This window comes from Bubalus bubalis, chromosome 4 (genome assembly GCF_019923935.1).
Source record: "Bubalus bubalis isolate 160015118507 breed Murrah chromosome 4, NDDB_SH_1, whole genome shotgun sequence".
Classification (NCBI taxonomy): Eukaryota; Metazoa; Chordata; class Mammalia; order Artiodactyla; family Bovidae; genus Bubalus; species Bubalus bubalis.
In genome coordinates, this window is record NC_059160.1 from 90,341,649 (window position 1) to 90,411,034 (window position 69,386).

General features: G+C 50.0%; 4 protein-coding genes across 7 annotated transcripts in view; 3 read left to right on the forward strand and 1 right to left on the reverse strand.

Moving 5' to 3' along the window:
• Window positions 1-17,508: 17,508 nt before the first annotated feature.
• On the forward strand, window positions 17,509-26,784 carry LOC102399431 (aquaporin-2). The gene is made up of 4 exons (XM_006075794.4): window positions 17,509-17,970; window positions 21,017-21,181; window positions 21,570-21,650; window positions 22,290-26,784. Exons 1-4 carry the CDS (start codon window positions 17,611-17,613, stop codon window positions 22,497-22,499), a joined length of 816 nt encoding a protein of 271 aa, XP_006075856.1. The 5' UTR covers window positions 17,509-17,610; the 3' UTR covers window positions 22,500-26,784.
• A 9,697-nt stretch (window positions 26,785-36,481) lies between these two features.
• LOC102399102 (aquaporin-5) lies at window positions 36,482-41,032 on the forward strand. 2 transcript variants are annotated; one of them, XM_006075792.3, is made up of 4 exons: window positions 36,492-37,538; window positions 38,635-38,799; window positions 39,092-39,175; window positions 40,187-41,032. In XM_006075792.3, the coding sequence occupies exons 1-4, from the start codon at window positions 36,804-36,806 to the stop codon at window positions 40,370-40,372; spliced, it is 1,170 nt and encodes a 389-aa protein (XP_006075854.2). In that variant the 5' UTR covers window positions 36,492-36,803; the 3' UTR covers window positions 40,373-41,032. The 2 variants fall into 2 exon arrangements, with proteins under 2 accessions (XP_044797665.1, XP_006075854.2); XM_044941730.1 differs by lacking the exon at window positions 38,635-38,799 and having other exon boundaries at window positions 36,482-37,538.
• Window positions 41,033-47,606: 6,574 nt separating this feature from the next.
• AQP6 (aquaporin 6) lies at window positions 47,607-51,290 on the forward strand. Its single transcript, XM_006075791.3, has 4 exons — window positions 47,607-48,964; window positions 49,754-49,912; window positions 50,176-50,256; window positions 50,910-51,290. Exons 1-4 carry the CDS (start codon window positions 48,572-48,574, stop codon window positions 51,120-51,122), a joined length of 846 nt encoding a protein of 281 aa, XP_006075853.3. The 5' UTR covers window positions 47,607-48,571; the 3' UTR covers window positions 51,123-51,290.
• Window positions 51,291-60,992: 9,702 nt separating this feature from the next.
• The window catches only part of RACGAP1 (Rac GTPase activating protein 1), a 25,629-nt gene continuing 17,235 nt past the window's right edge, over window positions 60,993-69,386 (reverse strand). For all 3 annotated transcript variants that reach the window (XM_006075786.4, XM_006075787.4, XM_006075788.4), the window contains exons 9-17: window positions 68,675-68,805; window positions 67,900-68,064; window positions 66,113-66,208; window positions 65,827-66,025; window positions 64,429-64,534; window positions 64,122-64,254; window positions 63,878-64,013; window positions 62,830-62,938; window positions 60,993-62,225 (exon numbers count right to left, since the gene is read on the reverse strand). In XM_006075786.4, the coding sequence (XP_006075848.1) occupies window positions 62,150-62,225; window positions 62,830-62,938; window positions 63,878-64,013; window positions 64,122-64,254; window positions 64,429-64,534; window positions 65,827-66,025; window positions 66,113-66,208; window positions 67,900-68,064; window positions 68,675-68,805 (1,151 nt within the window). In that variant the 3' untranslated portion in view covers window positions 60,993-62,149. The remainder of the gene's footprint in view (window positions 62,226-62,829; window positions 62,939-63,877; window positions 64,014-64,121; window positions 64,255-64,428; window positions 64,535-65,826; window positions 66,026-66,112; window positions 66,209-67,899; window positions 68,065-68,674; window positions 68,806-69,386) is intronic.

Here is a 69,386-nt window from a genome sequence, read left to right on the forward strand (position 1 = left end):
ATTTTACTGTCTTTAAGACAAGGTGCTAAGCCTTTGTGCCTTGAGGTATAGAGGGAATTGAGTAGTAAGGCCTAAGATGTCACCTTGGGATAAAGAAGTGCTTATCTGCCAGTCCATCTGGGTAGACTTCTTGAAAGAGGAGTAATTTCTGAAACAGCCTGATAGATCGTCTGATTACAGGAAACCATTTGAGCATGTGCTTCGGACTGGTGCAGCTCTGGGAAATAAGGGTGAACAATTGTGACCCTGGCCATCAGGGAGCTGACACTGTTGTGGAGAAGGCAGACCATGGAAAACTCAGCCCAGGAAAGATATGGAGCTTGGGAAATGCTCTGATGGGAGTGGGAGAGTATCCAGAGTCAGTTATGTCTGAATTGCATTTTGACAGATGAACAGTTCCCCAAGGGGTGAGCAGGCACATACTCAAAAACTGGAAACATCTCATGAGAATCTGATGAAAGTAATGGACCGTCTGTCAGAAACATACATACATGCTCCATGGATCTTGGAGTTGGGAATCCCCAGAAAAGGCCCTGAGGCCAGCCAGGGTGTGGCAATGATCAAAATGATCAAGGACACTGATCTCTAGGGCAAAGATGAATCCCAAGGAGATGCACCCCAGGCACAGCCTGCCCTGGGGTAGTGGATGAAAAGGTATGGTCCTGGTAGCACAGCCAGACGGCTGCTGAGAGAGGGGGCTGGGCTTCAGCAGGAGTTGGTTCCTTGGGAACAAGCCGTGCGGAGGGTCTGGCTGAGGTATGGCTGTGGGGTGAGGGACTGTGGGGGAGGGTGATGGCGCTGAATGCCTGAGAGGGTGGTTGGTGATGTCTCAGATCATGAAAATGGGGTCATGGTTAGCACAGCATGGTGTGGAGATCAAGGGCAGTGGTTTCAGAGTCTAGAGCACCTTGGTTTGAACCCCATGGATGGTTATCACCCAAAATATGGCCTGGAACTCAGCCTTCAACAGTGGTCTCTGCATTTATAACACACGTGAAAATGGTTTATGCACTTATAATTTGTGCCCAGCTGTTCTGGTTCAAAATAAAAAGCAAATGTTTATTAAATATCTAAAAAAAAAAAAAAAAAAAAAGCAGTGGTCTCTGCGGGGCTGGGAGATGTGGCGGGTCAACAACGCCCAGGAGCTTTCTCAGAGTGAATGTGCTGCCCCCTCTTTATTCTCACCCCTACATAATCCGGACAATATGACGACTTCCAGGAAGGTTGGCAATGGTATTGTGAAAAGGTTTTCAGATCATTCTGATCCATTCCTGAATTTGTCCTTCTCCTCCAGGAAAACTACCTAGAAAGGTTGCTGAAAAAATAACATGACGCACTGTTCCTCTGAAATGATAAGACTAGCAGCATTCTAGCCCAGCTCAATCCAACCAAATAGCCCATTCATTCAACATGTGTTTATTGAGCTTCCACACTTTTTTTTCCCTCATTTTTTAAAAAGTTTTTTTGGAGTACTACCAAACGATCCAGCAATTCCACTCCTGGGAATTTACCTGGAGGAAAACCTAATTCAAAAAGATACATACACTCCTGTGTTCATAGCAGCACTATTTACAATAGGCAAAACAAGGAAACAATTTAAATGTCCATCAACAGACAAACAGATAAAGAAGGCGTGGTGCATACACACAATGGAATACTACTCAGCCATTGAAAAGAATGAAATAATGCCATTTGCAGCAACATGGATGGACCTAGAGATTGTCATACTGAGTGAAGTAAGTCAAAGACAAATATATGATAAAGTTTATGCCTGCATGTGTGCTAAGTCGCTTCAGTCATGTCTGACTCTGTGCGACCCCACGGACTGTAGCCCACCAGGCTCCTCTGTCCATGGGGATTCTCCAGGCAACAATACCGGAGTGTATTTCCATGCCCTCCTCCAGAGGATATTCCCAACACACGGATCAAACACATGACTCTTTTTTTTTTTAATTTTCTTATTAGTTATTTATCGTCTTTTAAACTGTACAAGTATTTTAAGAATTAGGACTTTTTTTTTTAACTTTACAATTTTGTATTGGTTTTGCCATATATCAACATGAATCCGCCACAGGTATACACGTGTTCCCCATCCTGAACCCTCTTCCCTCCTCCCTCCCTGTACCATTCCTCTGGGTCGTCCCTGTACACCAGCCCCAAGCATCCAGTATCGTGCATCGAACCTGGACTGGCGACTCGTTTCATATATGATATTATACATGTTTCAGTGCCATTCTTCCAAATCATCCCACCCTCTCCCTCTCCCACAGAGTCCAAAATGTTCTATACATCAGTGTCCACTGATGTTCTATACATCAGTGTCTCTTTTGCTGTCTCGTATACAGGGTTATTGTTACCATCTTTCTAAATTCCGTATATATGCGTTAGTATACTGTATTGGTGTTTTTCTTTCTGGCTTAATTCACTCTGTATAATAGGTTCCAGTTTCATCCACCTCATTAGAACTGATTCAAATGTATTCTTTTTAATGGCTGAGTAATACTCCATTGTGTATATGTACCACAGCTTTCTTATCCATTCATCTGCTGATGGACATCTAGGTTGCTTCCATGTCCTGGCTAACACATGACTCTTTTATCTCCTGCATTGGCAGGCAGATTCTTTATCAGTAGTGCCACCTGGGAAGCCCAATATCGCTTACTTGGAATTAAAAAAAAAAAAAGATGCAAATGAACCTATTTATAAAACAGAAACTGACTCACAGAAAACAAACTTACGAATACCAGAGGTGGGAAGAGGTAGGAAGGATTTGGGGATTGACATATACACGCTGGGCTCACTTGGTGGCTCAGATGGTGAAGAATCTGCCTGCAACACAAGAGACCCTGCTTTGATCCCTGGGTCGGGAAGTTCCCCTGGAGAAGAGGATGGCTACCCACTCCAGTGTTCTTGCCTGGAGAACCCCATGGACAGAGAAGCCTGGCACACACAGTCCAGTTCAGTTCAGTTCAGTTCACTTCAGTTGTTCAGTCGTGTCTGACTCTTTGCAACCCCAGGGACCACAGCACGCCAGGCCTCTCTGTCCATAACCAACTCCCGGAGTTTACTCAAACTCATGTCCATTGAGTTGGTGATGCCATCCAACCATCTCATCCTCTGTTGTCCCTTTCTCCTCCTGCCTTCAATCTTTCCCAGCATCAGGGTCTTTTCCAATGAGTCAGTTCTTCGCATCAGGTGGCCAAAGTATTGGAGTTTCAGCTTCAGCATCAGTCCTTCCAATGTATATTCAGGACTGATTTCCTTTAGGATGGACTGGGTGGATCTCCTTGCAGTCCAAGGGACTCTCAAGAGTCTTCTCCAACACCACAATTCAAAAGCATCAATTCTTTGGCACTCAGCTTTCTTTATAATCCAACTCTCACATCCATACATGACCGCTGGAAAAACCATAGCCTTGACTAGACAGACCTTTGTTGGTAAAGTGATGTCTCTGCTTTTTAATATACTCTCTAGGTTGGTCATAGCTTTTCTTCCAAGGAGCAAGTATCTTTTAATTTCATGGCTGCAGTCACCATCTGCAGTGATTTTGGAACTCCCAAAAATAAAGTCTGTCACTGTTTCCACTGTTTCCCCATCTATTTGCCATGAAGTGATGGGACCAGATGCCATGATAAGCCAACTTTTTCACTCTCCTCTTTCACCTTCATCAAGAGGCTCTTTAGTTCTTCTTCACTTTCTGCCATAAGGGTGGTGTCATCTGTATGTCTGAGGTTATTGATATTTCTCCCAGCAATCTTGATTCCAGCTTGTGCTTCATCCAGTCCAGCATTTCTCATGATGTACTCTGCATATAAGTTAAATAACCAGGGTGACAATATACAGCCTTGACGAACTCCTTTCCCGATTTGGAATCAGTCTGTTGTTTCATGTCCAGTTCTAACTGTTGCTTCTTGACCTGCATACAGATTTCTCAAGAGGCAAGTCAGGTGGTCTGGTATTCCCATCTCTTTCAGAATTTTCCACAGTTTATTGTGATCCACACAGTCAAAGGCTTTGGCATAGCCAATAAAGCAGAAATAGATGTTTTTCTGGAACTCTCTTGCTTTTTCCATGATCCAGCAGATGTTGGCAATTTGATCTCTGGTTCCTCTGCCTTTTCTAAATCCAACTTGAACATCTGGAAGTTCATGGTTCACATACTGTTGAAGCCTGGCCTCGAGAATTTTGAGCATTACTTTGCTAGCCTATGAGATGAGTGCAATTGTGCTGTAGTTTGAGCATTCTTTGGCATTGCCTTTCTTTGGGATTGGAATGAAAACTGACCTTTTCCAGTCCTGTGGCCACTGCTGAGTTTTCCAAATGTGCTGGCATACTGAGTGCAGCACTTTCACAGCATCATCTTTCAGGATTTGAAATAGCTCAACTGGAATTCCATCACCTCCACTGGCTTTGTTCGCAGTGATGCTTTCTAAGGCCCACTTGACTTCACATTCCAGGATGTCTGGCTCTAGGTGAGTGATCACACCATCATGATTATCTGGGTCATGAAGATCTTTTTTGTACAGTTCTTCTGTGTATTCTTGCCACCTCTTCTTAATATCTTCTGCCTCTGTTAGGTCCCTACCATTTCTGTCCTTTATCGAGCCCATCTTTGGATGAAATGTTCCCTTGGTATCTCTAATTTTCTTGAAGAGATCTCTAGTCTTTCCCATTCTATTGTTTTCCTCTATTTCTTTGCAGTGATCACTGAGGAAGGCTTTCTTATCTCTTCTTGCTATTCTTTGGAACTCTGCATTCACATGGGTATATCTTTCCTTTTCTCCTTTGCCTTTCGCTTCTCTTCTTTTCTCAGATAATTTGCAAGGCCTCCTCAGACAACCATTTTGCCTTTTTGCATTTCTTTTTCTTGGGGATGGTCTTGATCACTGCCTCCTGTACAATGTCATGAACCTCCATCCATAGTTCTTTAGGCACTCAGATCTAATCCCTTGAATCTATTTGTCACTTCCACTGTATAATTGTAAGGGATTTGATTTAGGTCATACCTGAATGGTCTAGTGGTTTTCTCCACTTCCTTCAATTTAAGTCTGAATTTGGCAATAAGGAGTTCATGATCTGAGCCACAGTCAGCTCCCGGTCTTGTTTTTGCTGACTGTATAGAGCTTCTTCATCTTTGGTTGCAAAGAATGTAATCAATTTGATTTCGGTACTGACTATCTAGTGATTTTCCATGTGTAGGGTCTTCTCTTGTGTTTCTGGAAGAGAGTGTTTGCTATGACCAGACACAATCCATAGGATCACAGAGTTGGACATGACTGAGCGACTTACACTATGTACATGTTATTGTATTTAAAATGGATAACCAACAAGGACCTACTGTATAGCACAAGGAACTCTACCCAATATTATGAAACCATTTAAATGGGAAAAGAATCTGAAAAAGGATATATACAAGTAAATGTATAACTGAACCATTTTGCTGTAGACCTGAAACTAAGATGACATTGTGATTCAACTATACCCCAATATAAAAGAAAAAAGAAAGGAACCAACTAGCCTATTCATTCCACATGTGTTTAGTGAGCTTCCATACTGGGCCAGGCGCTGGGCCAGGTGCTGGGGACCCAAGACCCAGCTCTTGTACCATCCATGGTAAGCAAGGCCAGAGCAGAGACAACACCATGTTGCGACAGCTCTGTGATAAGGAAAGTCTGGAGTACTCTAGGAACGCCCAGGAGGGGCAGTCTTGGGTCATCGGGAAAGGCATCTTGGAGGAAGAGTAGGCCGGGGCCAGAAGCCAGCCAGGAGGGTGGAGAAGGTCTCCCAGGAGGAAGAAGCCACCTGCGCACAGCCTAGAGGCAAGAGGTGTTCAAGGAAGTGCAAGTGTTCCCAAGTGTGGCTGTGGAGTGAGAGAGCAGGCCAGAGCCACCAGGGGCTTGGGGTTGATCCTGCAGTTCTCCTGGGGAATTGATGGGTCTGGAGAGAGAGAGGACCCTGGGGCAGAAGGGAGATCTCTTATCTGCTCTGGGGATTTCTGCAAGAGACACTGAAGGCCTGAGTGAAGAGTGTCTATGGGGCCAGAGATGAGGGGCTAGAGTCCACAGAAATGCCGCCCCCCCACCCCCACCCCAAGCAGCTGACCCCTCCTGAGAGGCATGTGTAGCCCCACCCCAGCCCCCTGTGCAGCATGGGGCTTAGAGGGCATTGTTCTGGAAACCTTGTGTCCAGCCTTGCCATTCAAGCTATGGGTCCATGTGGTCTCCAGCCTTCCCAGAATCCTCTGACAAGCCTTCTCATTTTCTCAGCGTTGTCATTAACCCTTCCACCTCTGGAAGCCCAGCTTCTCTCTCCTGTGAGGACGTCCATATCTGTTCTGGTCGTGAAGCTGTTCAGTTCCAAAGGCCTTCCCCATTTCCATTAGTCCCTACCACAGCCACACCCTGGAGCCTGTCTTTCCTAAAACACTCGCACTTCTCAAAGCTTGAACTGAATGGACCACTCACTGCCTATGGCCCTCTGTGCTTCTGATGGCTCCTTCTTGATTGCCTGGCCCAGGGCCTCACCCCTGCTGCCCATTGCACCCACTGGGCACCCGCTGGGCTGGTGGAGCTGGCTGCCGCCCTGGGCTGCCACACCTACTGGAAACAGTGGGCCGCCATGGAGACCAGGGCCTCTTGCCTCAGAGAGGCCGTGTCCACTGCCCCCACCAGCCCTCTGTCTTCTTTCCACTGCAGCTCTTTCAAACCCGCTCCACCTCCCCCAGGCTCCTGATTCAGACCTTCCCCCTCTTTCACAAAGAAAGCAAAGGCCCCAAGATGGGAGTCCCCTCGATTTCTTGCCATCCCAGCTTCACGCAGCAACATCACACAGACTGCCCCTTACTCCCCTCTCCTGACTCGGACCAGCCTGGGGTTCCGGGCCCAGCTCCTCCCTCCTCTTTGGGCGTGGAGGTCCCTGTCATCCCCTTCCTTTTCCCCCTCTCCAGTTGTGCATCTTCCCCCAACTCTTCCCATAATCATGGAGACCCCCTCTGTCCTCCCCTCCTGCCTCACCTCCCCTTCAGTCCTCCCACTGCCTCTGCCTCTGTCCTTCTTCCAGAACCTTCCCTTAACCATCCCAGAAGCACCTCAACATCAAAACATCACATCCCATCTTTCTCCCCAACCTGCTTCTCCTTGGTTCTCCCCATCTTGGGAAAGGGCAGCAGGGCGCAAGTACACACCCCAAGTCACTCTGCACACCTCCCTCCCTCACGCCGTCATTCCAGCACCCACCAAGTCCCCTTGGGGCTTCTTTTTAATACTTCAGAATTCATCATTCTGTGATGATGTGCCAGGCTCCTACCTTGCAAGGGTTTGGCACATTATTCATTCAGGAATTTGTTCAATATGCATTTTTTGGAAAGCCCATCCTGTGCAGTATTGACTTGACTCACATTTATGCTTCCAACTCAGGCATTTGTCCCACTTGGCGCCTGACCTCTCTCATCCCAGTGCTAGTAATTGATCTGAACTTCACCCTTGTTGACCGACTCTGTCTCAGCTCCTGGGCTGCCTGGGAGTTCGACTCCTCCTCCTCATCCTGCCACCCTGTCAAGTGGCAATTAGGATGAGGTGTCATGGTGGCTATGAAGGCTCGGCAGCGGCAGTGTTGGGGAAACCATCTGAGATGGGGTTGGTGGGGATAGTGACTCTACTAGAATTCACTTAGGGATATTTATTCATTTGTGCACTCAGTCAATATTTATTGAGCATCTACAGTGTACCAGGCACTGAACTAGGCCCTAGGGATACAGCCAGGCCCCAAAATACACAGGTTCTCCCCTCTCTCCAGGAGCCAGCAGTTTAGTGAGGGAGACATTCATCAGATAAACGGCATGATTATGACCAAGACAAGTGCTTCATCAGAGTGGCACACAGCTCTCAAGTATGTAATAGCAGGACTTGGTCCTCCCTAAGGAGGTGATGGTGAAGATGAGATCTGAAGGATACAGATGTGTTAACTAGAAGAAGAGGAAAGGCAGCAGCCCAGGTAGAAGGACCAGCATGTGCAAAGGCCCTGGGGGAATGCAGAGGCAATGCATGGGATAGGAAGCCCTGCACAGAATACATTTCGGTTTGTTTAATCACAAAACAACGTAACACAAAATGCACCATTCAACTGTCTCAAATGTACAACTGAACAGCGTTTAGTAAATTCATGATGTTGTGTAACCCCCACCACTCTTGTTCCAGAACATTTCATCACCCCAAAAGGAAACCCTGTACCCATTAAGCAGCCACTCCCTATTCTTCTTTCCCCCAACCCTACAACCTGGGACCACTCATCTACTTTCTGTCTCTCTGGATTTGCCTACTCTCGACATTTCTTACAGATGGACTGATGTAATCTTTGGCCTTTTGGGCCTGTCTTCCTTCACTCAGTGTACAATGTGTGGGGTTCATCCATGTTGCAGCATGTGTGAGCACTTCACTCCTTGCTATGGCTGAATCATATTCTATTGTATGGATATACTGCATTTTGTCTATCCATTCATTACTTGATGACCATTTGGGTTGTTCCCACCTTTTGGCTATTGTGGATCATATTGCTATGAACATGTGTGTACAAGTTTGTGTTTGAACATCTGACTTCAGCTCCTTTGGGTCCATAACCAAGAGTGGAACTTTGGGTCATATGGTAAATCTGTGTTTAACTTTGTAAGGAACAACACACACTTTTAATTACATTCATCTGACATGACTTAAATTCAAGCCATGGTGGTAAGACAGGGGTGATAGTGATATGGGAGAGTAAACACTGTTATTTTCCAATTCTGACAACTTCTTTTCATCTCTTTTCAGGTTGTTTGAAATGGAGGTGAATAGGCAGAGAGGCACGGTCTCACTAACTGCCTACCTGGGCAGTCCTGCCAGGTCAAGGATCTCCATCTGTTTTTTTCCCTGACGTACCTCAAAGCCTAAAACAGTGCTTGGCACATGACTGGTGCTCAATAACTATTTGTTGCATGAATAAATAAATACAATGAACTCCTTCAAGGGCTCTAAAATCCCAAGAAAACAGATATTTGTCAGCTAGAACCAGGGAGGACAGGCCCATGTTGCCGCCCAAGATGGGTGGTTGGATGAGAACAGGACTCTCCAAAGCCACCAACCCTCAGCCCCTAGGGAGACCTTGGCTAGTATTTTTGAACACTCACCATGTGCAGGGACTTTTATACAACTGTTCACCCGGAAGCTTGGAGAGCCTGAGTGGCTTTGGATTCCTACGAGGTAGACCCGGAATCTACCCTGGGGGCTGGACATCAGGTGTCTCCCTTGGTGGGGACAGTGGTCCCTCCATCCCAAGACTGACGCTCAGACCAGAGTAGACTCGGGGCTGTGGTCAGCTGGAAGGACTCCAAAGGGTCCCTCAGAAGCACCCTAGAGAGCCCTGAGTTCTCCCTTCCCCCAGCTGAGGCCAGAGGGAGGAGGGAAGGACGGCAGCAGAGCGTGCAAATTGGAGGCTGATATTGAATTGCAGCAAAGTGAGCAGAGGATTACCTGCCCCACCTGGACCCACCCTGGGCGAATACCAAGGCCCGGGTCAACTTCACGAGGAGTCGGCAGGCCCAGTACCAGGAGGAATTGTGGCTGGATGAGCAGGGGTCATGAGGCAGGTGGCTGGGCCCATAGGCTTGAAGATGTCTTCCTCTCCTGAGCCCTCCCCATCCCCAGGCTGGACATCCTGCATTCACAGAGCTCTTCTTGAGTTCTGGGGGCAGAGCTAGGGGATCAGAACCAGGCTGAGAAGCTATCCCAGGACCCTGCCTTCAGGGAGAACAGGGAGAAAGAAGATGAGGCAAACACCCAGTATTCTGGGGAGTGGGGTGGAAAGCTGCCATGACTGAGTAAGTCTGGGAAGGCTTCCTGGAGGAGGATGAAGGGTGTGGGAGACTGGGTTGGGATGGAGGAAGATTTGAGTTTGAATTATCGCTTAGCTACTTCCTAGCTGTTTGACCTTGAGCAAACAATTCATTCCCCAAACATTTTTAAGAGTGTCTACACCATGCCAGTCACGTATTAAGCATTAGGACTACATGGATAAATTGGATACAGTTCCTGTCCTCAGAGTTTTAGCCAGGACGGCATGATCCGTGATGTCACCAAGGTGAGGCAGTACTCTGGGGAGGGGGGCAGCGGAAGTGGCAGTCAGTTTAAGGTCCTTGAGCTTCCCTTAGCCTCATCCATACATGGGGTTGGTGCCCACTTGCCCACATGGCCAAGATGACTGGTCGGGAGAAGCCATGTGAGCCTAGCTTGGTGCCTCACACATCAGCATGAGGTTGACAGAGGCTTGGGAGGGGCATGAGGGGGTGTAGCTCCAGGGTAGGAGGAAGCCGGGCATGATGGTATGTTGGGGGGAGTGGAGAGGGGCCCTGCCCAGAGCCTGATCAGGGTCCTGCTGGTCAACCAATCTCTGGAGCCATAGATCCTGGAGGCAGGCACTGTGTAGCCAGGCTGGCTCAGCTGCGGCTGTTCTGAGTGGGGAGTCAAACAGGTTTGGGTGACCTTTGCAAGCAAGGTCATGGGGCACTGCCCATAGCCCTTTCAACTCATTACCACTCCCTGATCTGGTAATGACCCCTGCATAGTCTGACCCTGGCACTCACAGCTCCTGTCTCTCCCTGTAGGGCAGAGACACCAGCTTTCCCAGGTCAGCTGGCACATACTTCCCCCTCTGCCTTCCTGCCCTGCAGGGAGGACTCCCCCTCCCCCAGGGAGGGTGCTGCCACGGCAGCACCTTTGGGGCTCCCTTTGGGGCTCCCTTTGGGGCTTCCACACTGGCTAGCCTTCCCCAGATGTGATGGGACAGGAAGCCAGGGACTGGAAGGAGTTCAGTCACGAGGGGAGCAGTACGTCCTCCTGCTGGCCGGTCTCCCCTTCTGCTAGCACCCAGTGGCTCCCCATTGCCCACCTGTGCAGAAGCATTATTAAGCTGCATGCCGGGCTTCTCCACGCTGCAGAGCTGTAGCGGCCCCATTTGTCCACTCGTCTGGCCCTCATCCTGGTGCACAAACTCCTCCCATAGCTTCCCCAGTGTTTGCTCAGCCTTCATTGGATCCTCCAAGAGTCCGGGAACTCACTACTTCACAAGGCAGAGTTGTTATTAGAAAGGTCTCCCTGCCCCAAATCCCTTACTCATGCCTGATCCTTTTCAAATGAGCACAAGCTTGCTTCCAACTCCTATTCCACGCACGAGTGCACCAATGCATGCCTCCCTCTCTCTGCCCAAGCTCTGAGAATCAGCTTCTCTTCTGATCGGGTCCCTGAAGATGGTCATGTGGCTGAAACACAGAGGGTGCTGGGCAGGGTGTAAGTGGGCTGGGGTGAGGGTGAGGGGACAAGAATTGGTGGATTTGCTCACTATCCACTTGACAAACATTGAGCACCTGTAATGTGCCAGGCCCAGTGATAGGTGCTGAGTTTATGATTAAGGTGCTTGTGTGCTAAGTTGCTTCAGTTGTGTCCGACTGTTAGCGACCCCATGAACTGTAGCCCACCAGGCTTTTCTGTCCATGGAATTCTCCAGGCAAGAGTACTGGAGTGGGTAGCCATCCCTTCTCCAGGAGATCTTCCTGACCCAGGAAACAAAGCCAGGTCTCCTGCACTGCAGGCAGATTCTTTACCATCTGAGCCACCAGGGAATCTCTTACTCACACCTAATTCTCTTCAAAGAGAACAAGCTTGTTCCCACCCCCTCTTAAACCCACCAACACTCTCTTCCCCACTGAGAAAGGGATTTTAAGCCAGAATCAAAAACAGTGTTTTTCAAACTGAGTGGCAACCTGTTGGTGGGTCATGAAGTCTATTTAGTAGCTGTGACCTTAATGACTTTTTTAATGAAACAGAGTAGAGGAATTTAAAACATCACATTTAGGAAATATTGCTTTGTGAAATGTTATAGTTATATCTCTTTTTATTGAGATAATGTTAATGGGTTAAGATATTAAATGCATTTCTTCCTGCAAGTCTTAATTAAAAGGGTTTGAAAGTCACTGGTCTGGAGTTTGAGGAAAAGTCAGCCATGAGAAAACGGTGGGGACACACGTCCAGGCAGAGGGGACAACATGGATCAGGGCCCCAAAGCGGAGGGGTTGGTCTGGCCTTGTCCTCTGGGCGGTGGGAGCTATAGGAGGCTTCTTCATCCCTGTGCTCTACTGCATGGGCAGGAGGGAGATAGCCGGAAGCCATCTTTGTCTCCCCAGGAGCATGAGCCTGTCTCTACCTGGGCCTCAACTTTCAGGACTGCCTGGCCTTTGGGAACAAAGTCAGCCAACCCGGGGGGCAAAAGTCTGAATTTCTAAATCAGACACACCTGTACTTATAGCTTATCTCGGCTACTTACCTTTCATCCTAGGCAACTTTCTTTTTTTTTGGCTGCTCTGGGTCTTGGTTACAGTGTGGGCTTTCACCCTTGCTGAGAACAGGGGCTACTCTTCATTGCGGTGAGTGGGCCTCTTATTGCAGCGGCCTCTCTTGCTGCAGAGCACAGGCTCTAGAGCTCAGGCGCGGTAGTTGTGGCTCACAGACTTAGTTGCTCCAAGGCATGTGAGATCTTCCTGGATCAGGGATCGAACCCTTGTCCCTTGCATTGGCAGGCAGATTCTTAACCACTGGGCCACCAGGGAAGTCCACAGGCAACTTTAAAAACCTCTCTGTGCCTCAGTTTCCTCCTGGATTAAATGAGGCCGTTAAGACTCATTCCTAAAAGTCCATGTGAGAATTTAGTTTGAAATCCAGATGCCCCCAGGCTTTCGGTCCTCTAGGTTCTCTCTTCACTTCTGCATAGAGTAGGGTTGTCAGATTTAGCAAAGAAAAATACAGGATACCCCAGTTCAATTTAAATTTCATATAATGAGTAAATTTTCAATGTAAGTATGTCCCAAATATTGCGTTGAATCTACTTATGCTAAACAATTTGTTATTTCTCTGAAATTCACATGTACCTGGGTATCCAGTGTTTTATCTGGCAACCCTCCATAGAAACGCTCACATTCCATCCCAGAACTCCGTGGACCCGATCCCCTGCAAGGTTTCTGGGGCTTCCGGAGGGGACCGGAGCCCCAGGCTCCCACCCTTTCCACCTGCTGCTGCTGGGGCTCTCTTTTTATTCTGTCCCACTTCGGCCACTGTGGATCTGCCCTGTTCTTTGTCTCTCCTTCCCCAGAGTTCCAGCCGCGCAGGCTGTGGTGTGTGACCTGCTTTTACTGACCTTGATGGGAGGATGGAGGGCACTTGCAGCTCCGCTCAGAGCAGGAAACACACCTGTTATCTGTCAGATAGCCGCAGTTCTGAATTCTGTCACTGTGCTCCCACGTGGGGCACCCTTACTGGCCCAGCTCCCCACAGATACCCTCCTCCTACTTCTGTTTTTCCAGACTCTCAGCCACCTCCTTCAAGCCTCCAGCAAACCACATATAAATCCCTGCTTCTTTAGTCTTCAGCATCCTTTAACCTTCTTTCTCACTTCTTCCCTATCTTGATTATTTCACAGGGTGTGTATGAGGCAGAAATTCACTTCCACAATTAAAAATATCCTCTCTAAGTCAGACTTCCTGAGACTTTCCTGGTGGTGCAGTGGTTAGGACCCCACGCTTCTGCAGGGGACCCAGTTCAACCCCTGGTTGGGGAACTAAGATTCCTGCAAGCCACGTGGCACAGCCAAAAAAATAAACCAAAACATCAAACACCTGGGATTCTAATTCTGCCTCCCCACTTCTTGTGTGATCTCAGAAAAGTTACTTAACCTCTCTCATTTTCCTCATCTCATAAAAAATGAGACGATAATTTTAGCTCATAGGATTGCTGTGAAGATTAACAGTGTTAATGCATGTAGGAATGTCTAAAGGAGTTCATGAAACAGTGAGCATTTAATGCAAGTTTAGTCTTATAACTGCTGTATTTCATCAGTCCTAAGGTGTACCTTTTTCCTCTCATTCTAATGTCTTAATGATCGTGGTATCTTACAACAGCTGGGAATGGTTGTCATTACCTGTGCATATTTAAATTCGGTCCTTTGAGTTTCACGCCTTCTCATTCCTACATCTGTTCAGTTTAATTGCTATTGAAAATGTCTTCAAAAAGTTACACTACGGTTTAGCAGTTAAACAAACTTATTTTGTATACAGAAGGACACAGAAACAGAGCCACCTGCCAAGAATATGACATTAGTGAAGCAAATAGTTGTTATTGAAGAATAACCACAAGGCTGTATTTTCTTGTAAAACAACTGCCAAGTGTTTTATGGGACCCAAGAAAGGAAGAGTCCCACAAGCAGATGAAATTGTTGTTTTACTACTGAGAAAAGGGCAAAATGATTGGCAGTCACACATGAAGCAAGAAAACACCCGAGGTACGCTTACAGAAACACGGCAGACAATCTTGTAAGAAATGATGGATCGCTACACTTTAGATGGCACCGAAGGCGAAACTGTGCAAAGAAATATCCGGGACTCAACTTGGAATCGAAAAAGGATTTTAGGAAAGCCAAACTCTGAATGTGAAGAAATTTTAGAACTCTTTTAGCCATTTGTTTTGCTTATAATATCCTTTTTTCATGTGTTCAAAAGAGTGACTTTTGACTAAATGCTATTGTGTTCAGTTGGTCTGTCATGCCCGACTCTTTGTGACCCCACGGACTGCAGCACGCCAGGCTTCCCTGTCTTTCATTATCTCCCGGAGTTTGCTCAAACTCATGTCCATTGAGTCGGTGATGCCATCCAACCATCTCATCCTCCGTCATCCCCTTCTTCTCATGCCTTCAATCTTTCCCAGCATCAAAGTCTTTTCCAGTGAGTCAGCTCTTCACATCAGGTGGCCAAAGTACAGGAGCTTCAGCTTCAGCATCAGACTTTCCAATAAATATTCAGGGTTGATATAAATATTCAGGGTTGATACCCTTTAGGATTGACTAGTTTGAGCTCCGTGCTGTCCAAGGGACTCTCAAGAATCTTCTCCAGCACCACAGTTTGAAGGCAACAATTCATGGTGCTCAGCATTTTTTATTGTCCAGCTCTCACATCCATACATGACTACTGGAAAAACCATAGCTTTGATTAGACAGACCGTGGTCAGCAAAGTAATGTCTCTGCTTTTTAAAATGCTGTCTAGATTTGTCATAGCTTTTCTTCTGATATCTACGTAAATCTGAAAGACTTTTTTCAATAAGTACAAAACAAAAATTAGGAATAAAGCATTTTGGGGGTTGTTTTCCTTCACTTATGTTTAAAAATTATTTCTAAGATAACATAAAACCTACCACCCTAACTGTCTGTATGTGCACGATTCAGTGGTATCAGGTGAATTCACAGTGTTTTGTAAGCATCTCACCATCTGTCTCCAAGCGTTTTTGTCACACTCTGGTTAGCATCACACAACTGATGGTTCCTTGCTCCTCATAAGACACGGCGTCTTCAATCCCTAGGTTGGGAAGATCCCCTGGAGTAGAAATAGCAGCCTGCTCCAGTATTCTTGCTGGAAAATTCCATGGATGGAGGAGCCTGGTGGGCTACAAGCAATGGGGTCTCAAAGAGTCGGACACAGCTGAACATACACACAGCATACAGCATGCATATTAACCAAAAAATACACAGCTGAAACAATGTTTCCTCTGTTCATTAAACATAATTAAGCAAAATTAAGTTTTTAAAATTACAGTGTTGTGATCACTGTAAACAAAATACAACCCTCCCCGGGTTGGGGCTTCTCACCAACCAGGGACCACGGCTGGAACCCTCCAGCTTCTCAGGAACACCTTCCACTCTGGCTCAAAAGGAAGGAACAACCTGACCAGGGGCCCAGTCATGGCTGGCGTCCTCCCCTCCTTTCAGACTTGTGTCCAGACCAGAACATGAGTGAGTCTCAGTCTCTCTGGATTTCATGTTGTAGTCTGTAAAACAGATTCATAGGCTAGACGACCTCTGTCTTAGAGTGGTATCTTACCACTGGGTTCTAAATTTATGGCCGTGTGACTGAAGGCCAACATACACATACACAGTTTGGGATGTGGATTAAGGGCTACAAAGAGAAGTCACAACACCTCTTGGGGGGTTTATTGGGAGGTAAGAGACTTTTCACTTGACTAGGTAAGGGGAGATCCTGCCCAGAATAATGGGTCAGCCACTTTTTCTCTCTCTCAAGGTCATGAACATTTTGATCAAAGAGGAGAGACAAGAAAGTGTGTGTGGCCTATCCGAGGGCACGCGGCATCATGGGGGGCTCCACTCTGCGGTTTCCAGTCGCTCTCAGATTTCTGTTCCTGGGACTGTGACTTGCCCCAGGGACAGGAGGTAGAGCAGAGTCAAGAAGCTGATTCTCTTAGTCTCACTTAGGCCCTGACCTGCCTCTGGGTCCCCAGGACAGGGAGCAGGGCTGGAGAAATCAAAGAAATGTGATGTAATGGGACCTAATGTCTCCTGGACCCCAGGTCAGGGCAGCATTGATGGCAGGAGGTGGCACTGCCCAGAGGCTGGACTGAGTGGGCACTCAGACCAGGGAGTCACTTACTGCAGTCGCCCCGAGCCTGCACAGCTCACTGCCCCACAGAAAAGTCCTCCCCCTGTGGCTTGGGTGGCTCCGAGCTCTAGGGATACCTAAAGCCTGTCACAGCTTCTGGGACCCTAACATGTGAGTTTGGGGAGTCATGGTCTCTCCTGATGGTACAAATAATGCTATTAATAACAGATGATATCCACTGACAGCTTGCTGTGGGCCAGGAGCAGCTCTGAGCACTTTCCATACATTAGTTCATTTAATCTAAACCCCAAGCCCACATAGGTTTATTATCCCCTTTTGAAATCACAGAGATGCACTATGGAATGGAAAACCACGGCTTCCTCAGTCGACCTGAGCTTGACTCCATCACCCAAGGCCAGGATCCCAGAGCCTCTTAAATCACCCCCTGCTTCCAGGCTATGAAAGCTGCTATTTGGCAGGGGTTCCAGGGAGCAAGTGAAGCTTAATGATTTATGGATGACTGAGTGCAAGAAAGTGAACACAGGAGAGACACGAAACCTCTATGCCTTGGAAGGTTCATGTCACACCAACCGGTTGTTTTCCATCCCCTGCGAGATGGAGCTCAGTGAGCAGGAAGGATGTCCCGATCTCCAGAAGGGGTAGCACTGACACCCTGTTTCATGGTCAGTTCTGTAAGGTGTTGCCCCTGACTTGCCAAACAGTTTGAATCAGAGAGAGGGGTTTGGTAGCATAAGCCGTACAGAATCCCCATAGGACTGGTGGGGGCGGGGGAGGCCCTGGGGCAGCTGCCCTAGGATAACCTAGGGAACAAACACGGAAAACCAGGGGACATCAATCCCTATCTGGAGCTCATTAATGGGGAACGCCATTCAGCTGTGAAGTCCTAGATGGGGTGATAGGCATGCTGCGCCCAGGGGTAGGGGGTGGGGGCAGGAGGCGGCCACAGGGGAGAAAAGGTATCAGCCAGACTCCACCTACATCTCATGTGTCCAAATTCAGGATGGAGGGGCCCTATAAATGCCCAGGACCAGCCTCCCCGGAGACCCTGAGAGAGAGACAGACAGAGGGAGAGCGAGAGCTGCAAGCTCCTCGCCCCGAGACCCCTGGGCCAGCCCACGGAAGGCTCCACAGCATGTGGGAACTCCGGTCCATAGCCTTCTCCAGGGCAGTGCTCGCAGAGTTCCTGGCCACGCTCCTCTTTGTCTTCTTTGGCCTCGGCTCAGCCCTCAACTGGCCACAGGCCTTGCCCTCTGTGCTGCAGATCGCCATGGCCTTCGGTCTGGCTATTGGCACCCTGGTGCAGGCTCTGGGCCACGTCAGCGGGGCCCACATCAACCCCGCTGTGACTGTGGCCTGCCTGGTGGGCTGCCACGTCTCCTTTCTCCGCGCTGTTTTCTATGTGGCCGCCCAGCTGCTGGGGGCTGTGGCCGGGGCCGCCCTGCTCCATGAGATCACACCACCAGCTATCCGAGGGGACCTGGCTGTCAATGCTGTGAGTAACCAGAGCTGTGTCCTTCCCAGAAGGGAAGATCCTGGGGAGTCCCTTGTGAAGGACGAGATGGGAGCGACCACATCTGGGTGAGGGTCTAGGTGGGGAGACAGAGAGAGGTGGGATGGGGAAGGGGCAGAAATGCTGGAGCCAGGAACATAGCTGCCACAGGAGAGTCAGGGTGGAAGGAGCAGTAATGTCAGAGCAGCGGCTGGGTACCCGCGGGTCTGCTGGTGCCTTCTGCCCTGAGCCTCTTAGAGGGAGAGCCACATCAAGGACTCTGTTGACCGATGCTGGCGTTGCAGTGAGGCCTGTGCTAGAACTCACGGGGGACGGAGTCCCCAGGCAGACATAGTCTGCTATGAAGACTATGAGGAAGGAACTTCAGAGAGCTAGTCCCCAGCATCTTCCTGAGGGAAGAAGGACCCAACATTCCTTCAGCATCCACTGTGTACAGGGCTCACAGCAGGGACTCCATGCTAGCCACACGTGGATAACTTACGACAACCTATAAGGGAGGGATGAGAAGATCCATTTCTTAAGGACATGGAAGCTGAGACTCAGAAGGAGGAAGTACCAAAGCTAGTCTTTAAACCCAGGCTTGACTGTCAAACCTGTGATCTATCTACCCTACCAATATTCCCTCCTTGAGCCACCATCTAAGCCTTATTTTGCAAACGAGGAAACAGAGGCTCAGAGAAGGGAAGTGACAGGCTAAAAGCTCAAGAGTTTGTCGACATCAAGGAAAATAGCAGAACCCAGGGCAAAATTGAAGGGGCAAAGTCTCTCCAGATCTTGGAAAATGTCCCCAGAGCCCATGAGCTGATTGACATGACCAGTGGCTTTGGGAGCTGAGGGCGACGCTGTGGCCCCTCCCCCTCAACACCCCTGCCCTCTCCCTTTCCTGGGTCTGGGCAAGGCCTGGGCATCTGAGGGCATGGGTGGGAAGAGACAGCCTGTGCCCCTCAACACAGCTCTAACTCTTGCTCCTCTTCCAAGCCAGGGAGGCGAGTGCTTCTTTCATGCCTCGATCTCCAGCATTTCTTGGCCTTCCCTACCCCCGGGCCACCGGATGTAAGCTCTGATGTCTCTGAAGAGACCTGCGTGGTCTCTGTGGCCATTCCCTCCCCCATACAGGTGGCCTTCCTCATGCAAGGAGCAAGGGTGTCCCCAGTGGGGAACTTCTCTCTTCAAAATGGAAAATATGATGAGTCTGGGGGCTCAAGTTTGAGAGAAGGCAAGAGTGACCACTGTGATGGATAGACTGAGAAGTCTGACCATTTCCATTGAGAATGAAATTAGTTCAGTTTGCAGCAAGATGAGGTCTAGTTAGACTAAAAGAGGAACTTCTTGAAAGCATGGACAAGAAAGCCTCAGAATGTGTGACTAGGAAATCCCCTCTAATAGCAGGGCAACGTGAGTGCTAAGGGGCCTTGAGGACACAACCTCCTGCTCTTCCATCATCTCACAGTTGACTGGGGCCCTCAGGAGGGAAGGGTCTGGGAGGCTCCTCCGAATTTCTGCTCAGCATTTACCATCTTGATGACCTGGGGAGAACTTTCCTGGCTGGAACGAGGCAGCAATGAGACTGACTTGTCCTGAGGCTAGGAAGAACCAGATGACCCCCATGGCTGTCCCAGGTGTCCTCTGGAGTCATTGGAAAAGCCAGTCTGCCCACCAAGAATTTACCACTGATGTGCATCTGCTTTGTGGCAGGCCAGACTTCATCTCATTCTTGGTACAACACTATAAGGAGAATTCTGTGATCCTCCACTCTGAGTGGTAAAATTGAGGTTCAGCATTCAATTGATTCAAATCACAGAGCCGTGTCAGCACCTGGAAATGGACCCAGAGCTGTCTGACACTGAACCCACATCCATACTCTCTCCTTTAGACCACTCTTTACCAGGGAACGGAGCTGGGCTCTGCCTTTGTCATTTCCAGTCTCACAGTCCTCCAGGATCCATTCTGCTATCCCCATTTTACAGAAAGACAAACTGAAGCTGAAATAAATAGAGCCCCACAGCAAGTCAGAGGCTCCAAAGTGTCTGTCTCCAGAGCTCTTCACTGGCCCCACTATAGGCTCTGACATTGGAAGATGAGAGGGAGTTGAGGTTAGACTCCAGAGAGGCCCAAGGGTGCCATCTCGATGGTTAGGACCCAAGGTGGGGGTTCAGAGCCTGGAGAAGGAGTGTGGGAACTCAGGGCTATCCCAGCTTCACCCAGCGCTGTGCCCAGACCCAGAGGGCAGGGTGTAGGGTTCAAGATAACAAAACCCAGGGAGAAATCCAGTACTGGGTGTGGCCGAGTTATGAAATCACCTCTTCACTCAGCCCCAGGTTCTCTCGTTACAAGGTAAGGTCTGCTGGGACCATGGGCACCCCACATGGGGGTGGAGGCATCACAGTACAGGGACCCCCACCTCAACCTCCGCAGGAAGTGCAGAGAGCAATTCGCAGGGCAAAACTGACGCCTGAAATGCAGTAGGAATAGGCAAGGTCAAGGGGAGCAAGCATATTGTACACTGGACTCCTGAGGGAAGGGAGCACACTAGTGCCAGCCCCTGAGCCAGTCCCTTGATCCTGTTCCTGGGAGCCCTTTGACCATAGGAGGAAAGACCACCGGCCTCTCATTACACCAGTATCCTATGGCTTAAATAGAGAGGAAGGTCTTCCTATAACCAGGCCTAAAACTTCCTGCTGCAATCAAAACCTCTTCCCTCCTTGTTCTTCAGGAAATAGACATTCCACATCTCAGTACCCTTTTCCTCTCACACTGCAGGCACACAATCCCAATTACCAAACCTAATGGGCTATGGAGTCAGTTTCCCTACCTCTAGCCTGGGAACCACAAGTAGTCAGTCATAGGGTCCATCCCCCTGCCTGTGTGCCATGGCCCAGTTAGAACCCACCAGTAGTGTGGACTAAGGTGGCAGGTGCGCCCTGGCGGATTGTGCCCGGAAGCCTATCTGGGTCCCTGGCTGCAGGTGGGCAGGAAGATGACACCAGTGTGGGGAGCACGCTCAGTGTGTTCCCTCCTCTGTCCCCAGCTCAACAACAACTCGACAGCCGGCCAGGCCGTTACTGTGGAGCTTTTCCTGACACTGCAGCTCGTGCTCTGCATCTTCGCCTCCACTGATGAGCGCCGTGGAGACAACGTGGGCACCCCTGCCCTCTCCATCGGGTTCTCTGTGGCCCTGGGCCACCTCCTTGGGGTAGGTTGTGGCCACTGATTCCAGCCTCCCTGGAGGGACAGACACACAGACCTTCCCCAAAGAAAGAGATACACAGACTGCTCTAGAGATAGATACACAGAACCCCCAAAAGTGACAGCCACAGAGACACCCCCAAAGAGACAGATACACAGACCTCCCAAGAGGGACAGACACATGGACATACTCCAGAGGGTTTGACCCTCAGGCACCACAAAGGGACAGATAGCACTCCAGCTTCAAACGAATAGCAAGCCCTGTAAATATAGCACAAACTTAATCATCCATCCATGAATGCCCTGTAGGTTGAGGTCAAGCACTGGAGAGGGGCACGAAGACTCTGGCCCCATCCTCACCCTGCTCCCCTCCCTGCCTCCTGCCTCCATTGCAGATCCACTACACTGGCTGCTCCATGAATCCCGCCCGCTCCCTGGCTCCAGCTATCGTCACCGGCAAGTTTGACGACCACTGGGTAATGGCTGAGACCTCCCTGTCCTCCCCTCCCGCAGAAACCCATCTCCACTAGAAGGGAGAGCAGTGGGATCAGCAAATCCACCCCACCCCCAATCCTCCTCCTGGGGCTACGGGGAGTCTTGGGTCCACCTTTCAGGTCTGACCCCAGAGACTCCGTTTCTACATCTATAAATGAGGATAAGAGTGTATCCTTTGTTCCTTTGGTTTTGGGGAAAGATTAAGTGAGGTTACTGGTTTAAAAGAGATGACGCAGTGCCTCAGAATTCGATAAATGGTAATTATTTATACTAGGCTACATATTTCTATCATTTAGCACTTATCTAGTACTTCCTTAGTATGTGCCAGGACTTATTCTAAGTGCTTTGCAAATATTGACTCAGAGTTTTCACAACAACCCTAGGCGTTAGGTATTAGAGTGAGGAAAGGCACAGAGAGGCCAAGTAACTTGTCCAAGGTGACCAGGGAGTCCGCACTGAATTCGCCCCATTACCCCACAACTAACAAGTCTTCCCAGCTGCTCGCTTCTCCTCACTATTCACACGGAAGAGCGTTTGATACCCTTCACCGCGCGAGGCCCCCTTTCAACGCCAACGGGGAGAGGAGCATCCCTCGAGCCGCCCTCTCGCTCGCCCCCCAGGTCTTCTGGATCGGACCCTTGGTGGGCGCCATCGTGGCCTCGCTCCTCTACAACTACGTGCTGTTCCCGCCCGCCAAGAGCCTGTCGGAGCGCCTGGCGGTGCTGAAGGGGCTGGAGCCCGACACCGACTGGGAGGAGCGCGAAGTGCGGCGGCGGCAGTCGGTGGAGCTGCACTCCCCGCAGAGCCTCCCGCGCGGCAGCAAGGCCTGAGCGCCGGGACGGGCTGGGGGAGCTCGCCCGCCCGCCCGCCACCCCGCCGGAGCCCCTCTCCCCAGGCTCGAAGCCGGCCCCCAGGGCACAGTAGCTGCTTCCAAGACGCGCCGAGCGGCCAGGGCCCCGGGCACCGCGGTGAGCCTGGCAGATTCACCTGGCCTGAGGCTGCGCGGGGCAGCAAGTAGGGGACCCTGCGGCGCCTGGCAGGGAGCTGGGGACAACTGCGCCCAGCTGGGGAGGGAGGGCGGAGCTAGAGGCCTCCTCCGAGAGCCTGGGCAAGTGCACTGGGGGACGGGAGCTGGAAAAGGTGCCCCATGATTTTTTGCTTGTTCGTCCCCCAGTGCCTCTCTGTCCCCAAGTGCAGGGCCGTGCATATTCCTGAGTGTAAGCAGGTGTGCCTGCGCTGGCGCAAGTGTGCCCTGGCTGATCACCTCTCACTCACTTCTTGACCCCTCCCGCCCCACCTGCAATAAATTCGAGTCCTCTGCAGTGGAGGCGTCCTGTCCCCAGGAGCGCTAAGCGCGCTCCCCAGGAGAAGGGAAGAGGGAGGTGTGGAGGCCACTCTGAGAGGGCTGGAGGGAGGCACTGATTTTCACTCCCGACTCTGCCCCTTCAGGCAAGTTTTCCCAAGCTGCAGCACTGGGTCCTAAGATTTGCCAGGAACCCTCGCTAAAGGTAGTGAGGTTTCAACCAGAAGACAGCTCCCCCAGAATTGGCCTGGGATGGGAGCAGGGAGAGGGAAGTTGAGGGCCAAGGACCTCCCTCCTGCCCTAAGAGAGGACCTCGCCCCAGGAAGAAGAAGCATGCATGTGTGTGTATGTGCATATCCAGCAGGTGTACCTGAGACCCCATCTGCTGGGGGGGGGGGGCGGGATGGGGGGGCGGGGGGGGGGGGGCTCCAGACTGAGAGATTAGCCTCCCACTGTGGCAGAGAAAACAAAAGGCCTTAGCGGGGCCCCTGGCCTTTGTCTTGGGAGGGGGAAGATTTGCAACTAGACACTTCTTGAAAGGAGACACTCAGTTTCGCAAGTGAGCCCTCTCACCCAGCACACACCTATGGCTGGCTGGGCAAGGCACTCAGGCACGTAACCACAGGCACCAGGCAACATGCCCCCATCACCTATCCCACTTCCGGTCCCTTCCCAGGAAGCAGCTTTTCTTCCCCTCTCTCCCTTCCACCTCCCCAGCCCTACTGCTCCCTCCCTTCTGGCTCCCCCCAAAGGACCTTATTGTGGAGAGAGCAGCCTAGCACTCTGTAGGCCAAACAAGGGGAAATGACTTGTCCAGGCAGAGACAGGTCTATGTCTAGAGCCGGGCCTTCTAAATTTCCAGGCCAGTGCGATGTTTCTCAAACGAGATTAACTAGGATTAAGTGAGATCATGCATGTAAAGATGCTGTGTGAACTATAATTCCTCATACCATTATCACGCATTAGTGGGATCATTTCGCTATTTCTGTTCCTGGGGGTGGGGTGGGGTGGGGGGAAGAATCCAGAAGGGGCATGACCTTTGGCCTCCTGTACACCCTTTAATTGGTGGTTAAAGCAAAGGCAGACCCTGGGGCCCCAAGGTACCAGTAGGAGATGGGTGTGGGGCTAGCCCTATCCTGATCCAGCCTCTTCACCTCTCCCAACCCTGAGCCTACACATTTACTGTTCTCCCCGCCTCCCACCATTCACGCCAGCCGTTCTCCCCTCCCTCTCCAGCCTGTTGCATTGCTGACCACACCGAGAGCCCCCTTCTCCGTGCTCTGATGCTGTCATGCTTTCAAGGCTTTTCTCTGTGTCTGTCCCACACTGCACAAGCATCACTGTGCACCAGAGCCTCCAGCCCCTTTGGGCCCTCCACTCCCTTCAGAGACAGACTGGATAAGGAACACATATCTGTAATTATGCCCACTGTCTCCTCTAAGCTCTTTTCTGTCTTCCTTGACCAAACCTTCCTTTGGGTTAGCAAAAGCCTTTCCTCGGTCATAGATGCTATGGAGATGATTCTCCCAATCCTCAACAGCTGATGACAGCCACCTGGCCTCATTCCTGGAGAAGGGGTCAAGTCAGAGTCCAAAGTGACCCCCAGGGCTGTACTTCTGGCAGCTGAGTGTCCTTGCACTGGAATTTCAAAGGGAGCAAGGCACTGAGCTGTAAGCCAAGCCTGGACGTGTCTCAGGTATTGCATCCCCTCCTCACTTCTTCCCAACAGATGTTTCTGTGCTATGTTCAGTCACTCAATAGTTTCTGACTCTGTGCAACTCCTGGACTCTGACCCACCAGGCTCCTCTGTCCATGGGATTTTTCAAGCAAGAATACTGGTGTGGGTTGCCATTTCCTTCTCCACAGATCCCTCTAGAAGTTGCCAAAAATTTCTCCTTTCAGCTATTCCTCTTCCAAGATGACACTGTCCCCTGAACTTAATGTGAGATCCCTACTGCTTCCAGCCCTGATCGCCCAGATTGGGATCACTGAGGTCAGAATCCACAGAAGGATTCAAGTGATGGGATGGAGGGGAACTACACCTGTTAAGCACTTTGGTGTCCCAGTTTCTGTGCTGGGTGCTTTACATGCATTAGCTCATCTAATCCTCCTAAAACTTCAGGAAGGTTGGGGAAGGCCGGCACCCGACAGCCATGTTGCGTTTTACTTTTTCCAAAGCGTTTCCTTATCACCTGCTGCAATTATTTCCCAACCCTGCAAAACAGGCTGAGCAAATACTGTCCTTCCCGTTTCAGGCCGAGGCTGAACAACTGGACTAAAGTCACACAGCTGTATATGGTAGAGCTAAGACTTGAACTCAAGCCTTCTTATGCAAAATGCCATGATCTTTCCACTCAGATGTCAGAACAGATCAGGCCTGTGTTGGGACCACTCCTAGGGCCCTCCTGGGAGCCCTGGGCAGAAATCAGAGCAACTGGCCTGCCAGTCTTGGGTTGGGGGGGCTGGGGCCAGGTGGGGAGACAATGACGAAGAACACAGGCTGGTTTCTGCCCTCAAAGAGCACCAAGCCTGGAGGAGGGTGGAGGTCCCATGCCAAACCAGACAGAGGCAAGGCAGCATAGAGGCAGATGGACAGAACTTCAGGTCCCCAAGCTGGAGAATGGGGAGATTCTGAGCCGAGGGAAGGAAGAGCTGGCCACTGGGCCTCGGCTGCCTCCACCTCTGCACTCCTACTTTGCGCCAGATGACTTTGCCCCCCCACGGCTTGCTTCGATCCTCTTTTGGGTCTTTAAGCTGCAATTCTGTATCTGGGCAGTGCCTCCCAGCTAGACTATGAGCCCTGTGGGGGCAGGGCTCCTTTTGGTTCTCAGATGGCACCCTCCTCTCTATCTTCCCTCATCTGTCCTGTGTAGCACAGTGCTCTGCACATAGTAAACACTCAATAAATGCTCACTTGTCAATAAATGCTGTTTCTGTCACAATTTACAAATGGTCCGTGCAGTCCAAGGAGCCAGAAGACAGACTAGAGTCTGTGGCATGTCATGAGCACTCAGAGCTGCTGCGAGGGGTGGTGCAGAAGGAGCTCAGCTGGGAGGCCTGTGGTGTCCAGGTCCCACTGTCAGCCTGGCCCAAATGGGTACACTGGGCTCTGTCACCCAGGTGGCACTGCAGGGAGGACACCAGGACATGGGCTGGCTGTGTGGCCACCAGAGAGAGTGAAGGAGAGCCCCCTTTGGTCCCCTCGTACAAACTATAGCACCATGTTGGGAAGACAGGGCAGGGACCTGGGATAACACCTAACACTGGACGTGCAAGATCAGCCTCCTGCTCTTCTCCCCAAACCTGCTCCTGCCATGGTCGTTCCCAGCTCAACTGATGGCAACTTCATCTTTCCAGCTTGAGACCAAAAGGCTTGAGCCATCGTTGACTCCCCATTCTCACACCCAGCCCTGACTCCATCAGGGAATCCTGCCACTTCTACCTTCGAAGGGATCCAGATCTCTCAGCTTCAGTACTTCCCACCAGGCCACCGTGTCCCTGCCTCCATGCCCTTCTCATCTCTTCTCAACACAACAACAGAGGTGTCTTTTAAAGCTTTGTCAGGGGGCATCCCTGGTGGCTCAGTGGTAAAGAATCTGCCTACCAAAGCAGGAGACAGGGGTTTGATCCCTGACCTGGGAAGATCCCAAGTGCCTTGGAGAAGCTAGGCCCATATGCCACAAGTACTGGACCTATGCTCTAGAGCCCAGGAGCTGCAACCACTGAGCCCACTCTTAGCAACTGCTGAAGCCCGAGTGCCTTAGACCTGTGCTGCACAACAAGAGAAGCTCGCACACTGCAACTAGAGAGTAGCCCCCCACTCGCCGCAGCTAAAGACAAGCCTGTGCAGCAACGAAGATCCAGCACAGCCATAAAAAAATTAATTTTTTTTAAAAACCTTTGTCAGGGACTTCCTTAGTGGTCCAGTGGCCAAGACTCTGCACTTCCACTACAGGAGCATGGGTTCAATCCCTGGTCAGGGAAGTTATGCATGCCACATGATACAGCCAAAAAGAAAAACAAAAAAGAATTTTTTCAGTCCACACCAGTCCCGTCAGTGACTCCCTCAGTCTCTCGAGTAAAGCCTGCGGTCCTTCTGGTGATGCGCAAGGCCTGCCCACCTCCACCGCTTTCTGCCCTCCCTTGCTTTCTCTGCTCCAGCAATTCAGGCTGCTCCCTCTGCCTAGAATGTTCTTCCCCTATATATACATGGTTCTTTCCCTCTCTTCTTGAAACCAAGCAAGACGTTATGGGGCTCCTGGGCACAAAAGCCTTTCTGCGTCACCTTCTCTGAGTTCCAAAGGGCAGGTTCAAACATTTGCTGATCAGGCAAGGGAGGAAATACAGAGACAAGGGAGAGCAGTCAAGAAACAGTAGTACAGCCTTGGGAGCAGGCTCCTCGTTCCCCCTCAAGGGATATACATAATGTTAGCTTTGAGCTCCTCTGCAGAATTAAAACTCATATCAAATAGAAGACGTGATGAAGCACTCTTCTTTCCAGAGAAGGTCACAGTTCACCCATCACCTGATGCCAGGTGACCTCTGGATTAAAAGAATGTGGGTCTTGCACACACCCTGATCCCTGATCCTGACTAAAAGACTCCCCACAGCCCCCACCCCCCCACCCAAAGGTGAGAAACACAGTTTTGAGGGCATTAGTCCACTGTGGCCCCCTTTACTGGCAAAGCAATAAATCTATTCTCTCTTACTTCACCCCAAACCCTGTCTCTGAGATTTGATTCGGCACCAGTGTACACAGGCTGAGCTTCTGGCATCAGTTTTCCTTCTGGGAAATTCCATTTGAAAGGCACCTGCTGGGGCAGAGGTCACAGGCTAAGCGGAACTTGGAAGCTGATTTGAGCCTTATGCTGTTTGGTTTTTGGTTTGAGGCTTCTGTTGCTGGCGAGGATTTTGGTTTGTTCTTGGTCTGCACTTGAGTGTTCTATCGCTCAAACATGGGAAATGCTTCAATTCCATCTGATAGTCCTCTGGAGAAAATCCTGGCAGACTGATCGACCTATAGCTATGAACCTATGACCAAAAAGAAATGAGATCCTATTGTAATTCTGTTTGGCCAACATGCATTCTTATAAGTGAGGAGAGGTGGTCTTTGTATGATCCCCTATTCTTCAGCTAGAATTGCTTTGTCACGGGAATGGAAAGGCTGGGAATTTGCTCCCCTCCATCATGGCCAGCCACTCTTGGGTTCCTTGAGAGCCAGTTCTGGGCTTGTTCTCCTTCAAGAACTGAGCCTATCTCTTTGGAACCCTCAGTCTGGGAGTGGAAGTGAAAGTTTTAGATTATGCCTCCTCCAATGTTCTGTCTGTGTGGCCGTGGCTTATGTGTCATTTGTATTTGTGTGTGTTGTTTGGGGTGAGCCACTCTGTCTTGTGCAAGATAGGGAAAGTCTACCTGCTCATCGCGAGCCACTTTGAGTTCTCCATCTGGGAGTGGAAATGGAATCCTCGGCTACACCTTGTCTAACATTTTGTCTGTTGAAGCATGTTGTTTGTACGTGTGTCAGTACTTGCACTGACTGGTGGACAGCTCTTTGGTAAATAACAGGTCTCACTTGTGACAACATCAGGGTATCCTTCTGTATTGCATTGGGCTTCGCCTGTGGTGGAGAAGAGTCATACAGCAAATTCCCATTGGCTCTCTATTTTACATATTTTTCCCTGGTGGTTCAGATGGTAAATAGTCTGCCTGCAGTGCAGGAGACCAGGGTTCGATCCCTGAGTCAGGAAGATCCCCTGGAGAAGGAAATGGCAACCCACTCCAGTATTCTTGCTGGAAATCCCATGGATGGAGTAGCCTGGCAGGCTGCAGTCCATGGGGTCGCAAAGAGTCGGACACGACTGAGCGACTTCACTTCACTTCGCCTGTGGTGGAGGGTTGGTTAGAATTTTCCCTTCTGGACTAGCCTTGATATAGGTGACCAGAGCTCTATCTTCTATCTTGTAGTCCCCCGAGGGTGTTTTTCCAAAGCTGGGAAATTTTCAGCTATGCTCCCATGAAAAGGAATTGGTATTTCTGATAAACCTATTTGCAGGGCAGCAATGGAGATGCAGACATAGACAACAGACTTATGGACCTGGGGAAGCGGGGGAAGGAGAGGGTGGGACAAATGAAGCTAGTAGCCTGGAAACATATACACTACCATATGTAAAATAGAGAGCCAGTGGGAATGTGCTGTGTGACTCAAAGAACTCAAACCGGGGCTCTGTGACAACCTAGAGGGGTGGGATGGTGTGGGAGGTAGGAGGGAGGGTCAAGAGGGAGGGGACATATGTATACCTATGGCTGATTCATGTTGATGTACAGCAGAAACCAACACAATATTGTAAAGCAATTTTCTTTCAATTAAAAATAAATAAAAATTTTTAAAAAGAAGGTGGATTCAAAAAAATTAGTAATTTGGCTTAAAAGCCACACTACTTTACTTCCTGCAATGGTTAATTTTATGTATCAACTTGGCTGAGCCACAGTGCCTAGATATTTAGTCAAGAATTATTCTGAATGTTTCTGTGAAGGTATTTTTTTGTGTGAGATTAGCATTTACATTAATGAAATTTTAATAGAACTGAAGTCCTCTGTAATGTGGGCAGGTCACAACCAATCAGTTGAAGGCCTTAATAGAACAAGACTAACTTCCCTTAAGCAAGAAGGAATTCTGCCACCTGACTGTCTTTGAACAAGAAGTCTTCCCTGAGTTTTCAGCCTAACCACCTATCCTATCAGGTTTGAGGATCCTCAAGTCAACTGTGAAAGCCAATTTCTTAAAATAAACCTCTCTCTGTTCAAAGAAAAAGAAATTGGTATTTCTCTCCCCCTATGCCTTGAGATGTAAATGTTCTACCAGGATTCTCAAGGACATTTATCTAGACTATCTTTACTTTCTGAGATTGAAGAAAGAGAAAAAAGAAAGAGGGGGGCCTCAAATGGAAAAACTGTGAGATCTCTGGTTCTGTCTGTATGTAAAAATAACTGGTAAATGAGCTCTATTTAATTGTCTTAAAAATAAGGGCTTATAAATTAAATATTTTAAAAATTGGCCAAGATGAACTTCAGGACCATATGATCTGGGAAATAGTACTGAATTGATATCTGCTATTGAAGGCAGCTTAAGCTTGCTGGTTTGATTAATATAGACATGTCTTTAGAGTCATCAATATTAAACATAATACTTCTGTTGTACTTAGGTTTCATAGAAATCAAATCAAACCTGATTATATCTGTTGTAAATCTGTCAAGGAGAGTAACATAATGTGAAGAAGCTTTTGTTTATTTATCAGCCATGATCTGTAGTATGTGGGATCTTAGTTCCCCAATCAGGGATTGAACTCGGGACCCTTGTATTAGAAGCACAGAGTCTTAATCATTGAACCATCAGGGAAGTCCTTTAAGGAAAGTAAATGTAAATGATAAGAGCTTTTAGGTAAACTGTATGGGAATAATTATGGTTTAGGAATGTCCACTTGAGGAGGATCTCTCTGGATATTTGGTAACATGAAATGTTAGTTAAATGATGGAAGTTTGTTGAATAGCTGGGTCATTCCCAAATAAAATAAGATACCAGGACATCAATTACTAAACAAAGAAATTAAAGACATTTAGGTCTATCAGTGAATATGTTTGGTGCCACCCGGAGATGTTCTCTATAAGAAAGCAAATGTTTTTAGAAATTATCATTGGTATTTATGTTCACCAATTAATAGAATGCTAATATAAAAATTTATAATTTCTTACTTCTGAATTTTCACTAGAAATCAAGGTTTTTTAAAAGTTGAGGACTCTAATTTAAACATGTAGTTAAAGCTAATAAAAATAATAAAGGAAACATTTCAGTATGCTGTAGGAAAGCAGGACATGTATTTTCAGTAAGGAATGGAATTACATTTTATTAAAGAAAAACAAAGTGAGTCCATCTTAGAGCTCATTGCTTTTGGATGGAAAAATGAGGGATGGACTAATATGGATGCAGAAAGTGATGGAAGGTTTGCAGGAAGTGGACCCTGAGAAGAGTTTTGTGCATGGTCAAGTCTGGTTGAGTTTAGAATGGATTTAACTGAGTAAATGAATTTCAAAAGTAAGCTGGTTTGAAACTTGAATTTTATTTTTATCTCTGTCAAGAAGACAATTTTTCTTAAAACACTGAACTGCCTCTGATAACAGATTTAAGTTTCTTTACCTTTTAAGTTATCTGTTCTAGATTTGCCTTTGAAATCTTTTATTGTCACTAAGGTTAAGTGAATAACTATTGTCTCAGAGTGACTTATGATCTTATACACCCAAGTGTTTTGAAACTTTTTGACAAGCATCCCAAATATCAGGGCTTTAAAAAAAATTTTATGTATTTATTTGACTGCATCAAGTCTTAGTTGCAGCACATGGGATCTTTGTTGCAATCATGTTATACTGTTGCAAAGTTTAATTAAATTATTAAGGGGACACTGTTTCTGAGGCTTAACTCAGTAATCTATTTTTGGATGAAGATCAGATGCTACATGATCTGCATCCAAGAGATTAATACCAGGTTATGGTCATTTAAATTTAAAGGCTCCCTTGTGTTGGGGACAATTAAACCATACTAGAGATAATCAGCCTAGCATCACTAGGAAATTGGGCTGGGTGCTTCATGGACAACGCCAATATATAATTTCCCTTAAAGGTAACAACTGGTATAGAACAGACTAAGTCAGACAAACTGAGACATACTAGGCTGCGCCTAATGGAATTTCTTGACTTAAATTCTTACCTATGACCTTACTAATACTGCTAGCTATATTATTTGTTATGTTACCTGTTTTACAAAGCTGCTTTTTAAAATTACTAAATGTGTGACTGAGCCTCTGATACGATGATGATATAAGTTCCATATGAGATTCATGATTGTAATAATGTAATTCTAGATATGGGAAGAAACAACAAGAGGGGATGTTTTCCTGAACCATAAGAGACTAGTAAGACAGGGAGTCTGGAGATTTGGGGCTACTATTAATAAGGTCTAGTCCAGTAATAGCACGTTGAGCAGCCTATCAGTGAAATCTTCGCCAGACCTGGGAGTAAGTATTCTCAGCACAGCGGGATGAAGTGACCATGAAATGACTCCCACCAAACTATGGTCAAATTCATGACCCTGAAGGGGCTCTGCCAACTGAAAATTGGCACTTGCCATCTGCCTCTACAAGGATTAGGTCAAGGCCACTGCAGCCACGGACCTTCAATACACCCTGAAAGGAGTTCAGGGTGGAGATCAGGAATGAGGTGCTCTGTGCTCTGGAAAAAAAAACTGGAAGAACAGGCCTTCAGATAGTTGGATACTCAGGAGATTTTTTTATGAGCCCAAATTCTTGCATCATCTCATATCAAGAAAAGCACTGAAATCATTAACAGTGACATCTGTTTTGGCCATGAGGAGGGAAAAACATTTGAAAATCAAAATGGAGTGTCTGTGGTTCAGACATCCAAGGTAAAGCTAAGTGACCATTGTGGATTTCAGACACATTCCTGGATTGCTGAGAATTTGAATTTTCTGAGCTGCATCACACTTAGGATGCTACCAGCCATTCTCAAAGCAATGTCTGCTGGCAGTTGGTAGCTGCAACCAGATGGTTTCAAGGTATCCACTTAAAATGATTAAATTTTTAGACAATAAAATTGGTTTAGGTCAGATGTTAGCCAAAAAAAAAAAAAAAAAAGGCAATATGTGTAGTGGTCAGTATCTCCTGTTATGTATATGTTAATGCTGTGAAAAACCTCCTTAGGTAAAATTAGATAACTGGCTACAATGAGTCTCTTCAAAGGGCCAGTTCCAGACTGGGTTTCAGGTTTAGTCTCCTGAATTCCTCAAGGAATGAGATCTATTTTGTCTATTAGAATTCCAGTTGTCACTATTTCAACTACTTCTAATTGGATCTGTTGGACCAAGTGGTGGACCAGGGGTTTGCAATTTTAATCAAAATAAACTCTGATCCAGGATTTAAAACTCATGAATATTTCCAATTCAGTGTCCAGTTGAGGCAGGACTATGCCCTATTTTAGAAGGAAGTAGCCAGAGTGGCCACCGCCCAATTCCCTGAAAAGATTTCCAGAAGGTTAAAAAGAGAAGAGGAGAATTGCCTTGGTGGTTCATTAGTTAAGAATCTGCCCGCCAGGGCAGGGGACACAGATTCCATCCCTGGTCCAGGAAGATTCCCCATGCCACGGGGCATCTAAACCTGTGAACTGCAACTACTGAGCCCGTGCTCTAAGGCCCACATGCCACAGCTACTGAAGCCCATACACTCTAGAGCCCATGCTTCACAACAAGAGAAGCACCAATGAGAAGCCCGCACACCGCAACTAGAGAGTAGCCCCTGCTCACCAAAACTAGAGAAAGCCCATGTGCAGCAACAAGGACCCAATGCAGCCAATCGATAAATTTTTTTAAATGTTGGGACTTCCCTGGTGCTCCAGTGGCTAGGAGGACTTGTGCTTTCAATGCAGAGGGCCAGGGTTCAATCCTTGGTTGGGAAACTAAGATCCCACATGCCACATGGTGTAGCCAAAAAAGAAAAAGAAGAAAGGGAGGACTGAAACTGAGTCCCCCTAAGATTGAGTTCCTCTGCTGAGTTTATGATTAACATGCTTGCCTGCTAAGTTGCTTCAGTTGTGTCCGACTCTATGTGACCCTGTGGACCATAGCCCACTAGACTCCTCTGTCTGTCCATGGGATTCTCCAGGCAAGAACACTGGAGTGGGTTGCCATGCCCTCTTTCTGGAGATCTTTCTGACCCAGAGATCGAATCTGCATCTCCTGCATTGACAGACAGTCTCTTTACCACTAGCACCACCTGGGAAGCACTTATGATTAACATCTCTATCCAAAATGATTATTCCCCTTCTTGTCCAACACCTGTTCTCCTCAGGATTGAGAAGTATCAAAGAAAAGGGGGTACTGAGATCAAGCAGGACCCTATGGAACTCTTGGGCACAAAAGCCTTTCTGCGTCACCTTCTCTGAGTTCCAAAGGGCAGGTTCAAATAGTTGTTGATCAGGGAAGGGAGGGGATGCAAAGACAAGGGAGGAGCAGTCAAGAAACAGTAGTACAGCCTTGGGGGCAGGGTCCTGGTTCCCCCTCAAGGAATATACATAATGTTATCTTTGAACTCGTGCACAAAACTAAAACCCCCACCAAATGGAAGACGTGATGAAGCACTCTTCATTCCAGAGAAGGTCACAGTTCACCTATTACCTGATGCCATATGATCGCTGGATTGAAGGAATGTGGGTCCTGCATGCACCCTGATCCTTATCAGCAACCCTGTCCCTGGACAATAAGACCCCTCACAGGCCCCCTCAAAGGGGGGACACACAGCTTTGAGGACATTAGCCCACTGTGGCCCCCTTTGCGTGGCAAAGCAATAAAGTGATCCTTTTCTACTTCACCCAAAACTCTGTCTCAGAGATTTAATTCAGTTTCAGGGTTCAGAGGCCAGATTCGGCTTTACTCTTCAGGTCTTTGCTCAGATGTCACCTTGTCCATAAGACTCTCACTGACAACCATTTAAAATTGCAGAGAACCAGTCCCCCTTAACATATTTTATTATTCCATAGCACTTAACTGGACTCTATTGTACTACATATTTTCCATATGTCTATTATTTATTGTCTGTCTTCTTTCACTAGAATATTAGTTCCATGGCAAAGACATTGTCTGCTGCCTCATGGATATATCTCCAGTGCCTAGAACAGTGCCTGGTATGCAGTAAGTGCTCAATAAGTCTTTGGGGAATGAATGACTGACTCTTCCCCAAACCTGGGGGCGTGTGGAATCTGGCAGCATCACCCACTGCTAACTACCCTGCCATTTCTACCCCCAGCCTGCAACTGCTGCCAAAGAACCAAGGGGGCCCAATATCGGGAGTAAAAGAAGGGGTTCCTCCTGAGAGATTCTAACTTTCCCTGCCACACACAGGGAGATGCATCTCCCAGCCCAGAGAGGTCCCAAGGAAGCATTCCTCTGGGACTGACCGGGAAGGATCCAAGTGCTCAGGGCAAAGATAATTCCAGCATATGGGCACTCCTGTGACAGCTTGGGGACAGAGAGACCCTGACGGTCAGAGAGAGGTAGAAAGGTCTCAAGCCAGGCCTAGGAAACAACCAACTGTCCTCATTTGAGCCACCTGGATAGATAGGGTCTTGTTCTTCAGCTACACCAGGTCAGTCCTGACACGCCTGTGGGTCTCAGCTCACTGTGTGACCCTGGGCAAGGCAGAACCTCTGAGTCTGATTTCCCTCACAGGTAGCTCAGAATTTAATCACACAGTGGAGGCCAGAGCCCTTGGTTAGCTGTAAAAGATTGGTCTCAAAACCTCAAGTAGGAGCTTCCTTCCCCTGGTGACACTGCTGAGTCCTTCCCACTTTAAGACTGTGGAGTTTAAGATCTGTGGATTTATGAGAGCAGTGCCTTGAAGAGAGAGAGTGAAAAAAAGGATGGAAGGGGGCAGACCGGAGGCAAGACAGAGGTGACAGGGCTTAGTCCTCAAAGGTCTCTGGGGTCACGAATGTCATTGTTCCAGTCTGCAGCGGTCTGTACCAGGCCCTCAAAGCCCTGTGCCCTCAAGCCCAGATGAAGATCCTGTACACAGCTGCCACCCTCTGCCAGGGGCAGGGCCACAGGACCCAGGGCAGAAGGGACCGACGGGCCCCCTGTCTTAGGAGGAGAGACCTGGGGGAGGAGCAGCTCCAGCAGGAAACCAGGGCAGAACAGGAACAATAGCAAGGTTTCTTCCGTCCTTGTTTTCTTTGGCCTCTTAGCTGCCATGGAGTCCAGATCCCGCTCCTCCAGGTCCTTGACTTTCCTCCGGCCCGCCCCTCAGCCCCCTGACGGAAGGGCACCTGTTCCCTCCCTCTGCTGCGCTCCACACACAGCCCTCAGGAGGCTTTAAAAATTACAGTCACATGTGAGGAAACTTTACAGAGTGTTACTCTGTGCCAAGCACTAGACTGAGTGCTTCCCAAAAACGGGGCACGGGAGTGGTGGAGGCGTCTTCAGTGCAGCTCCACTCCTGGGATCTTGGGGGTCCTTCCTTGCCCCTCTTCCAAGCTCTCAAGGGCCCTCCAGCCTCATTCCCCACATACCTACCCAGGGATTAGGGAAGAGGGAAGGATGGGAGGGGTGCGGGTAGGGGGAAGAAGGGGCAGCGGAGAGGAGGGACTGGGAAGGACTGGAGGAAAGTGTTACCCAGTTCATGGGTGGGAGAACCTGACTTTGGGGGAACTAAAAAAGACCACATGTAAGACATTCAGAAGTGGAAAATGATGCAGCGACTGACAGAGACAAAGTCACAAAGAGTAGAAGAGATGATGAAAGGTGAAATAGAGAGTAGACGTTAGGATGGCCAAGTCCAGGGCAGGCTGGCCTGGTGCTCATTATTCCCAAACGCCCCGGCTCCAATCCAGGAGGTCTGCCCCGCCCGAGTCAGGGAGAGGCCCGCGATGGCCGGACCGCCCCGCAAGGCCCTGCCCGGCCGTCCGCCCCCGCCACCGCCACCGCGGGCCCGCAGGGAGGTGGGTGGCGGCGGCGCTGTCCTCAGGGAAGCGCATCATTCCAGCCCGGCCGGGCACGAGGCCGGGTCAGGATGCCCAGGTCGCAGGAGGAAAAGGAGGAGCTGGACCCAGCGCCCGGAGAGAAGAAAAGGGGAAGACCGCGGCCAGAGATCAAGGCTCAGCGGAGGCACCCGTCCGGAGGGCCGAAGAACGGCAGAGCCCAGAGCCAGCAAAGTCGCCCCGGGAGCCCGGGACAGACAGAGTGGAGTAGGAGCGCGGGAGCCGCCCGGAGCGCACTATGCGCGGGTCCCAGCCCGCCGGGCCGGTCTACACCGCCGGCCTAGTCACGTGGCCCCAGAGGGCGTGCGGCTGCCCGGGCGGGGGGGCGCGCGGGGCCGGGGGCGCGGCGGCCCTGAAGTTCCCTCCCTGCGTGCAGTGCTGGCCCCCGGGTGCGGGAACCGCCCACTGCCCCCCCGGGCCCGCCCCGCCGCGGGCCGCCTGCCTGGTATATAGCGCGCCCCCGCAGGCCCCGCGCCACGTTGTTAGCCACGCCGCGGGCACCCGGGACTGTGCGGGCACCCGGGACTGTGCGGCGCCCCCGAGCCAGCCCCCCACCCCCTGCGCCGCCGCCGCCCGGACGGGTGACCCCTGCGGGGGCTGCTGCAAGACCATGAAGAAGGAGGTGTGCTCCGTGGCCTTCCTCAAGGCAGTGTTCGCAGAGTTCCTGGCCACCCTCATCTTCGTCTTCTTCGGCCTCGGCTCGGCCCTCAAGTGGCCGTCGGCGCTGCCCAGCGTCCTGCAGATCTCGCTGGCCTTCGGCCTGGCCATAGGTACCATGGCCCAGGCCCTGGGGCCCGTGAGCGGTGGCCATATGAACCCCGCCATCACTCTGGCCCTCCTAGTCGGGAACCAGATCTCCCTGCTCCGGGCGATCTTCTACGTGGTGGCCCAGCTGGTGGGCGCCATTGCCGGGGCCGCAATCCTCTATGGGCTGGCACCCTACAATGCCCGAGGCAATCTGGCTGTCAATGCGGTGAGTGCCCAGGGGGCTGGCGGTGGGGCAGGGACCCTGGGGTGGGCTCTGGACCTGGTCCCCAAGCCCCGTCTCCTGAATGGGTGACACAGAGTAGACCAGCCAGCTGACACCTTTGCCAAGACGGTCATAGCATCCTAAGGCCAGGAAGATGAATCTCCACGGTGGTGTGTGCTCTCAGCCGACTCCCCGGGTTAGTACCCACCTCCTCTGCCTGCCCACCCGCCTCTTGCTGCTGCATCCCAGCCTCTCTCCTGGTGCCTACTGTCCGCCTTCTCTTACCTCCCTTCTCCTGTCTTACCTCCAAGCTCTTCTGTCCTCCTGGGCACCTCATCGCTCCCGTGGGGCCCTCAGTGGAGTGGTCTCATGGAACCATCAGTGAGAGATGGGTTGTGATCCTGCCTTTGGTGACCCCAACCTCTCTGGGTTTTGTTTTTCTCATTCTCATTACATGGGAATGGCCATGACCTCCATAGAGTGGGACTCAGGGGGGTATGTTTAGCAGCCAGGCTTGTGGACTCCCTAATGGGGTGCCCGTACGTATGGCCTCTGATGAATATTGCTTTCTGCTCCTGGCCCCCTCCCCTTCCCCCCATCCCTGCAACCCCAGTTTCAGCCCCCTTGTCCCATGCAAACTGGGTTCATTAATCAAACACAGAGGAGGATTTTCCCGGCCATTGTCAAACCATGAGTCAGCCCCACCAGAGAGACAGGTTTGAGGTTTGGAGCTGGCAGAGGGTCAGGCACGGGCGGGAGGCGGGCTTGCGGGAAGCAGTAAGCAAACTGGGCAGCTGCCCACAGGAGGGAGGGTAAATGCCAGCTTGTGGGGGTTGGGGCCTGGGCAGACCGGTGACGGGCCAGTGTCCAGGAAGAGGTCCCCCAGCTTTGTCACTTTGGCCACAGCTTTGCATTCCAAGCTTTCTGACCACTGGCAAGTATATAGTCTCTTTGGCAAATGACCTCCCTGAAGTGACAGGGCTTGGCTTCCCGGCACTTGGGCCCTAGGAGTCCCTGGAGACCAAGACCCCCATCCCTGCAGGTTCCTGGCCATAGAGTCAGAAGAAGGCAGGGCTCCTAACACACCATCCCCTTGCAGCTCAACAACAACACGACTGCGGGCCAGGCTGTGGTGGCGGAAATGATTCTGACCTTCCAGCTGGCACTCTGCGTCTTCTCTTCCACTGACTCCCGCCGCACCAGCCCTGTGGGCTCCCCAGCCCTGTCCATTGGCCTGTCCGTCACACTGGGCCACCTAGTGGGGGTGAGCAAAGGCTGCTATACTCTGGCCCAGACTCAATCCCCTCCAGTCTGAGAAAATACGGGAGTGAGGGGGAGTTGGGATGGGGGCAGCAAACCAAGCCCAAGCTCAGGACAGAGAGGAGAGGAGGGATCCAGAGGGAACTGTAGAAGGGAAGGGCGCCAGGCTAGGAATCGGGGGATGGTTGGAGGCCTGGCTGAGCCCCTGAACTGCTAGGGGACCCCAGCGTGGGTCTAGGCCTTGTGAGAGTGGACAGGCATGCTGCCCTCCTCACGGCCTCCTTCTCTCTGTCTAGATCTACTTCACAGGCTGCTCCATGAACCCGGCCCGATCTTTCGGTCCCGCAGTGATCATGAATCGGTTCAGCTCCGCACACTGGGTAAGACTGGACCCTCCCCTGTCTCCCTGGCGATGAGTGCCTAGAAACCCAGCCTCAGCAGCTGATGGTTAGCAGGACTTTCTGGATGATGGGGGCCCAGAGCTTGGGGGTGACTGGAGAGAGAAGGGGATGCAGCCAGAACAAGGGCAGGGGTAGATGGAGATGGCAGGGGACCCTTTTTGGGGGGCAGCGACTTTGCGTGTCTGTCCCTCTAGGGAAGGGAAAAGCATCTGTGCTCTGGAGTTGGTCTCTGAGGATTCGGTTTCCATCTTTTGGGGTGGCGGGGGGCAGGGAGGTCCAAGTGTCTGTCTTCTCTGATGTATTATTTATCTGTCCCTCTTGGGGACTGGGGAGAGTCTTCCTTCCTGTGGGTCTGTCCCTCTGGACAATCTGTCTGTCATCTCCTTTGAGAGCTCATGGTCTCTCTCCAGAGTCTGTCTCTCTCCCCATGTGGAAGGGAGAGGAGTTGTGTTCATCTCTCTGAGGTTCTCCATATCTCTTCCCTCTGAAGTTTCATTTGTCTCTCTTTAGGGTGGGGTTGGTGGGCTTCCCAGGTGACGCCAGTGGTAAAGAACCTGCCTGCCAATGCAGGAGACATAAGAGACTGCAGATTCGATCCCTGGGTTGGGAATTTCCCCTGGAGGAGGACACGGCAACCCACTCCAGTATTCCTGCCTGCAGAATCCCATGGACAGAGAAGCCTTGTGGGCTACAGTCCATACAGTCGCAGAGAGTCGAATGCGACTTGCAGCAGTGGCACAGTGGGGCTGGCAGGGGCCCTGTCCCTCTGGGGGTGTCCATCTCCTTTCAGGACCTGGGTGTCAGTGTCCTTTGTCATTGGGGAGTGGGGTGTCAGTCGATCTGTCCCTGCAAAAGGGCGAATTCTCTCTTTCCGGAGGTGTGGGCGTGTCTGCGTCTGTCTCCTCTGAGAGGCCCCTGGGTCTGTCCTCTGGGGGGAGGGCTCTGCCCCAAGGCCTGGGCTCAGCCCTGCCACTGCCCTGTCTCTGCCAGGTGTTCTGGGTGGGGCCCATTGTGGGGGCTGCCGTGGCTGCCATCATCTACTTCTACCTGCTCTTCCCCCACTCCCTGAGCCTGAGTGATCGTGCGGCCATCCTCAAGGGCACGTATGAGCCAGACGAGGACTGGGAGGAGAGCCAAGAGGAGCGGAAGAAGACCATGGAGCTGACTGCCCACTGACCAGCATCAGACAGGGGTCAGCTTCTCAGCCCCTGAACTGCAGGGGAGAAGAAGAGAAGCGTATGACAGCAAGGCCTCCTCCCCCCGCAGCTGGGTCCCCTGGGCTGGGAAAGAGGTGCTGCTCCCCAGGCTGTGCAGCAAAGAGTTGGAAGCAAGAACACAGGATGGGACTCTTGGGGTAGGGGGCCAGGGGCTGGGAGCTGATGGGGAAGAGACAGAGAGGTCAGACCTCAGGGGTGGTGAGTTCAGTGCAGGCTGCCCCGGGGCCAGGCAGGAAGGGGTGGCTTGGCAGTCTGCATCCCCTCCTCCTCCCCAGCCCCTCTTCCAGAGCCAGGAGGACCCCAGCCCCTGGGACGACAGGGGTTGACCCACCCCAGAGCTTCTTAGGTTCATTACATGCCACCTTATTTATTTCTGCTCAAGGATGCAGGGGGTAGGGTGCTGGTGTTTAAGGTGAGGGCTTCCCAATAAACCACTGACATTCATGTTTGGCCTGTCTCACTCCAGAAGATACTCTCTCAAGATACTGTAGCTCCTCACCTTTCCTCTGCATCATCCCACAACCCCCTCCACATTCTCCGCAATCCTCCGCAGAAAGACAGGGAAACTGAGGCCAGGGGAGGCTTAGAGAGTCAGAGAGGCGGGGTTGAGAGGGCAGAGAGACCAAATGTAGGAACAGAGCTGGAGGTCAGGAGCGGGCAGTGGGAACAGAGAAGGCCCTCACCAAGCGACCGCCTGCTCACCCCTCCCTCCTCAGCTATGTCAAGTCCTTGCCACTTGAGGAGGGCCTCAGAGGCAGGGTGTGCTCAGCAGGGTGGAGGAGAAGTGAACCGCCGGCAGCCCCTTGAGATGCCAAGGGGGTGAGCAACCAGGTCTGTCATCGGGCCAGGAGACACAGTCCTGGACTCCCCTCTCGGCCCCTTGAGGTTCCAGAAAGGTGCCACGTTGAGAGCCTGTGTTCAGAGGGAGAAGCCCCCTGCCCCCACCCCTATCAGAAGCCATACCCGACCCACCTCTTTTCTGGGTCTGCCTCCACCAGCCAGGGTTTCACCATCTTCCCCTTGATCTCTAGCTCTGCCCTTACTGCTCTTGTTCCCTTGCCATTGACACTCCTTAGGACACCTTCTTAAACTCACCAAGCCTCTGCCTCTTAAACTATGAAATGAGAATAAAAAAGTGCTTCCCTCACAGGGTTGTTGTGGGGTCAGATGAAGGGAGGGAGGGAGATTCCTGGGACTGGGCTGCTCTCTGTGGGGAGAAGGACAGATAAAGCTCAGAACACAGCTCTGCATCAGAGTTAGAGTCCGGCTTTGAGTTCAAGTCTGGTTGTGCAACTCTGGATGACACAAGCTGTCCAAGTTTTAACTACTTCGTCTGTAAAATGGGGATATTTGTACCCATGGATCGCTGTGAAGATAAAATGAGACAATCGATAGAAAGGAAACACTTGTGCAGATATCTCAGATCAAGGGCTCGATTTGCTTGTATGCAAAGAAATCAGCGTGTCCACAGCTGGGCCCCCAGCCACACCGCAGTTCTGGAGGGCCTCTGCTTTCCTGAGAGTGCTTAACCCAAGCTCCTGCTTCTCTCTGGTGTGGGAACCTCTCATTGTGTTTTTCAGTTTTGCCCCAGAAGAGAACAGGCCAGCAAGGCCAGGAGATGGACTGAAAAGGGATGGGAGAAGCTATTGACAGTGACTGACAAGGGTCGGCCCCTGGGGGAGGGCGGGGGGAAGTGGGGGGGGCAGATGGTCCAGCCCTCCTCCAAACTTGGGTGGTGGATGTGTGAGTGCTCAGTTGCTTTAGTCGTGTCTGACTCTTAGCAACCCCATGCACTGTAGCCCGACAGGCTCTTCTGTTCATGGGATTCTCCAGGCAAAAATACTGGAATGGGTTGCCACGCCCTCCTCCAGGGGATCTTCCCCACCCAGGGATGATTGAACCCGCGTCTCCTGCATCTCCTGCATTGCAGGCAGATTCTTTACTGCTGAGCCACTGGAGAAGCCCAAACTTGGGTCTGAAGAAGTGAAGTGACGTGAAGTCGCTCAGTCGTGTCTGACTCTTTGAGACCCCATGGACTGTAGCCTACCAGACTCCTCCCTCCATGGGATTTTCCAGGCAAGAGTACTGGAGTGGGTTGCCATTGCCTTCTCCAGGGGATCTTCCCAACCCAGGGATCGAACCTGGGTCTCCCGCATTGTAGGCAGACGGTTTTACCGTCTGAGCCACCAGGGAAGTCTTGGGTCTAATATCTGTAAAAGGGAGCTGCGGCCAGCCCTGCCCTGTCCTGCCTGCCTGGCAGCTTTATAGTTAACATCAAATGGCAGTGTGTGTGAAGCCCCAGTGAAGGCGCACACCCGCCCCCGACAGCTGCCACCACCCCTGCCTCTACCCAGGAGCCGGGCGCAAGTGCCAGCTCTGACCAGCAGGGGGGGACCTCGTCCACCGAATCCACCACTGCTGAGCTTCCTCTTCCCCCAAGTCCCGGGTCTGGGCTCCAGTCAGATGGAGCGCCGACGAGAGGGAACCTGGAGTCTTTCAGGTCTGGGTCCTCTGGACCAGCCCACTCCACCTCACCCCACTGTCGGGGAGTGGTCCAGAAGAGAGGAGATTCCTTCCCCACTCACCCCCTCCTCTTTGCCCAGGGGCGGCCAGTTTCACCAGGTAGAAAGGTGGACACGGTGATGGATGGAGAGATGGAGGAGAATCGGGGGTCAAGGCAGAGAATAGACAGAATGTTGGCCATCCAGATGAATGGACAGGAGGGGTGACTGGGAGGGTCGGCTCTTTCAACCCCAATCTGTAGATCAGTATATCAGACCTCACTCACCCTTCCAAACGGCTCAGGTGAGGTGCAGTCGTGACTGGGAGCCTGGCCTCTCCATCCAGCCCAGCAACTTGGTTCCTTTCTCGGACGGACCCCAAGGGAAGCAGGACGCGGTGAATGGTGGGTCGATGAGGGACAGACCCTCAGGGATGGGCGGGGCACGGCGTCCGAGGGAGGTTCGCCTAGGGCTCGAAGTGGACTAGGTGCCACGCGCCCGGCTGTTTGGCCAGCAGAGGGCGCTGCGCCCCCTCCTGTAGGATCCTCTCCGAGGAGCTCGAGTCCAAGGCTGGCAGAGACCTGCGCACACATGATAACCCCGCTCTACGCGGATCTCCGGTTGTACCCAGCGGGCTGCGTTTTCTCCGCATAGACTTCTCGCTCCGCATGTGTGCGGAGCCACATCGCCTGTCCCCCATTCCTTTTCACAGGACCGCTGGGGATCAGACCTTGGTACCTGGCTCCATGTGTTCTCTGAGGGGTACACGTATGTGTCATATCCAAGCACACACATATTCAGTCACCCCCTCTGACCCTCTGCTCCACCTGAAGACAGAACCCAGACAAGCCTTGCTTCTCCGTAGGCTGCTTCCTCCCTTTCCCCTCACCCTGTGCCCAGGGACGGCCAGTTTCCCCAGGTGGACATGGTGACATGATGGAGAGGTGGAGAACTAGGGGTCAAGGCAGAGGATAGGCAGAGGGCTGACTGTCTAGATGGCTGGACAAGAGGAGGGGTTGCTGGGAGGGTCCGCCCTCTCAGCCGCCCTCTGAGCCTCCGCTTCCTCTTTCCAGGTTTTAATGCAGTGGGTGAGGGGATACAAGGGAGATGACCTTGAATCCTTCCCTTTCTGTCATGCTTATTGTTCCTCCTCCTCATCTTCCCATCATCCCTCCTCCTCCTTCTCCTTCTTCCTCCCCCATCCCTTCCCAGCCCTGAGATAGGACCTTAGCACTCACACTGCCCCAAGTGGACTTGCACACACACACACACACCTGCTCACACATGGAGATGCCCACCCTAGTAGTGTAGGGTGCCAGGAGACAGGCCTCTGAAAGAGTGAGCACACACAACTTCCTGGCAGGCAGCTGCAGACAGCCAGGTACGGGGCTTGACAAAAACTCTTGGAGCATGAGTGACCTCAAAAGCATGCCACTAGGGCCCAGGAAGGCTAGGTCCAGGGACATGCTGGCTAGAGCAAGTTCTTGCCGATGTCCACCTGTCCTGGGCAGGTAAAGGACCAAGTTCCAGGCCAGGCAGGGTCCCAGGAGACTCTGCTCCAGGTCACCTGGAGACCAGGGCCACCACCCACTGAAGGCTCTCAATCCCGGGGCCCAGAGCAGGGGCCTCAGGTGCTACTTGTCCTGGACCATTTCTAGCCCAGCACGGTCTTCACAGCTCTCACTGGCGTGGGAAGGGAGGTGACAATCCTAATAATCACCATTATCTGACTTTCTCCAAGGCATCAGCACATTCACTCCTAACAACATATTGCTGCTGCCGCTGCTCAGTCGCTTCATTCGTGTCTGACTCTGTGCGACCCCATAGACAGCAGCCCACCAGGCTCCCCCATCCCTGGGATTCTCCAGGCAAGAACAAAGGCAAGGTTGCCATTGCCTTCTCCAATGCATGAAAGTGAAAAGTGAAATTGAAGTTGCTCAGTCATGCCCGACTTTTAGCGACCCCATGGACTGCAGCCCACAAGGCTCCTCCATCCATGGGATTTTCCAGGAGAGAGTACTGGAGTGGGGTGCCATTGCCTTCTCCAACAACATATTAGGGAGGTGGGAACTAACGTCTCCACGTTTTTGGTTTTTTTTTGGCCTTGGAGGCTCAGCTTGCAGGATCTTAGTTCCCCAACCAGGGACTGAAACTTGGCACCCGGCAGTGAAAACTCAGAATGCTAACCACTGAACCACCAGGGAATTCCCATCATCTCCACTTTAAAAGTGGGGAAGCTGAGGTGACAGGAGTTAACACTGGTCAGGGGTGCGGAACACACGGCAGTATTCAAATGCTTTCTCTTTCTTATCAAAGGTTCTCAACAGACAGGCATGACTGCTGTTTGGTGCCTGCGTACAGGTGCAGAAATTGAGGCCAGGTAATATGCAGGGACTGGGACGTGTTCTCAGGCCCTCTATGACCCTGTCTGAGGGGAGCAAAGGAGGGAGATGCCCTTGAAATTCACTGGGACAGCCCCTAGGCAGGGAATTCCCCCCACCCCTCCGTGCCAGGGAGTAATGTCACTCACACTGTGCCCACAGCCACATTCCTTCAGCCTGGAGCATTTCTTGAAAGAGTCCTTCATGCCACGCAAGCCTGGGAGTCTGCACTGGAACAGTGGCAGCACCAAGGAGGTCAAAGCCAGAAGTAGCCACTAGTTATTCCCAAGCCCATCTTCTCTATGAAGTTTGCCCTGACTCTGCTGGAGGGGGGAAATTAGGGCAGGCTTCATAGAGGAATTGAACTTGAGCAAAGTCTTGAAAGAAAACCAAAAAAGAAAAGCATTCCAAACCCAGAGTCTCCACTACTCAGTGACTACCCAGGCACGTTTCAAAGAGCCAGCCAGGCAGAGGGAGACGTGAAAATCACAGATGAGGCTGGGAATGGCCGAGAGAGGTCCCCAGTCACTCGAAAGGAGCCAGGAACCCAAGGAGGGGCCCCAACTCGAACCCAGGAGAAGGGCTGCCTCTTCTTCAGGATCAGATGGAAGCTGGCAAGGGCACAGGGGGCTGCAGGGACAGGGGACAGGGGAGAATATACTAAGTCTTGCCAGCTGGTTTCACTTTCTAGGTAGAGCAAGAGGCAAATCGATCTGCTGGAAGAAAGCCAGAGCAAGGTAGGGTACTGAAAGAGAGTAGGAAGATTTGAAGTAGGGCTTAGAATAGGGAGAAAGCTGCCTGGAGACAGTGTGGTGTATGGATTACTGAGACCCCTACTGAGGCCAGAGACCATAGGCTTGTCAAGGCATCCGTCTGCATGGCTGGGCGAGTTTCTCCAGCAGTGCTCAGCAGCACAGATGGGAGCAGAAGGGTGTGGAGGAGAACATGCATGGAGGAAAATGGTGGGGGGCAGGGAGGGCAAGGTGCAGAGAATGGGAAGCTGGGACAGAGGACACTGCAAAGTGAGACGCCAGGGGATCTGGCTGGACAAGGTAGAATCAAATCAGGAGGGTGGGATGAACAGAAAGGGGGGAGGGGAGGATTGGGGGAGGGATGTGGCTGGAATTGAAGTGGGAGAGGGTGGTTGGACAGAGCCTGTGGTCAGAGTTGGGATATTTCACTTGAAGATTTCAGAAGGCCTGTCCCAGGTAAGGACAGGCTGTACGGTGAGCTGGCTGAAATGAAGCAGACATGAAAGCCTCCAGGTCAGGAAACTTATTCACTCATGCATTCATTCAGCAAATATTTATTGAGCACCTGAGCCAATCGCTACGCAAGAGGGTACATGTAGGGATGAACAAAACTTGGTTCCTGCCCCCCTAAGGGGCTCCCCGCCTCACTGGGGCGATACAGTAACAGCATGACAGCACTCATGGTGACTGCAGTGTAAATGGCCAGGTGTGGTGAGGAGGCCTCACCCAGGAAAGGGCCAGGCGATGTCAATGCTGAGCCTTAGGAATAGATTGCTGTTGTTCAGTCGCCTACTAGTCGGGTCTGACTCTGTGACCTCATGGACTGCAGCATGCCGGGCCTCCCTGTCCCTCACCGTCTCCCAGAGTTTCCCCAATGTCATGTTCATTGCTTTGGTGATGCCATCCAGCTATCTCATCCCCTGACGCCCTCTTCTCCTTCTGCCCTCGATCTTTCCCAGCGTCAGGGACTTTTCCAGTGAGTTGTCTGTTTTCATCAGGAATCAATTAGGGCTCCCCCAAACAAAGGACATGGGGTGGGCTTTCCAGAGAGAGGAGAGAGAATCCCCCCAGGGGAGACCAGCATGAAGTATTCTAGAACCACTGGCCATTTGGTGAGGCCAGAGGGTAAAGGACAAGGCAGGAAGTGGGGACAGCTGAGGCAGGAGAAGCAGGGTCCCAGAGGACCGTGGGGGCCAGGCACGGAGCTCACAGAGGTGACCAGAGGCTTTGAAGGGATTTTAGCGAGGAGCAGCAGGATCAGATTTGCATTTTAGAAAGATCACTCAGGCTGCAGTGTGGATAATTGATTGGAGTGGAGCAAGGGAGACGACGGAGAGAATGGTTGAAGGCTGCAGGGCAGCAGGGGTGGCAAGAAGAGGGCAGTGTCAGGAAATACTTGGGATTCAGCATCAGTAGGACTTGATGCCTTGGCTGGATGGGGGCGGGAGGGCGAGGTCAAAGATGCCTCGCAGGTGCCACCAACTGAGCTGGGGACAACAGAAGGAGTGCATTCAGGGGGCCCGGGGAGAAATGAGAATCTCATCATGAGACACGTCACATTTGGGGAACCTGCGGACACCAGGGGACACCTGCTGGGCAGGGACACATGGCTCCGGGCACAGCCCAGGCACTCTGCTGTGGGTAAGAGGTGACGAGCGCATTATTTTAGCAGCTCGGCAGGTTCTTCTCAGGGACAAAACACTTCTGTTTGAGAAAATACCTTGGTATATTGCTGGGGGTTAAAGGGCAGAGCCTGGGTGTGGGTAAACTAAGGCAGCATAGTCAAAAGAACGGTAAGCTGCCCTGTGAAGGGGCACAAGACGGCGAAGAGTCAGTGGAAACTCCAGACCGGTGGGCAGCAGCGGTACCCACCGCCACAGGCGTCACCAGTTAGCTGTGGAGCAACTCCCCACCCCCGCACCTGCTCCTCTGCACTCCTGCAGGCCCACGTCCTCAGTAAAGTTGACCCCATTCACATCAGCTTTCAGAAAATGGTGCTCTAGGTGGAAGTGGAGGACAGAGCTTCCTTCACATCTGGGTTTATGGGGTGCAGAATAGTGTGAACCCATCCAGGAGACTAGGAGCCTGGGGCAGGGGGTGCACGGGGCCCTCTGACATAGGCCTTGGACTTGGGGATCTGAGTGATCTCATTCTCTCTAAGCTGACGTCACGGATGGGAGCATCCTAGGGTCACCTGGGCCCCCAGACTGGGTGTTGGCCAGCAGCAGAGTTAGGCCTGCCCCGCTTGGAAAACTCCTGGGAGGTTCCAGTTCAGTGCCCAAGGACAGCCCCCCTCCTTTGGCTGTCATGTGAGTTTAGGGTGGGGCGAGCGTGTGGCCACCCCCACACCTCCCACCCCACCCCCCGAACACACATAACCCTGTCAACCTGCCCCCTGCCAGTCTGACCAGCATGGTCCTTAAACCAGCAGCACCGTAAGGAGCTGCAGGCTGGGGCCGGAGCAGCCCGAAGACAGGAGATCAGAAGAGGCAGAGATCAGAAGAGGAACATAGACCTGGGGGCGATGGAGTCAGGCCGGTGCAGCTTGGCTAAGATGCTGGTGTGCCGGCTCTGGATGACCATCAGCAAGGCTCTGTTTGCCGAGTTCCTGGCCACGGGGCTGTACGTGTTCTTTGGCGTGGGCTCGGCTCTGAGATGGCCCCTGGGGCTTCCCTCTGTGCTGCAGATCGCCATCACCTTCAACCTGGCAACGGCCGTGATCGTGCAGATCACCTGGAAGGCCAGCGGGGCCCACGTCAACCCTGCCGTAACGCTGGCCTTCCTCGTGGGCTCCCACATCTCCCTGCCCCGGGCTGTGGCCTACGTGGCTGCCCAGCTGGCAGGGGCCACGGCGGGAGCTGCTCTGCTTTACGGGCTCACGCCTGGGGACATCCGAGAAAACTTTGGGGTCAATATGGTAGGTGCAGGGAGGGGGAGCGGCAGGTCCATACAGGTGGTAAGTGGGGAGGGCCAGGCCGGGGCAGAGGGGATACAGCAGAGCACGTGCTCCACACCTGCTCTGGGGACGTGGGGCCCTGGGGAAAGACCATGGCCTTAGTGCAGGCAGAGCAGGAAGGGGACTGTGGTGTGAGGAACAGTGGGGAGACGGGGGACAGGAAGAAGCCACACTGAGGGCCAGGAGTGGGAGGAGGACCAGGCACTTCAGGGTTGGAGCAGTCAGGGAGAGCAGGGGCTGTGGGGGCAGCAGGGGACCCTGCACCTACTTCACCTCCCCGTCCCCAACCCGTTTCCTCCTGTTCCTCTGTCCCCAGCACTCTGCGGCCTGTCTCACCTCCCCAGATTTCTCTACTTACCCATGTTCCACCTACGTCCCCAGTCCCCACCTTCCACTCCTACACACTGCCCCTCCCAGCCAGCCTACAGGCGAGCATCGTGCAACACAGCTTCTCCAGCCTTCCCTCCCCCACCAGCCCTGAGCCCCGACCTCCTCCTGGACCGTGGCCCTGACCACCCCATGGAGTGGGTGGGGTGCTGCTCACTCCCACAGGGAACAGGTGTCCGGTGGGCTCACTTCAGGGTTCACCTGAACCCCAGTGCACCGCTCTCCCCAGCCCATGAGCTCCTTAAGTCCTGGGGGGCTGGTGGTGGCAAGGTGTCGCAACCTTTACCGTGAGGAACGAGGGCCCAGGGACCACCATCCCCAAGCAGAGTTCGCTGCCTCCAGCATAACCCCCTGCTCGCACAGGTCCGGAGCAATGCCTCGACTGGCCAGGCGGTGGCGGTGGAACTCATCTTGACCCTCCAGCTCGTGCTCTGCGTTTTGGCCTCCACTGACAGCCGTCAGACCACGGGCTCCCCTGCAGCCACAATTGGAGCCTCGGTGGCAGTGGGCCACCTCATCGGGGTAAGGGGCACAGGGGACACCCGCCTGTGTACCCACTGGCCCCTCCCTGGGGAGGCGGCGGGGCCCTGGGGGCCAGAAGTATCCCTCCCCGAACTTCTCATGCCTTGGAGCCAAGGCTATGCCCCATTTCAGGCCCAGGGCAGGGGGACCCAGAGCCCCAGTTTGGGGCTGGGGCTTGAGCCGGCGGGGCGGGGAGGAGAGGACTGTCCTCTCCCAGGCCTGCTTTCAGGCTGCTCACGCCCTGCCCTGCATTCGTTCCCCAGATCTATTTCACCGGCTGCTCCATGAACCCAGCCCGCTCCTTTGGTTCCGCTGTCATCGTGGGGAAGTTTGAAGTCCACTGGGTGAGACCTTCTGCCGGCAGCCAGGGGAGGGGAGAGGCCCCAGTGCCCATAGGGACTTTCACCAGAAGGGGGGCCCCAGACACTGGGGGAGACCTGCCACGGACCATCTTCACTCCCAGTGGAGGTTTCCCTAAGCTCAGAAGACCAGGGCCAGCGTCCTTTCTTGCCCGCCTCAAAAAGTCAGGGGCACCCAGTAGACTGGTGAGAAGTGGGCCAGGGCTGGCGCTGCAGCATTGGCCTGGGCCTGAAGTCCTGGCTGCTTCCTTATTCACTTCCTCCAGCTGGACCAGTTTCCAAACTTGGATAGAGAAAAAGACAAACAGAAATAGACACACAAACACACCAGCAGGACAGGAAGAGCACTAGCCGGGGTTCTGGGCTGGAACGGGGGAGATGAGAGGGAGGCAGGGGTGGTGGGGGCCTGACCCAGCCCCGGGGAGGCTAGGTCCCTGCACCTGCAGAGACTCAGGGTCGGGATTGCTGGGGGTGGGGGGGTGGGGGCAGTGGACAGGACTTGTGCTTCTTGAATTTGCCACCTTGTAGAAAGCTCCAGGGCTCCCAGGAGACCAAGTCAACACTGGAAAGCAGGTGGAGTCCCAGAGCCGCCCTGTGGTCTTGGCTCACGAGCAGGGCATCTGCTTCTGCCTCCTCAGATCTTCTGGGTGGGACCCTTGACAGGAGCCATCCTGGCTTCGCTGATCTACAACTTCATCCTGTTCCCTGACACCAAGACCCTGGCCCAGCGACTGGCCATCCTCACGGGCAGTGCAGAAATGGAGAAAATGGAAGGGGAGGAACCCCAGAAAAAAGAAACCCAGGCCAACTCAGAGGACACTGAGATGGACAGTGTGTGTCAGGTGGCATAGAGCTTGGCCTCTGCCCTCAAGCTTCTGAAAAGAGCCCTCAAAGTGGACAGCATGCTTTATATAACCAGATTTCAGGTTTTCCTGGGGACATGGGGGGCTTGCGAGGTGGGGTGGGAAGGCTTGGCCTCTTGACCTAACAGGGTGGGCAGGGGATCCCCAGCATTACATTTCTAGAAGGAACCTGGGAAGCAAATCTGCTCCATTTCCTCCTCTTCCATCACTTTTAATGGGGCCGAGAAGAGGGAGGTAGGGGAATTCATCACCACTCTCCCTGTCTCTCATCTGTCTGGACCCCAGGCAGGACCCTGGGCTTCCAGGTCCCCATGTCTTGGAGAAAAAGGAATCTGAGCCCAGACAGGCTCTCTGCTCAGAGGCTGTGGGGACCTCTGGGAACTCTAACTTCTCACCCCACTGTTGGAAGGAGGATCCAGACTTCCCAGAAGAATCAAGTCTTAGGCCAGCCTCTGAGCTCCAAGGAGGGATGTCTCTGCCCTTGGATGTGGATGGGGGATGTGGCTCCCCCTCAGACTGGGGGCTTCCTGAGGCCAGATTGTCCCCTCCCAATAGATCTTCATTCCTCACACCTCCACATGAGGAAATCAGCAGAGAGCCCGTCCCTTGGGAAGAGCTGGCACTGAGAGGAAGCTTTTCTCCAGCTAGTGGAGGGGCAGGATACGGGTAAGGGAGGTTTAGCCCAGATGGGCCTTTCTCCCCAGGTGTTCTGCCTTCCACTCCAGCCCCTCCACAGAAACAATCCTGACGGGGAAAGGTCCCGTTGCAGCACTCAGTCCGTGACCTAGGCCTGAAGAAGCCATCTCCAGACTCATTCTTAGCTCTGCCGGGATCCCCCATAAGCTGTTGAATATGCCCCAAGGATGGTGGGAAGTCAGGAATAACCCAGGAAACCAAGATTTGCAGTTCAGTGCCTCTGAAAGACTACTGGAGTCTCACCTAGTTTGTTAATATTTACAAGCTGCTATAAATCTACTCTGCCTATGACCTGGGATCCTGTCTGGATCTCAGCTTCCTCAGCTGTAAGGGCTGTAAAATCTACCCCCGAGATTGATGTTAAACAAGAGATTGGAAAATGTGTTTGGAAGTTAAAATGATAGAATAGAAAAACAAATCCAATAAATGATTCTTGTTGCTGTTACTGTAATTATTGGGTTTGAATACAATTGCTGTTGATAATGGGAGGAAGGAGGAAAAAAGGGACAGGGAGATGATTGAGAGGGAGGGAAAAGTGAGTAGGCTTTTCTCATTTCATCTGCTCTACTTACCCAGGGCCCTACCTTCTTCTCTCCTGGACCTACTGACCTTTGTGAGCTTTGTGAGTGTGTGTGTGGGGGGTGATGGGGGAACAGGAGTCAGGTTGGGGAGGAACCCTGGAATGAAGAGACAAGCCAGTAAAAGTCAATTTTTCTCATCTCTATGGTGCCCATCACTATGGTACCCTGCACTACAGCAGTCAAAAGCATGAAAAACATAGGTCCTTTTCCATGCCAGCCTCCCAAGGACAGGGCAACAGGGCCCATTCTGTGACAGTGCAGTGGCTGAGCCCTAAGAGCTCGTGGCCACAGCAGCCGTGTTCTGTAATATGGTCAGTGCAGAGAACCACTCACATCTCTCCAAGCTGGGCCCTACTCATTCATCTTCACAATCTCTCAGAGCTCAGGGCCTCCTGTGCCCTTTTATGAGCAGGGACAGCTGGGCGTGCACCTGTGTGCACACGCACACATGCGTGTGATTGACTTGCTAAAGGTCACCCAGCTCAGTACCACAGACCCCCCCCCCCAAGGTCTCCCCAGCTCCCAGCTTAGAATTTTCCAAAATAGAGCTCCAGGGGGGCTTATACAAGCAGCGGCCAGAGAAAAGAAGGAAGCAGGAACTAGAAGGTTGAAGAGGACAGGGGGGTGGAGCTCCTGCACCAAGCTCTTAAGCTCCGAGACAAATTATCTCCGCATCCCTGAGAACCAAGCACGCAGTGGGTGCTCAATAAAAGTTTGATGAATGAATGACTGAGGCTGGGAGGCTGGGGAGGTGGTAATTGATCAAGAGAACTTGGGAGTCACTGCTCCAAATAACCCAAGAAGACAGCAGCTGAGAAGCCTACGCTGGAAGGCTGGGGGAGCTGGGGAGAGGCTGCACAGCTACTCGAGCTCCTGCGCCTGCCCTAGAGCAGACCGTGGAACCTCTGTCCCAGCTGGCCAAGAGCATGAGGGTGACTGCCTGAAGAGAAAGCAGGGGGCTACTTTCCCAAATAGTTCTTTAAAGCTGTGCTCTGTCAGAATAGACTAGAGCAAGAGACAAGCTTCATGAGAAGTGAGGAATTAGGTTAGAATCTGAAGAGCATCCAAAGTTAGACACAGGAATGAGTAACCAAAGGTTAGCTTCTCCTTCTCTGGAGCCCTTTAATAGGACAGCCGGCCATCTGCTTGGATGTGGGAAGGGCTGGCCTTTGGGGAGCCAAATTTCAGTGGCTCCAGCCAGGGTCTTTGCTTCACAGGCACAACTGGAGCCTGGATGGGGGGCTGGGGAGCTTGGGGAGGACAGAGACCCAACCAGGCAGACCCTTGGTGTGCACTCCCTTCCTCCCTTTTGTCAGGGGAAGTTTTTAATTAATGGTGTGTAATCTGATCTGGCCCTTCTCCCTGCTGAGTGCTGCCTTCAATCAGCGGAGCCATCTGCAATTGCAATTCATAATTCTCCTGAAAGGGAGGGGGACCTGGGACGGATGCCTTGGTGATTAATACAATTAGCCTTTTATGTTGATGATTGTCTTAGCAGGAGCAGATGATGCGAGCGCAGAGCCTAGGCTGTCGCATCCCCATTGGCTGGCAGACAGCCCCTCTCCATTCCCCACCCCCACTGCCTCCTCCGGGTGTAAAGAGGACACAGGTCTAATCTGGGACCATGCTGCACAGTTGGGGGGGCTCCACGGAGGGAGCTCCTGGGACTGAGAAGAATTTGGGCTCCTGGGACTGAGAGGAGAGGAACAAGACAACTATCCAGAGACGTTCACTTTCCAAAGAAAATCACCTGGGCCTAAAGGATTCTGTGCATCAAGGGTTTTTTGTTTCTTAAATAGTAAAGACCATATAAAGATAGAATAGGGGCTGAAAGTTTAAACACAGGCTCAGCTGCATGGACTCTGACAAGTTACTTTAGGATCCTGAGCCTTAGTTTCCTCATTTGGAAAACAGGGTCTGTTCATAAGGGGCTGAAGAACCCAACGGGGCCTGACACACAGATCTCATTCAGTGGTGGTTTTCAATGTAATGGAGGTAGCCCTCTGCCGAAAAGTTCAGCTGTTTCTCCTGCGGTTTTTAACATGGCCAGGCTATTACTAAAGAAGGGATCACTTTCTCCCCATACACAAGCCTGAGCTTGAATAAAGGAGACAGAGAGGGAATGTGTGTGTGTGTGGAGAGAGAGAGAAAGTGTGTGTGTGCTGTGGGACAATGGGGAGGCAGTGAGGAGGATCCCAGAAAAAAGGAGTCAAAAATCAAACCTGAGAAAGAGATGGCAGGCCCTCTTCAGAACACAGTGGTGAAGCATTTGGATGGACTGCAGTTTGGGGAAGACTCAATGAAGCAAAGGAGGCTGGGTGGATATAAAGCGGTGAAAAGAGCAGGGCTTTGAGCACCTGGAATCTCATACGAAAGTAAACAAAAGGGGAGCAGCGAATAGAGCTGAAGGTTTAAGAGGCAACATAGATCAAAATCTGTGATCTTTAATCTATAATGAGGTCAAGTGATCTGGAACAAGCTAATTGGGGTTTTGATGGGAGACTCTGCTCGGTCAGGAGAGGTGATCAGCTCAGCCCCTTTGGGCTCACAATGCAGTTCTCCATGACCTGGAACAAGAAGACAGCTCCTAGCAAGAGGTGTTAACTGATAGATAGCCAATGCCAGGCCTCTGGAATCTCAAGGGGAGGACAGTGAGGGACAGAGGGAGGGGAGAGGTTAGGGCTAATCAAGAGGAAGCTTCCGGCCAAGAGGTCACCACTCGGGCAGCTGGGGCAGGGAGTCTGCACAGCCAAGCTCTGTAATCACTTCTCAGGGGGGAGCAGCTACACTGAGGAGCAGTCACATATTTAGCAAAAGCTGCAGAGGGGAGGCATGGTTAGTGAAGGGGGGTTATGAGACTGGGGAGCCCAAAGGCACTAATTAATAGGCTACAGTTAAAGGGCAGAAAAGCAGGGAATGGAAATTTTTCAGAGCTCTGATTAAGTCAGATAAAGAGTCAGTTTCTGCCTAAGCTGGGGGTGGAAGACGCCAGAGACAGAGACCAACAACTCCCCTGCACCCCCGCGGACAGATGGAACAAGGCTCAGGCAGGCCAGGGCCCAGCCCCGGTCAGAAGAGAGGACAGGACAGCAGTCCAGGACAGCGACCAGTTACAGATCACCAACCTAGAGGCCCCTCCCCAGCCCTGTTGATGCTTCCAGGCCTTTCGAGCCGCCAGGGTCAGCCTGAATCCCAGCTTTCAAGTCATCAGCTCCGGGCTCTCTGAAGCTTCCAGTTCCTCCCTCCTCTAAAGTTCCACAGCACTCTGCACCCACCTCCGTCCTGGCACTGAACACATCTCTTCATAGTTTTGGGAACACCTCTCTCTACCCAAGCAGGAAGACTTTCTTAAGCAAAATTATATTTTTAGTCTCATCTCCAGGCAACAGGTTCCTTAACTTGACCATCTGTCCCCATTTTTTGTCGGTGCCCATAACATGGCCTTCCAGTTTCCAGTGAGGAAAGTGAAAGTGTTAGTCGCTCAGTCACGTCCAACTCTTTACAACCAGGCTCCTCTGTCCATGGGATTCTCCAGGCAAGAATACTGGAATGGGTTGCCATGCCCTTCTCCAGGGAATGTTCCCAACCCAGGGATCAAACCCAAATTTCCTGCATTGCAGGCAGATTCTTCACCATCTGAGCCACCAGGAAAGCCCCACTTCCTCAAGGAGGAAAGACCTCTGGCATTCCAGATTTGGTGAGCGAACTGGACAAAGGATTATACAGGTTATCTAACACCTCCATGTAAAGAACCTTGGATGTTTCAATACTGTACTGCGATTTCAGAACTCTACCAGGATGTGTTGTTATATCATGGCCAGAGCCTCACTGATCCACGCCTTCTTTTCCCCCTTCTCCAACTCAGGGGTCACATGTAAGGGTTCTGGGGGTCATGACTGGGGCAGATTTTGATTCTCTTCTACACATTGCTTGTCTGCTTCTTCATACCAGTTGTCCTGGGGCTAAGCCTTGTTTTTCCTATACTGCAACTGCCCTCAGACCTGGGGAAACTCCCGTTTTAATCTCTCTCTGATCACAGCTAAGTAGAAGGTTCCCTTGCCTCCACACTGGGGCTAGCCAACAGCCTACCTCTCATGAACAGCTAACATTTCCAAGCCAAACAATCTGGACGATAAGATGCACCGCTACTGTACCAGCCACTGAAGAAAAGCACTGTTATACACCACTGATTATAAGAGAATCTAACTCTCATTAAATTGTATTTTTAAGTGCACTTTACAGTAAGGAAATGATCATTTCTCCTTCAAGTCTTGGCTCCTTAGCTCAGATTTGGGAATGGAAGGCCCAAGTGGGACTGCATCACAGGGCTCAAGTCTTCTTCCTTAGATGACATTCATTGCCCTCGTATGCACTCAACTCCTCTGTGCATCTGTTGCTATTCCAGCTTTTAAATGCCCAGGCTGCCCCTCACAGTGAGCACCTCTTCTCCTTCAGCACCAGAGTCCACTGAAGTGAACCCCACTTTTTTCACAGAGGCAAAACAAAACACAAACCCTGCCAAAGCCTGGACTGCCATTTTTGAGATCACCACCTAGCACTCCGACACCAATTATCCAACCAGTTCCTACCCTATGGGGCTACCTGCCCCTGAGCCTCCAGACCAGGGACCTGAGAAGATGCCGAGATTAGTCATCTGCTCTGAAGTGCGCTAAGACGGCGCCAATAAGCTGCCGACTGCAGGCAGTTCCCGTTAAAGCAAAGCAGCTGGAAAGGGCTTAGCCCTTTAATGCTAGCAGCTGTATCTCCACAGTGTGGCTGCTCTGCTGAGGGGCTGGACTCTGTCCAGAAGCATCAAGCATTTAGCCCCAGTCGATGTATATTAACCTAGGAGGAGAGCAGCCAGCTCCCTGGGAAGAGGGGAGGTGGTTCAGTTAAGCACCTCCACCCCCAGGCTTTGCTTTCCAATGAAGAAGAAAAATCCCAGCCCCTTTGTAGGGCTCACTCTACTAAAATCTGGACAAATGGTATCATCTCACAGGCAGAAAGAGCTTTTCTCACAGGTAGCAAGAACAACTCCATTTTTAAAACTCACCTAAGGACTGAGCCACTTATTAGGTTGTTTGTTTGTTTTTAACATTTGGCTGCATTGGGTCTTAATGGTGACTTGCGGGCTTAGTTGGCCCTGCAGCCTATGGGCTCTTAGTTCCCTGACTGGGAATCAAACCCATGCCCTCTCCATTGGGAGAATGAAGGCTTAACCACTGGACCACCAGGGAAGTCACTCCACTTGTTAGTTTTGACAAGACTTTAGGCCACTAACCAGACACTCGTTCTCCTTTGACCTTATTTTTTTCCTCTGAAGTCTCAAGTATTCTTTGGATGCCAGGTGTACATTTGTGTGAACACAACAAACGGGCTTCCTCTTTTCCAAGAAGCTCCTCAGAGCCCTGGGCTCTGAGGGTGATGAGGGAGAAAGCTGAACAGCCCTCAGAAAGCCCTGGCACAGAGCTGGCTGCTGAAGAGAGATCACTCGAAGACTTCTTACTCAAAGCCAGATGGTGAACATGAGACGGGGTGAGAGCTAATGCCACTCAGGGGAAAGCCAATAAGCTAATCCGCTGACATGTCTCTAGAAGCGGGCTGATGGCTTTGGCTCAGAGTCTTGCCTGATCTTAGCTCTGGGCTTCAGAGCACACAAGATGCACATGGGTGACCCGGGAACAGACTCCCACCAGGACAAACTTAAGCTCATCCTCCACCAGCCCATCCTCTCTTTCCACACAGAGGACAGCACCAGACCACCAAGCCCAGGTCCTCCAACCGACCCAACAACCCAACACTATGGAATGAATAGTCTCCAGTCCCAATGCTTTTCCCAGCGGTCTGGGCCTTCCTGCTCTTTCTGGGTCATCTGTCGAGAGTGCACAGGCACGTCTGCATACAGCCAGCCCTGAGTCGAATTATTTACATACTTAATATTATAGGCCCCATGATGCTGATGAAGTCTGAAGTAGCAAACACCACAGCTAACCTCCAGAGCAGGAGCTGTAATCTCCAGGTTCTAATCCCAGCTAAACTACAATTTATGAGAATTTGAGTCAAATTACTTCACTGAGTTTGTTATCAGTTGGGATCCCATCACATGGGTGTGGTGGGGTCAAATATGTTAAATGCAAGCACCCTGTATATTGTAAGTAGCCACATTACATTTCCTAGAGGCTTTGTGGAGAATCAGTTCTTAATTCCATCTTCATTGATGACCAGAGAAGATATTAACTGGCAAGTGCTTTATTAGAAGTCTAAATATCCATTTACATGTGTCTAAGCCCAACACACATATGGTGTCCAACTGTGTGAGATGCAAGAGTAATGCTGTATAAAAACAGTGAGACTAAATGAAGCCTGGCAAGAGTTACAGAGGGAGAAGGTATACAAAAGGGAAAATTCCTGCTTCCAACTCTGTGTCCCTGAAAAGTGGCCTCCTTTCCCATCCTACACGACTGCAGAGGACAAGGCTCCCACACACTGCAAGGTTATTCCTGGTGACGTCAAGCTGTCTTCAGCCTGACTTCGTGAATAGAAACCATCAACAAATATAGACTCTGAAAATGAGAATCTCACAAATCACCCAAGTTAAGGACCTCTTCTTGGTCTGGGGCCTTTCACTTATTTACAAAATATACCAGCTACAGGAAGCAGATTTTATTTTAATTACTGAATTCTTAGGTAAAGTGGCCCCTCTCCAAACCCTGTTTACACTGACAGCACCATGGCTCACATGCCCTGGCTCTGCAGGCTGAAAAGCTTTTCGCGTCAGTGGCTCAAGCTTGAGTCACGACCGAGATTATCGTTAAAGCACACAGATCAAGAACCTACTGTGTGAGCCACGCCATCCTGAACTCAGCAGCTGCCACTCTTGCCTCTCAGGTCTGGATGCCACAGCAGCTCTTTCCCTGCTCCTGCTGAGAATCTAAGAAAAGGTGACACATGATTAAGCAGACTGCTCAGTATCCCAGGCACAGCCTTGGGTCGCCCAAACACGTTCCAATAGGAAACCACATACTGGATGTGCATGCACGTGTGTCTGTCTCCCTGTCCGAAGGCTGAGGTGGGCAGAGAGGCCCTACTATAACCAAACAAAAATACCAAGCCTGGGATCTCTGCTCTCAGCACTCGCACAGTGCTCCTTGTCACTTTGTGTCGCTCGGTAACTGAAGCATGAATTTAGGAACTCAAGATCCCTTTCAATGCCACAGGGTCGGTTCATAGCCCCAAATGACTTTTTTTCCCACAGTTAACTCAACTGAGCACCCTACAGTCTTCTGATGGAAACTCAAGATGCCTTCTTGCCCTCTTATTTCTGCAAGCAAAGAACTCACCTTCTCAAGGAAGAAAAAAAACCATTAAATATCCAGTAATAAACACCAACTGTTGCTCCTAAATCAAACCATGTAATGCTTGCCCAGTTAAATCAACATCAAACTCAGGAGCCTTACACAGATGGATGGAGATGAATGGATTTAAAGATGTAAATATTCTGGCTATTAGCAAGTGGGATAATAAAGCTAAACTGCATTAAAGACAGAGTAAGAGGCAGCATCAGAAAGGGTTAGCAGCAGGAGGTGAGGGTGACACCCACTCCCAAGCCCCTGCCACAGATCTCACATCAAGGGAGTACAATTTAATTAAGAAAGCCCTCGAAAGTCAAGCTGTTCCACATGAAGTACTGTTAAAGAAGTTGAAGGTTGATGCATATTTCCCTCTGCTAATATCAGAATTATTTTCATGGCTAAGGTCTCTTGGCCTAGCCCAGAAACCAAGCAACTGGCTGCCAACATTTGACACACAGGACCATTTCCTTTTTCGTTAATGGGCCATCAGTTCCTGCACAGGGTCTTCTTTTGCCTTCACTCACATTATACAATCCATTTGCTTCCTCCACATTAGTGACTTAAAATGTACCTTGGGGAGATACTACAGAACAGCAAATACGGAGACAGGCCAACACTAAGCTTGCAGAGAAATGAGAAAGACAGCATCCAGGACAAAGTTTAAAAAAAAAATTCCTAAAAGGCACACGTGTGTGTGTGTGTGTGTGTGCGCGCGCGCGCAAAGAGAGAAAGGGGAGAGGGGACCCATCCTGTCAATTTGCTGAGGCAGATGGGCCCTGCCACGAGAGCTACCACCTCCTGGGAAAAAAGCCAGTAGGTTGCCTCCTCTCTCCACGGTTACATATTAAGCCTGCAACTGTTTACGTTCAATCTCAGATACATTCTGTTCACCAGCTTCAGAGTTCCAAGTGCAGGTGCCCTCGGTTAATCATCCCAGCTCACTCCAGAGGCACTTCCAGCAGTGATGGGTATTCCAGGCAGGCAGCCAGACAGTCATTTGTGTTTTTCTTTCTTTCTTTTTCCTGCACCATTCTCGTCCTTAAAGACTTGTTTAGAAAGTTTGGTTTTTGTTTAAAGTAGTTTCTTCAAATAAGGGATTAAGAGTCAGGACAAATCCAGGACTTCACTTTGGACAATGAAAGAGACTGAAACAAAGAAACCAACTCCTGGTGGTGGTGAAGCTGGAGGTGGTGAGGGGGGAGCGGAGAAATGAATGATAAGACTCAGGACACTTTTGGGGAAATATATTTTCTTTAAAAAGGCATTGAAGGTTATCTTCCAGACAAGAAAATCAATCTCACATTCATTTTGAAAAAACTATTTACTTTTTTCCAAATGTATGTTTTACAGGGTCAGAACATTCTATATGTTCTGAAACTATGGGTCAGAAACATTCTATAGAAGGAAGCATTTTGATAGGCTTTGTAAATAATTCTAATAGAAGGAAAAGCTCATATTTATCTAGATGCGGCTATGCTCCATGGGAAGATTTCAGCATCCAAAGTGCAAAGACAAAATGACTGTGGCTTTTCTTGCCACTCAAAATATTGACAATCTTCCCTTACAGCCTACTCTTGTTAGTTGAGTGTTAAACAGATGGTACACTGACCTTTAGAAGTAGAGCTCCAATGGACAAGGGCGGGGGGGGGGCGGGGGGGGGGGTGTTAAGCATCAGAATGAATTCAACTTGAGAATAAACTGGCTTTGACCCCAACCAAACCCAATGTCCCAACAGAGGCCCATTAGAAATAAATATAAATTGTACTATAACTTTTACAAGGTTGTGCCACTTAACACTATTAAACCTAATCAAACCAAATTAAAGCCAAGCACACTCCCATTACTAGTTCAGTCCTCCCCATAACCCACTTCTATGAAGGCTCCATTGTTACAGTTCAGCTCCTAGCAGAGGAAGGGGAATTTCCAAGTTCTCTCGAAGGAGCCATCCTAAATTCTCTGCCCAAACCTTTCTTTACCCTGCCCCCCCATTTCCCACCCCAAGACAAGTCAGTCTTACCAAAGAGGCAGGGGCTTCTACCACTAGTCTCATGGAAATTACATCAGAGAAATGTCATTACATGAGGGAATTTGGCTTTAAGCCCAAGGGATGTACCTTCCAGCCTGCAAAAGAATCACAATGAATTTCATACCCCTGTAAAGATCTCCCATCTAAGAGCTCCCAAAGACAGCACAAGGTGTTGATATTACATTACTTGAGGAGAAAGAGAAAGAGATATATATAGTTTTCATAAAACCCCCTTGCACAATTAAACTTGATTAAAAGCCTGGAGAATGCTAAAAGTAGTAATGAGGCTGCAGAGTAGAGAGTACAGGTGCACTCTTCCCCACAGTCAGTGAATGCTGTCAAGTAACAGGAGACACGACTTCACTTGAGCATTGGAGAAGCAAAAAAGTTGCCTTGTCGTCCTAGGTTGGTGGCAGACTTGCTTTTGCTCCCAAATCTAAAGAAAAAGAAGATGAACTGGAAAAGTACTCTATAAAAAATGATAAATAAACAACTATAACATTACTTGACAATCAACTAAAGTAGGAAACCCTCAGCAACTACTCTGTAAGCCACTCTCTATCACCTGAGATGAGGGAGGATAAATATTAAAGACCTTTGCTGCTGCTGCTGCTAAATCACTTCAGTCGTGTCTGACTCTGTGCGACCCCATAGACGGCAGCCCACCAGGCTCCCCCGTCCCTGGGATTCTCCAGGCAAGAACTCTGGAGTGGGTTGCCATTTCCTTCTCCAATGCATGAAAGTGAAAAATGAAAGTGAAGTCGCTCAGTCATGTCCGACTCTTCGAGACCCCACGGACTGCAGCCCACCAGGCTCCTCCGTCCACGGGATTTTCCAGGCAAAAGTACTGGAGTGGGTTGCATTGCTTCCTCCACTAAAGACCTTTAGACACTTTCAAAAAGGGTATCCTTACAGCTTTTAACGTCGAGCTGCTAGCTAAGATCTAATTCAATTTTTCTTTCAATAAGCTTCAGCATGATGGGAAGGATGTCCAAGGAAGTGACCATTTCCTATTTCCTGAGCCAACCAATTCTACATACCTGGGAGTGTTCTTGGTGAGGGTGGAGCGGACTCTCTGCGACAGGGAACTGGATGAAGGAGTCTTGAGGAGCTGATGCTCAGGAGTGGTCACAGGCCCCAGTAAACTCACTTCAATCAAAGGTAAGACATATTTTAAAGGAGGCGGGGCGGGGAAGAAAGCATTCTCATAAGGCAACTATCAAGCTACAAAACCTGTGAGACACTTAAGAGCTAAGTTTAGAGACCTAGCAAAGTCCCGGGGGTCATTTTTGTCATCATTTTATAACACACCAGTATATTTTTTGAACTATGCAGGCAATGCTCAATGAGTAGCTAACATTCATTTTCTGACTTAAGCCATTCTCAAACTCCAAACTTCAAAAATCTAGCATCTATTTGATTTTTCCTGTACTAGACAAATATACTTCCTTAAAAAGCAACTTGCAATAATAAAAGAACAGGTCTCCGATGCCAATGAAGTTGGAATGAAACCAGTCTCATACACTTTTGGTGGCAATACAAATTGGCAAAAGCCTTTAAGAAATCAAATTAGTAAAGTATACCAAGAAACAGAAATGTTTAAAACCTTTATTTCAATTCAGTAATTCCCACTCCAAGGAATTTACCATTAGGAAAAATAAAAAGGCATATACATATGTTGATGCCATCAGTATATGTAGTTATGAAAAACTGAAAAATAAAATCAGTACCAAACATAGCATATTTAAGTAAATTATAGTTTACAACCATAAAAATGAGAAGGTCATACAGTAACAGAGAAAGTTCTCATAAAATGCTAAATGAAATAACTAATTATATCTAAATTATTATATCTATATTTATAAAAAATATCCGTATGGATAAAGAAAGAAGAACATGGAAAAGTGAAAAAAAAGTTAGGATGGTAGAACTGTATAGCTTTTTCTTTAATGTTAGAATTCTCAAAAATATTTTAATTTTATTAAAGAATATGTATTTCAAATGGCTCTAGCAAAGGGAAGGAGAGGGCATCCAGCCAAAAACCAGAGAGGGAGTCAGGCCCTTTAAGAAGCACACCTTAGGCCTTACCTTTAACATCTGGGGTTTGTGGTGTCGAGAAGGCATTTGCGTTTTCAATGACATGCATGGGGTCAATGTTTTCTTGTTCTACCATCATGAACTGACTCCAGTATTCCAGGGGTAGTGACAGCAGGCGTTCTACCACCTAAAAGCCACCCAACATGTTAGCGAACTATCAATGCTCAGGGCTTATCTCTCACCAATTTGTCCTGTTTTGTTGTATGAGTTCATGTAACATAACATGCCTGCTTACCTTGGGCTGACGCTTGATGTCCTGTAACAATGTCACTGGATCTGGATTGGATACAGCATGGCCAACTATTGTAGGGCCAAAAACTTTGGCCAGATTGGCAACATCCATTTTAGTGTTTGGGCTCTGAGCCACTCTATGTAAAAGAGCATTACATTAGAAGACTTGTCCTTCTGCTTAAAAGTAGACCAAAATATAAGATCTACAGGAAAATACTTCACCCTTCACATTCTTCCCTAACATCCAACCCCCATTCTCTTCCATGTGGCAAATTCCCAGACTCACTGAGACAAATCTCCGCTCTACTCACCTCTGCAAGTGAATCATGAGGAAAGCCAGCGTGTCTCTGTTGGCCTGGGGCAGCTCACCCACAGCCTGGTACATGGCCGCTATGCTGTTGTCCTCATCTGTGATTTCTGTAAATGAAAAGAAAGCACCAAGAGGCCTAGACTTCTTTCCCTTGACAAGAGGTTTCCAAGCTATCGACCACAAAGTCTCATCTATACAGTAAGCTTCTGAAACTTCTGATTAGGTTCATGACTGCATCAGTCTCTAGTTTCATTAACAAGTAGGCTACTGGCCAACAGCTCAATATTAGAAATCAGAACTTTAAAAAAAAAACAACTCTTGCAGTTCAGGAGAGCAGCTGGAAACTCATGTTTCCAGGAAGGCAGACGTATAACTGCAGTTTACAACTATCAAGAAGGTACTTGTTCACAAAACATGTTAAGAGCCTACCAGGTGCCAGGCGCTGTTCTAAGTGCACAGCATCAAGCAGAACTAAACAAAAGCCCTTGCCCCATACTACTGGAGGAGTCAATCAGAAAGAAAATACCTATCAGACAGTGATACATATAAGAAGGCAGGCAAGAAAACTAGAAAGTAATGGGAGCTGTTCTTTCTGACCAGCTGGTCAGGTGTTTCTGTGGACAAGCTAACAAGCCAACAAGAAACCTGAAAGAAACAAAGGAGCAAATCCTGCAAATGTCACTCCAGGTTGAGACAACAAGTATGATGGCCTCTAATCGGGTTGGCAGTAAGCTCGGTTATGGTCTAGGAATTACAAGAATTTCAGTGTAACTGGAAAAGAAAGAAGGAAGAAAGGCGTGTTGATGGAAATGATATTGGAGACATAACCAGGGCAAAATCATGTGGGTCTTTGGGGCCTGTTAAGGACTGTGGATTTTATTCTGAGACTTATGAGAGGCTTCTGGGAGATACTGAGGAAAGAAGGGATGTTGTCCAATTTAAATTCTGAAAGGACCACTCTAGCTACTGTGTGAAGGTTATACTGTAGAGGGCAAGAGTAGAAATAGGAAAACCAGTAGGGTTTTACAGCACTCCAGAGACAGCAATAGGAATGACACATTTTAAATTTAAGATATATTTACAAGGCTTCTGCTGATAAGATGTGCCAATGGATTAAATGTAGGGCGTGAGGTAAAGAAATCAAGGGTGGCTCCAAGTTCAAAAGGACAACCTAAAACTTGACCAAAAAAACAACAGAAAGTACGACAAAAAAACCCTGTTAGGACCCTATACGGTTCAGACAGGAAGAGCACAGGGAACATGGAAGAGTTATTCATCCATCACAGTATCTGAGCACTGTATTCAGGCACTGTACCCGGCAAAGGACAAAGCAGGAAACAGAAGAGTCAAAACTCCTGCCCCCGCGGGACTCACATTTAAGCATTAAAATCTGCCCCACCTGCTGCATCCATAAAGGTCTTGTTTAGCCGAAAGGTCAGAAGCGGTTCTTTGAGGTTTCGAAGGAAGTCTTTCAGGAGGCTACAGATAGCATGGATGTCATCCACTTTGCTGAGGAGGGGTACAGTTTTCACTCTGAGGAATTTCTCTTTTAGCTCTTTTACTGTCCGGTCACAGCCTGAGATCCGATACAGGCCTGTCTGTTATCAAGATGACACTTTCAGTTAAAAATCTCTTAATTACTGATGCAAATAACAAATTCACCCTCTCCAAGGGTGGACTCTTACCTCGGTCAGCCCTCTTTGCTCAATCTCATTTACACAGTGGACAACAATTGACGGGATCATTGGAGAAGTCTGGGACACATAATCTGCCAGCATTCCCTGAAAAAGGCGAGTTTAGAGTTATTTATACCACTTAGACTAGTAGATGAAGACCAATGGGAAGAGCCATCCCCAGACTAATACTGAGGCTGGGACATCATGCCTACTTTAAAATTCTTCTTCCCAAAGCATAAATAAGACTAGAGCCGCTCAATTATTTTTCCTACCTCTACACCAGACTGATTTATGGTCACATATACCACACTCTCACATGAACAAGTAATAAGATCACTAGCTACAACTCCACCCCTGCTCCTCTTACAGTCAAGGGCATCAGAAAGAAAGCAATAATGAGATTACAGGTATGGAGTGTAATATAAACTAATTTATTATTCTAAAAAATCTGTTCTATTCTGTAATTACTCTTAGTAAGAAAAATTATTTAATACAACTCAGTTGACTATGACACACACTGATATATAGGAGAGAACTCCGTGGCTCTGTATTACAGAAAATCTGTAAAAAAATTACAAGCATGGATAAAAACTCTTAAGATTAAAGGACTTCCCTAGTAGTACAGTGGATAAGAATCCACCTCCAATGCAGGGGACATGGGTTTGATCCCTGGTCTGGGAAGATTCCACATGCCACAGAGCAACTAGGCCCATGCACCACAACTACCGAGACTTACGGGCCTAAAGTCTGTGCTCCGCAACAAAAGAAGCCCGTGTACCACAATGAAGAGTAGGCCCACTCACTGTCAACTAGACAAAGCCCTCGAGTAGCGACAAAAACCCAGCACAACCAGAAAAAAAAATAAAGATTAAATGGGAATCATGCATTAAAAGAAAAAAAAAAGATTAAAGAAAAGTAATATTTGATTTGCTGGAGGCTGAGTAGCAGCTCAATCATTTTGTTTTGATTCTTGCTAATGTTGCTTCTAATAATAATTTCTTAATGAATTGAATCAAATTTTAGAAATGAATCTAATCTTAATAGCCTAGTATGGAATACCTCTAACATTAAGAGAAAGAATATTCAAAGATGAAATTATATCATGGCTGGGATTTGCTTCAAAATAATTCACTGAATAGGGTCAGGAGGAGATTGGGGTATTAACAAATCAAGACTGGACATGAGTCAGGGATCATGAAAGTTGAATGATAAGAACCAGGGTTAGTTATACTCATCTCTCTACTTTTAAATATGTTTGAAATTTTACAAAAGTAGATGGGATGGGGATGGGAAGGAAGAAAAGAAAAGGAAGCCAAAGGAGGGAAGGGAGAAGGAAAAAGGAAGAAAATAAGGAAAGGGAGGGAAAGAGGGAGGGGAAGAAAAGGAAGAAGAATTTGGTTTAGAAAGGCTACTAATCAGACAGACAAACCCAAAAAGGATTCTTCAAGTTAACATTTTATAATTTCTATTCACTATTTGAGGGAGGAAATGTACATGGCATCAATAATTTTTGAAAAAAATGACCATAAGCTTTTAAAGGGCTTCTCTAGTGGCTCAGAGGTAAAGAATCCACCTATGATGCAGGGTCTATCACTAGGTTGGGAAGATCCCCTGGAGGAGGGCATGGCAACCCACTCCAGTCTTCTTCCCTGGAGAATCCCCACGGACAGAGGAGCCTGGCAGACTACGGTCCATGGGGTCACAAGGGGTTGGACAGACTGAAGCGTCTGAACACAGAAGCTTTTAAAAGCTAACAAAGTCATAACACAGGGAGGGCTCCCACAGGTCATACATACTTCTCCAATCTTGACAGGTGTCCCTATCAGGGTAGGAATACAGGGAAGCGGACAGCGGTCCCGACATTCTGGATGAGAGACCACACGACAGTCTCGGCACTTCAGAGACAGCTTGCCAAATTTTATTCGCTTTCCACATGGTACACAAGATTCGGGTTTAATAACCTGAGGATGAAACGGAATGGTATGCATTAGAACATTTATCATCAATCAACATTTATTAAGTACCCAGCATGTGCCCAACAGCTTTCTCATCCCTTTACACATAGTTTTTACTTGTGTATTCTCACAATAATCCTATAGGTTTTTTTAAGATAAGGAAACAAGCAAAAAGAGGCTAAGTAATTTGCATAAGTGCATTGAGCTGGAAGGGATCACCATAAGAATTTGTTGGCAAGGAGTCAGAAAACCTCTATGTTAAACTCCGCTACTTACTGTCCTGTGGCTCAAACAAGTCAGTTAATGCCTCTGTGCCCCTGTCAGTTTGCTTGGATTTTTAGCAGAAATCAAATGGGACACGTGCCATCTTCAAACATGAACTGTAAATACATATCACGATAAAGCAAAAACTGCTTCTGAAAAGTTGCTTTCTTTTACTATCACTCACAGAATGGAAAGATACACACCCTCTAGAACCCTGGAGAGTGGGATGAGGAGGAAGGAAATTTGACATTTAACTTTACAACACTAAATATGTAAATTTGTGATTAGCAAATATTATGCCCACCATTAAAAAATTAGATGTGTCCCAAAGCAGCAGCAACCCCAGTTTTACCGTCTTAGAGACAAAGTCGTGCAGGCGCATCCCCCCATTGCTTTGCGGAGTGCTGGAGCCGTCTGTTTCGGTTTTTGGCTCTGGCTGCCTGCTGCTCAATGTGGAGTCACTGTTCCACGGCTGTAAAGTACCTAGAAAACAGACAACTCCAAGCTTTGTGTCTTAGATATTTCGTTCCTTCTGAATTTTTTTTGCCACACCCTGTGGCTTGTGAGATCTTAGTTCCTCAACCAGGGACTGATCCCAGGGTCCTTGGCAGTTAGAGTGCGAAGTCCTAACCACTGGACCGCCAGGTAATTCTCCCTTCTGAATTTTAACCCCAATTCTAATATAACTAGTAGGGACTTTCCTGGCGGTCCCGAGATTAAGAATCTGCCTTCCAGTGCCAGGGGACATGGAAAGGAAACATGTCTTCCATGTTAGCTGCAGGGGAACTAAATAGCCTGTGCTGCTGCTGCTAAGTCGCTTCAGTCGTGTCCGACTCTGTGCGACCCCATAGACAGCAGCCCACCAGACTCCCCCATCCCTAGGATTCTCCAGGCAAGAACACTGGAGTGGGTTGCCATTTCCTTCTCCAATGCATGAAAGTGAAAAGTGAAGGTGAAGTCAGTCTATAACAACACCCAGAAGTGAACTATGCAAAACACTGTTTCCAGAGAGACAAGTTACACACCAAGTGGTGTAGGTCAGGCTAGCAAGCCAAAGCAGGGCA

Bases quoted from the DNA above. Each gene is read 5' to 3' on its own strand.
- LOC102399431 (XM_006075794.4), top strand. From the start codon at position 17,611: ATGTGGGAACTCCGGTCCATAGCCTTCTCCAGGGCAGTGCTCGCAGAG. The intron at 21,182-21,569 runs GTAGGTTGTGGC...CCTCCATTGCAG, and splicing joins CCCTGGGCCACCTCCTTGGG to ATCCACTACACTGGCTGCTC. The intron at 21,651-22,289 runs GTAATGGCTGAG...CTCGCCCCCCAG, and splicing joins GCAAGTTTGACGACCACTGG to GTCTTCTGGATCGGACCCTT.
- LOC102399102 (XM_006075792.3), top strand. From the start codon at position 36,804: ATGCGCGGGTCCCAGCCCGCCGGGCCGGTCTACACCGCCGGCCTAGTC. The intron at 38,800-39,091 runs GTGAGCAAAGGC...CTCTCTGTCTAG, and splicing joins CACTGGGCCACCTAGTGGGG to ATCTACTTCACAGGCTGCTC. The intron at 39,176-40,186 runs GTAAGACTGGAC...TGTCTCTGCCAG, and splicing joins GGTTCAGCTCCGCACACTGG to GTGTTCTGGGTGGGGCCCAT.
- AQP6 (XM_006075791.3), top strand. From the start codon at position 48,572: ATGGAGTCAGGCCGGTGCAGCTTGGCTAAGATGCTGGTGTGCCGGCTC. The intron at 49,913-50,175 runs GTAAGGGGCACA...TTCGTTCCCCAG, and splicing joins CAGTGGGCCACCTCATCGGG to ATCTATTTCACCGGCTGCTC. The intron at 50,257-50,909 runs GTGAGACCTTCT...CTGCCTCCTCAG, and splicing joins GGAAGTTTGAAGTCCACTGG to ATCTTCTGGGTGGGACCCTT.